This window comes from Heteronotia binoei, chromosome 7, assembly GCF_032191835.1.
Source record: "Heteronotia binoei isolate CCM8104 ecotype False Entrance Well chromosome 7, APGP_CSIRO_Hbin_v1, whole genome shotgun sequence".
Taxonomy (NCBI): domain Eukaryota; kingdom Metazoa; phylum Chordata; class Lepidosauria; order Squamata; family Gekkonidae; genus Heteronotia; species Heteronotia binoei.
This window is the reverse complement of record NC_083229.1, coordinates 82,423,803-82,495,891: the sequence shown is the minus strand read 5'-3', so window position 1 is coordinate 82,495,891 and position 72,089 is coordinate 82,423,803.

The window sequence follows — 72,089 nt, the reverse complement described above, 5'->3', positions numbered from 1 at the left end:
AGCAGCTGGAGAGAGAGGTTTTTATTGAAGAAGTGGTATGTGCAGGAGGGGAGAATTGTTAACCTCCCCAGGTCTTCCTGAAAGAGGCTTTTAATGAAAATTAAATACATCAAGTGATCTCAGATCCCCATCACTAGTCTCTTGTGTTTCATCCAATTCTTTATCTTTTGTGTTATTGTAAGTGACTATGCATTGGTCTCTGTGCCTCCATCTGCTATAGTATCTGTGGTCACAGGAATAAAAGCCAAACATTTGCCTTTCTCCACCCAAATAGCACCATTAATCATTGAGAAGGAAGTATAGCATATATTTCTAACCTCCCACTATACAGTATTGCCCAGGGCATTTTTTGTAGCAGGTACTCCTTTGCATATCAGGCCACTCACCTCTGATATAGCCAATTCTCCTGGAGCTTACAATGGTCCGTGTACTAGAAGCCCTGTAAGCTCTTGGAGGATTTGCTACATCAGGGGTGGTATGGCCTAATATGCAAAAATGTTCTTGCTACAAAAAAAGCCCTGATATTGACCATCTGTATGTACAGGCAAAAAATGTATGCCTTGTACCTAGTATACCCGAGAAAACAGAATGGCAAACAAACAAATCAACCAATCAATAAGCAAAAAGATAGCATCTTCAGTGACACGTTCTATATATAATTCTGCAGTTTGGAAAGTACCTCACTGGCTACTCTTTTGTGGAATCACTCTCTGATCAATCTCTCTGTTTTTCTTGAACTCTGACACATGCACCAAAAATGGACAGAATCAAAGATACCTGAATACTACTGACTTTTGATCATTTTTCAGCTTAGATTAATAACAAATATATCAGCAAATGGAGAATTCTGACCAGGTTTTGAATAGTAAAGATACACATCTCAACTGGACAAGAATCTCTCTGACGCATGAAGAATTAGTAATGGGTGTATAGAATTTTGCGTGTATCTTGTAACTGTAACATTGTGTGCGTGTGCCTCTGTGCAAGATGGAAGAAGAATTAAAGGCACAGAGAGGAAGTAACTTTTTCTTCTGCATATGTTAACTATAGGGATGAAAATAGCTGTCTGTTTAATTTCACCCCAAGCCATCTGCTACACATTAGCAGCAAATGGTAGAAGATCTAGCATGACTGAAGAAAAATTCGTTTTACCAAAATAACATGGGGGACTTCTTTCCAAGCTGTCAAGTAAATTTTTAAGGGAAATGATCATATGGATGAGGTGGTATTAACCCACTTTTGACGTAATTAGAGATGGGCATGAACCTCATTTTTATGGTTGAGATTGGTTCACAGTTTGTGGCTGAACCATGAACCAAACCAGAACCTATATGAACCAGGAGGTTGGTTTGAGAGGCAAACCAGTTCATATGGGTTCATAACTCCTGCTTTCTGCTCCCTGCCACTTTTCACTGGGATCAGAAAGCAGAGGTTTAAATAGTTCCAAGCTATTTAAACCAAACAGCTGAGTGGTGGTATGCCACTCAGCTGTTTTGTTTAGATGAATCGGACTTGAACCCAAAAAATCTCCTTTAAACAGATGAGCTGCATGGAGCTCTCTTGGGCAGCCAGCCCCTTTAAACAGCTGAGCTGTGTGGAAAATGAAGCTCAGTTCAGTTCATGGTTTGTGGCATGTGCAGTTCACAAACCATGAACTGTCATGAACTTTTTGATGATAGACAAACTGGTTCAGTTTGTGAGGTTCATGATGCAGTGGAATGCTCTCACCTGGCATGCTAGAGAGACCAAACTCACAGGGGATCTCTGGCTGACTCTATTGGCTTTCCAAGTTTGGTGAGGATTGGATTTATGGGATCCAAGTTATGGCCCTTCAAAGAAGGTGCCCCCCGAAAATGCTTTCTGGGGAAACTACAGATGCAGGTTCAGGAAGTTCAGGAGTGTGTAGAACAGTCCTATGCAAGCTACAAACACCGAGCTTGCTGTGGATCTCTGACTGACTCTCCTCTACCTGCTGTCTCAACTGCTGACACACAGTGTAAGTTTCTCAACATCGGGATTGGTTGATATAGAGTTCTAAGGTTCAGGCAGCAGTGAGGCAGCAAGCATGGCTTCAAGTCTGAAGGAGAATCCAAGAACAAGATTTCTGTGATGTAGGCCAAAGTCAGAGATGAGGTAATCTATCCAGAATACAGACAGCAAGGTCAATAGCTAACAAAAATTGCTTCCACATATCTACTGCCTTCTCTGTTGCATTTAAGCTCCATGCTGCTAACTATTTGTATTGCTTCGTGCACCTGCTGACTACCTCAGTCCTGCTCCTGCAAGCACTCACCCTCATTGTTGAAATGGGGCTGGTGCTGTGCTGCTAGACAGGCACTGTGCCTTCTGGTTTGAAGGTCTCTCCTAATCTTCCAATGACATTCCCAAGGCTCTAGTGAAGTGAACTGACTCTCTGTTGCCAGCTGAAGGTTGGGAAGCTGAGGGTCCAGTGTATTGGCCCTGGGTGAGAATCTGTATTTGGCTTCATCAGAGTCTGCCTCCTCCTGCAGTTCCTCTGCCATTTTCTATGGGCTTGGGTCAGTCATGCTGACCCCCTTTTTCCTCAGAGAAGTCCTCTGCACCCTTTTGCTCCTCTGAGCTTGGCTGACCCACAACACCTGAACTCCAAAATTGGTGAGGATTTGATATATGGGTCTGAGTTACAGCCCCCCAAATAAGGTGTTCCCATCACCCATTGTTTCCAATAGAGAAAAAAACAGCAAAAAAGCAAGGACAATAGAAGTCCAGCAGAACAGAATCAAAGTCCCAGATAATCCCTGCAGGAGAAACTGAAGGTGGCGGTGAGGAGCATTTTTGCAAGCCCAGCAGAGCCAGTGCAATGTGCTGAGCAGAACCACTGTGACACTGCAAAACCAACAAAGGTCAAACCAGGAAAGTGCTTTTGGTGAGGATGTCAGCTACAGGTTCAAAAGTGTATAGAATGGACCCTTTGCCAGCTACATGCAGCCAATTCACAGGGAACCTCACCCTGCCACCCACTCCTCTCCAATTTCTTTACTTTTAAAAGTTTTATTGATTTAAACTACAAAAGAAAGAAGCATTGCAGATACATAAAAAGGAGGGGAAAAGGGGCCATGACAGAATGGGGAAAACAGAAACCAGTACAAATGTATCAATTATAATTCCACTTCCCAATAAAATGCTCAGATCTTTCTACCTACAAGTATAAAAATCTCCTTAAATATTATCTTCCTTTCTTCCTTTATCAGAATAAAAAAAGGAATACTTTCTTTTAATAAACTAGTAAAGCAATGTAAATCTAAACACTTCTTCTTAAACACAAATTAAATATAACCAGTTAAGAAAAAAGATTTTTTCTTTCAAAACTGTCCCAACATCAATTTTATCTAATTTAATTTAAGCCTATTATAAGCACAAATTAGATTGTTGATTTAGCGAAATCCTTATTAAAAGAAGCATATAAAATCATTTCTTTGTCCTTAGCAAATTACATAAAATAAAACTAAATGTTTTGTCTATCTTCGTCTAAACCATTTCTCCTGATAACATATTAAAATCAAGTCTGCCAAATTACCAAGTCTACCAGATTCCACAGCAATTATGCTATCTGCCTTTTCAACCTTTGATCTTATTCTTATCTCATTATAAACAATCTTACTAAATAGGCAAGCTGTAACTACATCTACTATATAGAGAAATATGTTAACTGCATTCATTAACATTACTTCTTCAAAATCTCCCTTATACTTTTAGAATCTAACATCTGTTCATTATTAATAGTTACGTGTTTATTTATTTATTCACAAGGGGGGAGAACACCCAGATTCCAGAGTCCTTCTTCCCAAAGATTAAAAACGTTTAAGTTCCTTTAATTTCTGCACCCATATTGCATCCGAGGCAGCCCATTTAATCACAGTTTGTCTTTTGATATCACATTTCACTTCTTATTCAGAGTTCCTTGTCCAACCATTCACCAAAGCAGGAAAAAAAAATCCCAAATCCTTTTTCCGAAAGGCTTTCCAAATCCTGATTTGTTGATTGGAGTGCAGCTTTTCTCTTCTCAACATGGCCTGCCCCATCAACCACAAGGGGAAGAATTCATTGCCATTTTTCCCTCTCAGCTTGATTTCACTGCATCTTAATTTCCGGTCTAGTTTTGAAAATGCGTCACAAGAGACCATCTTACTTTTCCTTTGTTTATTTCGGAGAGTATCACTTTCCCCTTCCACTTGCACTGCCATCAATACACTCTCTTTAGTACTGGACCCCTGTAGGTTTACAGTTTCATTAGCTGTCAGCATAAAACATTCCATTTCGTCTTTAAGGAGCTGCATAAATGAGATAAGATCTTCCTTCAGAGAAATGAGATTTGAACAAATATCTTTTCCATGTGACATTTCATTAAACAGTGCCATTTCTAATATCAAACTCAGTCTCTTAAATCAGATTGTAAATTCGCTTCAAGCTCCTATTAATCCCCGTTCCGCAACAGCTTCACCTGAAGTTTTAGAAACCATTCTTTCAGATACAGTCAGGCGATAGAGACAGAACTCTCTGCAGTATAACTTCTTTGTGCTCATATCGTATTGCAACTTCTTAGTAAACTCTTTGATGTATGTCCAGTTATAGTCTGGGTCAATTTTAGTGATTATATTCAATCCAGTTTAAGTAGTTTCGAGGCCTCTTTTAAATGATTTGAGCTGGTCTTTTGTAGTTATGCAGAGTGCCCCATCAGGGAGTAGAATTGGAAAAAACACCTACTTGTTAAGTAGAGTCATCGCTTTAGAAGTAGAAAATTGCTGCTTCAGAGACGTACAGGAGAAAGAGAAAGCAAAAAAGCGGTCGGGCGTTCTTCTTTTTCTGCTGATATGCCAGCTTTCATGGCCGCAGAGCTTCAGGAAGAACAGAGAGCATAGAGGGCAGCTGCTGCTGGCCCCTCCCCCCATAAAGGTCCCATGCCGAAGAAAAAGCCACTCCAGGCTTATTCTGTGATGCCCCTCCAACGGCCAGACTCAGAGTTGCCGCAGAGAGACGATTTGCAAGCAACTCTGAAGACAAGATGACGGATCCCAGAAGTCTCCTCTCCGATTTCTTCAAGTTGCGGGTGAATTACATTGCAGGGATCCCAGTTATGGGCTCCCAAAAAGGTCACCTGAGTAATTTCTCTGGGGAAAAGAAACAACAACTTCAGTCACAGGGTCTATGGAATGGCTCACAAAAAAGTAAATGACACCAAACTCTCAAGAAAATTTAACCTGGGCAGACCCCTCCCCCCTCCGCCAGACACTGAAAGCAGACCTGGAGATATATTGGTTTTTAATTTCCCCATCTCTTGTCACCTCAATTCAGCTCAATTCTTCAGACTCCCTTCCTGAAAATAGTGGCTATGAAATGGCTATATGCCCCACACTTTCTACAGTGAACACAGAAGCAGGGCTCTACCAGGTGGGACTCTCTACCATAAAGGGATCTATTACCTTCCCACAGGATATGCAAGGCAGAGATATTCCACCAGGCATTTGGTTGTGGACAGCTGCAAGGACAGCATAAGAGCTGGCACTCCTCCATCCCTTGCTTTCTGTAACCCCCTCCCCCTAGGTGGCTGTGGAAATATAAATTCAAGTTTAAATTTTATTCCACCATTCCACCATCTTGGAAGTGTAATGTTTTTAATTGTTGATGGTATTGGAACTCTAATGTTGTTTTTGCTTTATTTTGTTATTGTATTTTGTGCTGTTGTAAGCCACCCTAAACCCCAGTCCCAGGAACGACAGCCTGGTAAATCAAATGTTGTTGTTGTTATTGTTGTTGTTTATGATGATGATAGTAGTAGTAGTAGTAGTAGTAGTAGTAGTAATTTAGTTTCTCTGCTATCTCCCCATCTTCTTTTAACAATGTCTTTATTCTTTTGTCATTCAAAGGCATCACTGCTTTTCTGGCTGGTTTTCTGTTCCGGACGTATTTGTAAAAAATATTTAGTGTTTGTCTTGATGCTTTTAGCAACCCACTCCTCAAAATCTCTTTTTGCATGCATAATTATTGACTTACGTTTATTTTGTCAGAAATGTGGTCCCACCTGTTCAATTCATTGGGACATTCATCTCTGTATCTCTCACCAGGTCTTAAGACACACTCAAAACCAAGTCCAAGTGACCAACTGTTCCAGTGCACAATATATATATTATATAAATATATATATATTTATATATATATAAAGCAGATTTCTGGCTTTATAAATGTCTCAGGTTTTTGCTGAGAAAATGAAAACCACATCCTTGTCAGGCAGAATGAAGTAGTATTGGCTGATAAAATCGTAGATGGGATTTTAAGTATCCCTTGGGTAACTAATAAGTTCTTCATACAAATAATGCGGTTGGTGCATTATTTGTAATTGTATAATTTACATTATATAACATTTCCTGCACAAAGTATGACTCTGATGAAGAAATTCAAAATGTCTAATTGATCCGGAAGCACATCAGTCATGTCTTCTTGGCAATTGGAAAAATGCTTGAAAAATTAGCGTGATGGACATGCCAGTAGTGTTTTCTTTTCGTTGTGAAGTTTCTCATAAAACCACTTTCAGTTGCATTCAAGTTGTTTATGAGGGAATTGGTTTTGTTGTAGTTAAGGGTTGTTTCAATAAATCATATTATACAAATATGTGTGTGTAAGTTGCTATTGGCGGTAACAAGTTAATTACTGTGCTTGGTATTTTATTGCACATGATGCTTATTTGGTCATATAAGCCTTTGAGAACCTGCCCTTTAACTTTCTGCCTACATTTTTCCCCCAAGACCACACAACTACATTTCTCAATGTCATTGGTGCCAATGTGCACCATGACTGCTCCTCTCCAGCACTATATATGCATGATATCCACAACCTTTGCACCAGGCAGGCAAATCACCATGTGGTCAAAACACCTGTCACAGACCCTATTCTCTTTATTCCTAATGATCATCCATTACCAGAAGCCCCCCTCCCCCCAGCCCCCTGGGGGTATCCTTGGTACAGGAGGATATCAGTCTATCACCCAAAGAAGGGGACCCTTCTAAGGGATCACATCATTCCTCAGACTGATGCCCTTGAGACTCTCACTCTCCAGAATAGCACATGAGTGAGTCTTTTCTGGTAAATCGCTGAGGGTCTCTTTCCAAAATCTCTCTCTGTCTCAGCTTCTCCAAGTCAGCAAAGCTAGCCTCAAGGAAACAATCCTGTTCCTTGAGAGCTACAAGCTCCATATAGTGAGCACACACCCATGATTTCCATCCCGTGGATAGATAATTGTACATGTGGGAAAACACTGGATAGCTCAGGGGTGGCCAAACTCGCTTAATGTAAGAGCCACATAAAATAAACATCAGCTGTTTGAGAGCCACAAGACATGAATGTCAGATGTTTGAGAGCCACAAGACAGGCAGGCAAATAGATGGGAGAGGGATGGATGGAAAGAAAGAAAGCAGCTTTAAAAACATATTCTAAGCTGCAGGCTGGCTTGTCTTGGAGTGATTTAAAGAGACAAATGCCTTCTCCAAGCTGACTGATGGAGTGGTGGGGGCTTTGAGAGCCACACAATATGAGTGAAAGAGTCACATGTGGCTCCAAAGCAACAGTTTGGCCATCCCTAGGATAGCTCCTACCCCCCTGCTGGCTTTCTACCTTTCTAACTGGTTTGTGATTTAAAGGTATCTAGAGAGATACGAGATCCCCCAGCTAGGAGCCATTCTTGCTCTTTGGCTAATGCCAAAGGCTTGTACCTCTGCCTAGGAAGAGCCTTACATTTCAAAGGTCTATAGTCCCCATCTCCCAGCAGCAACAGCAAAGGTTGGGGGCTGCAATCAGTCCCAGGAAAACAGATTTTGCTCAGTGAGTGACAGACCAGACAAAGCCATCACTTTCCAGCAGGCTACAAGTACTCATTCACTATCAGATTCTCTCCTCTCTCAAAGCAACTTCAGTTAATGCTCCCTAGTAGTTTAGTAGTTTAGGGAAGACAAAAAGAAAAAAGAAAAAGAAAAAGCTCACCTTCCCAGCAGTTCTCTCCTGGGTTCTTACTCCCAGCCCAGCTGGCTCAATTCTGTGTACATTCATACAAGATAGGTCTTATTTCACTGGGTAGAGATAATATGGGGGTCATTAAGTATGATTTCCTGTGTTTGGGGGTGCCAAATTTTCACACACACCCTAAATGTTACAGAAATCTCATTATTTTCCGTTTCTGCTTGTGTTTTTGCTTACTGTTTATTTGTACAGTTTGCTCTTGTGTTTGACCTAGGGAATAGATTCTTATGTGTTTTGAGGGGAGAAATTCTCTCTTTACAATGGAAATACTATAGCATCTGGAAGAAATTATTCCTAGCACTGGTTTGTTGAAAGGTACACTGTTCATTCAACTGCCTTGCATGACCAGTGACTTGCTCAGTGGGAAATCCTTTCTCTTTGGGAACTAATACCATTGCCTGCAGTCATTTCTCTCTTTCAGAAGAAAAGTTTCTCTCATTTCTTTTAACAAGACTGTAAAACAGCCTACTTTTCCAGACTTAAGTTACTATGGTTTGCAGCTATCATGCAGCAAGCTGATTGTTTTCTTGGGAGGGCCAAGGGGATTAGCCACCTTTCAAGGATGTTACTTGCCTTCTCCCAAAGGTTTGTCTTGCAACACCACCCAATTTATGAGCCAATGATTTGTGTACCTTGCTGATGAGCCACTTGTTATATAACGATCATACTGTCTAATGATGCTGTCTAATGATTTTAGTGGATCATATGCTGAACATGAGTCAACAATGTGATGTGGTGGCTAAAAAGGCAAATGCAATTTTGGGCTATATCAACAGAAGTGTAGTGTCCAGATCACGTGATGTGTTGGTATCACTATACTCTGCTCTGGTAAGACCTCACCTGGAGTATTGTGTTCAGTTTTAGGCACCACATTTTAAGAAGGATATAGACAAGCTGGAACAGTTCCAGAGGAGGGTGACGAAGATGGTGAGGGGTCTGGAGACCAAGTCCTATGAGGAAAGGTTGAAGGAGCTGGGGATGTTTAGCCTGGAGAGGAGGCAGCTGAAAGGTGATATGATCACCATCTTCAAGTACTTGAAGGGCTGTCATATAGAGGATGGTGTGGAATTGTTTTCTGTGGCCCTGGAAGGTAGGACCAGAACCAATGGGTTGAATTAAATCAAAATAGTTTCCGGCTCAACATTAGGAAGAACTTCCTGACCGTTAGAGTGATTCCTCAGTGGAACAGGCTTCCTCAGGAGGTGGTGGGCACTCCTTCCTTGGAGGTTTTTAAACAGAGGCTAGATGGCCATCTGACAGCAATGAAGATCCTGTGAATTTTGGGTAGGTATTTGTGGGTTTCCTGCATTGTGCAGGGGGTTAGACTAAATGACCCTGGAGGTCCCTTACAACTCTATGATTCTATGACTTAATGCCCATGCAGGTAAACTTGGGATATGAGCACCCTTAACCCAAAAACTCCACCTCTTGAATGTGTGGAATCCTCCTCCTCAAATGACTCACCCAGACTCGCTGCTGCTGCAAGATGTGTCACGTTCTCTCACCACTATGATGCTTGGTGCACCTCTTCGGGGTGGGAGATGGGGTAGCTCTGCAAGGTATTGTCCTTCAACTAGCTAAGAAAAAATAGACTTTGCCAGGGAACAGATTCTCCTCCTTCTGCCTGATGTTCTAGGGCAGAGGTGGCCAACGGTAGCTCTCCAGATGTTTTTTGCCTAAAGCCCAAACAACCCTCACTAAGCAAGCAAGTCACCAAATGCAGCTTATGAATCAATAGGCTACTGCACAAATCCACACTGTGCACCAATCTTCCTCTCAGTCAAAGCAGTTAAATAAAATAATCAAATCACAATGACAATGCTCACACTGGCTTGCTCTATGCATAAGTACAGAACAAGGCAGAACTTTGAAAAACATCTGTGTGCAAAATGGAACTCCGTGGAAAACTTCCTCTATCCTTGCAGAAAGGCACGTGGCCATAACGCTAGTGCTTTCTCATTCCTGGGCAAGCTGAAGAGTGTAGAAGCAAGCAGGAGGAGGCATCCAGCTGTGGCTGTTTAAATGGCTTCAGGAAGAGCTGACATAGCTCCTGAGTCAGAGCTCCTCCCTGGGATTGCCTCCAACAAGAAAGGCTGGTTGCCACCATTGTGATTAGGTGCCCAGAGAGGCACCACAGGGCATGGAGCCAGATCCCTGCATCTGGCCAGCCATGTGGAACCAATACTTTCTTATGCTCATCTCCCAGCCTGGGCCACAAATTCAGCCCCCAGTAAGTTGAGTTCATGAATTGTCTTGTAAAAAGCTAATGGCAGTCCCCTGTGCAAGCACCAGTCATTTCCAACTCTGGAGTGACATTGATGTTTTCACAGCAGACTTTTTTACGGAGTGGTTTGCCATTGCCTTCCTCAGTCATCTACATTTCCCCCCAGCAAGCTGGGCACTCATTTTACCGACCTCGGAAGGATGAAGGGCTGAGTCAACCTTGAGCCAGCTACCTGAACCGAGCTTCTACTGGAATCAAACTCACATCGTGAGCAGAACTTAGACTGCAATACTGCAGCTTACCACTTCCTATATGAAACCAGAGAAACCCTGTACCCATTCCAGAGGGCTTGACCTACTACTGAGAAAGCCCATGTTCACAGGGCCAGCCTTAGGGTACGGGGCATCCCAGGCAGGCTTGCCACCCTGCCCCGCTACCCTGCCCACCCTCTGCCGCCTGTCGCCACCTCTCACCTTGGCTACCCACTTGCTCGCTGCTATGGCACTGCTGCCACAGCAACTCCAAGGCTGCATGAGCGACTGGAGCAGTGAGAGCGCTGGTGGTAAGAGCTGGGCAGTGAGGGCTGTGGCGGTGAGAGCGGAGTGGTGAGGGCGGGGCAGCGACAGTGGGGTGGCAAGAGCAGGGCGGTGAGGAAGGCGATGGTGAGACTGGGGCAGCGAGAGTGGCAGTGAGAGCAGGGCAGTGAGAGTAGCAGCAGCAACGAGAGCTGGGTGGTGAGGGCTGTAACAGCGAGAGTGGGGAGGGTGGGAGGGCCCAATGGGTGCCCTGGCTGTGGCTCTTCCCTAGGCAAATGCCTAATTTGCCTAATGGGTGGGCCAGCCCTGCATGTACAGACAGTCCTAAGAGAGGTCATTGTAAGGCTGTTTGAGGAACAATACTGGCATCTGAGATTATACCCTGAGATGAATAAATATGAGGCCCTAGGCTGGAAAGAACTTTAAAAGTAATAGCACTTTGAACTGGGCCTGGAAGCAAATAGGTAACCAATACAATCGACATAACACTGGCTTGATATGTTCCAAGCTGCTTACTGCTAACAGGAATCTTACTGCTTCATTTTGTACCAGGTGAAGTTTCTGAGACCTTTCAAAGGCAGCTTCACAAAGCATGTTACAATAGTTCAATCTAGAGGATATAGTAGTACAAATTGGTATGGGTAGATCTGTAGACTAAATAAGAGTCCAGTGTTCAAGCAAGAAAGAAGGTGCTGCTTTTAGCAATAGTGCTGACTTATAGAGAGTGAGAATAAATGGGCAGTTTTCACAGTGGAAGGTGGTAAGTAGTGGGGTTCTTCAGGACTCATTACTAATTCCAGTGCTTTTTCTCTTGTTCATTACTGATTTTGAGCTGAGAGTAAGTAGTGAAGTAGCTAAGTTTGTGGATGACACTAAGTTGTTCAGGGTGGCAAAAATCAGAGAGGACTGTGAGGCATTCCAGAGGATCTGTCAAGGCTAGATGAGTGGGCATCAATGTGGCAAATGAGGTTCCATGTGGGCTAGTGCAAAGTAATGCACATTGGAGCCAAAAGTCTCATTTATAAATACACATTAATTTAATTTAATGGGGTCTGAACTGGTGGTAACCTACCAGGAGAGAGATCAGAGTCATGGTAGATAACTCACTGAAAATTTTGACTCAGTGTGTGACTGCAATAATAAAGGCAAATGCGATGCTGGGGATTATTAGAAAGGGAATTGAAAACAAATCAGCCAGTATCATAACGCTCTTGTATAAATCTATGATGTGACCTTATTTGGATCACACCTCAAAAAAGATATAGCGGGAAAGATGCAAAAAAGGGCCACTGAAATGATTACAGGGATGGGGCACTTTCCTTATGAAGAAAAATTAAAGAGGTTAGGAGTCTTTAGCTTAGAGAAGCAATAACTGAGGGGTGACATGATAGAGGTTTACAAAATTATGCATGGGATAAATAAGATTGAGAAAGTATTTTTCTCCCTTTCTCACATTACAAGAACTCATGGACAGTCAATGAAATTGATGACCAATAGGTTTAGAACAAATAAAAGAAAGTGCTTCTTCACCCAAAGAGTAATTAGCACATGGAATTGACTGCTGCAGGAAGTAGTGGCAGCTACAAGCATTGACAGCTTCAAGAGGGACTTGGATAAACATATGGAGCAGAGGTTCATCAACGGCTATTAACCACAAGGTATAGATGGCACACTATGTCTGGGGCACTGATGTCTGTATTCTTGGTGCTTTGGGGGCCAAAGTGGGACAGCTTCTGGAGTTCTAGCCCCACTGGTGGACATCTGGGTTTTGGCCGCTGTGTGACACAGAGTGTTAGACTGGATGGGCTATTGGCCTGATCCAGCATGGCTTCTCTTATGTTCTTATGACCTGTTTATTAATCAATAAAGCTGAATCCAAGAGTGGTACTGAACACTTGGGCAGTTTGCCCACCCCTAGCAAGGTAAGGACCAGTCAGCATCTGCCAGCCCCTTTTGCAACTTGCCTGGCAAGAGAGAAATGGTGCCAACCAACTTAGCAGGTGGTCTCTCCCTCCCTCTGTTTGGTAAGGCTAGGGTGGGCCAGGGGCTGGGCACACCTGTTGTCTCTTCTTCCCTTCCTCCCTTGGGGTTGTTGGACTAGGGTGCACTGGGGGGGTCAGAGCCTTTTTCTGGAGCTGTTTGTCTTCCCAGTCTGCCCGTGACTCTCAGTCATTTGACCACAGCCTTAAAACACTAGCCCGCGACCTTCTGAGCTTCCTGTGGATCTATATATAAAGCTAGTTGTTATCTATAAATCGATGGCAACCACTCCAAAGCTCCTAATGATCTTGGCCAAAGATTTTACATATTAAAAAGCATTGTGGTTAAAACAGCACCTTAGTAGTACTCTATACGTTATGTCCCAACTAGCTGATTCTGCCTCACCTATAAAATAAAGGGGGGGGGGCTCTGAATCCAGAATATTCATACATGATGATTAAATAACAAAGTCAAATGACATTTCCAGAAAGTTAAGGAAAGGGACTTACAGAAAGTCAAGCAAAAGAGTGCTTATTGCTTAAGGATATGTTTAGTTTCCTTGTTTTAAAAACTGGATGGAGGAAGACTCAGACTTCAAAAAGAGTACCTACACTATTTATGCAGTTATTTGCTTTTCACATTTCTTGGCTGCTTTTCTTCTATGGGAAGGGTTTCAGCATATGACATCTTGAATTCAAGGACAAAATGCAGGATATATTCTTAGCTCTCTAGAAGCTGTCTCCCTCCTGACAGCCAGGTAAGCCATGCTGCCCAGCTGTACTCTTGAATAGGTTTTGTAAGGACTTTTCATTGAGCTAATACACTGTAGCAATTAACTAGTTTGAATGTTGGAAATTACCACACTGAATAATGATAGTCACTTATTTATCTAATAATGACAATACTATGACAATTTGTACTGTCTTATTTGAAAGCTGCCCTTCATCATCAAAGATAGCAGCTTTGTATGTTCCTTTGCTTGGCTATGAAGAAATCATGCTGAGATTAGAAACAAAGGAATATTCAAGTATCTGTACAAAGAACAGTATCCTGTTTCTTTTCTGTTTATAATGGGAAGCATAGCAGTGAAGAAATGAGAAAGGAAGAAGTAGAGGGCACATTTAAAAAAAAAAGACTGAGGAACCCAGCAAGCAAAATAGCAGTTATTCAGCAATCACTATAAGTATCTCAGAATGATATTTCCTATGATCCTAAAAATTCTTATTCTTCCAAGCAGCAGAGAAATCCTGACCACCATTTTCAAGCTGTCTGTTCAGAGCAGCCATCTCCAAATAAAGCCCACCATTCTGCTGATTTCTATGCATCTATTATGCTGTCTTATCCTTACTCTAAGGACTGGTCTACTAGCATTCATATAAAAATTGATGGAAGGCCAGTGGCCTTTCTATATTCTTAGTCATACCAATTTCTCCAACAAAGAGGAAGTCATACAGACATATCTACAGCAGTGATATTACCTGTTAACTAAACTTAGCCTATTAATCACATGAGTGATTCATTGCATTATTTTTATGGATGGGCACATAAACCTCAGCAGGCACCATCACATCCCTGCACATGAATACAGGAATATTAACTCCTCTAAAATAATAACTTTACCAGTCACAGTTTTGTAAAAGTAAATTTTAAAAATCTGTTGCCTGATTATCTGGGAAAATATTTAAAACAATGAAAACATTTTCATTGATTAATGTCATTCCTAGTTCACACTGAGCTAGTTTGCACTGAGTAGAAATATGCTTTTTGAAAAGAACTAATCAAAAACTCATCCAGTTGTGCACTGTTCACTTTTTCATTAAGGAATAAAAAGACCAAATCTAATATTTTGGCAGCAACATAATGGCTGCACCTCCACTACAATTTGTGCTATCTTTAACTTTTAATTTCCTTGAAACAGTGAGGAAGAAAATAATTTTGCAAATATGAGCCTGACAGGGACCTCATCCAGCAGAGGACTTAGCCCATATTCATGCCAAGCCAACAAATGGAACATAGGAACTTTGAACCAGTGAAGAATCCAAACAAAACCAGGCCAAATCTGTTTTACTTGTACATCCCCTGTTTGGATTCCTATTTCTTCCCAATTTATCTGTTTTAAAGCTCAAAGTTTGAATTGCAGCCATACTTAGGGTTGCCAATCCCCAGGTGGGGGCAGGGGATCCCCCGGTATGGAGACCCTCCCCACGCTTCAGGGTCATCAGAAAGCGGGGGGCCGGGGGAGGGAAATATCTGCTGAGAACTCTATTATTCCCTATGGAGATTTATTCCCATAGAAAATCATGGAGAATTGATCCACGGGTATCTGGGGCTCTGGGGGGGCTGCTTTTTGGGGTAGAGGCACCAAATTTTCAGTATAGCATCTAGTGCCTCTCCCCAAAATACCCCCCAAGTTTCAAAAAGATTGGATCAAGGGGTCCAATTCTATGAGCCCCAAAAGAAGGTGCCCCTGTCCTTCATTATTTTCTATGGAAGGAATTGAAAAGGTGTGCTGTCCCTTTAAATGTGATGGCCAGAACTCCCTTTGGAGTTCAATTATGCTTGTCACAGCCTTGATCTTGACTCCACCCCCAAAGTCTCCTGGCTCCATCCCCAAAGTCCCCAGATATTTCTTGAATTGGACTTGGCAACCCTAGATACTGTTTTCTTTATGTCTGAAATATATCCTTGTATCTTATGTCTAAAATATATCCTTGTATCTTTAAAATAAATGGATCAAAATCAGAGGAAGTTTCTGGTAGTAGCTTGGAGGTTATTACTGCTTTTAGTCACAGTTTTCTGACCTTCCAGCCCTCATGCACTTACTATTAACACATCAGTCAAAGTCTCCGTAGTGTTGTTTTTGTTCCTATATGAAATCTTATATTTGATGGATTCTGTATTTATTGTGTGGATTATTGTATATTCTGTGACTATTGATATGCCAATAAAGGTATATGATGATGATGATGATGACATCAATCAAAGATGGCAAAGTCTATAATGGGGGCATACACTACAACCATTTTCGCACACTGCTCACCTCGGAGTTACATCCCTCTTCACTGCGCAGCATCTGCTCGGATTTCCCACCATCTGCGCCGGAAACTGGGTTTTAGCGATTTCCATTTGCGACGCAGAAGCAGCGACTCTTCCTGCTCCTCCAGCGCAGATGGTGGGAAATCCGAGCAGACGCTGTGCAGTGAAGAGGGACATGACTCCAAGGTGAGCAGTGTGTGAAAACGGTTTACATTATTATTATTATGTATGATATCTACATAAAAGATGGCAGCGCGTGAGAAGCTCCGGTGATAGAGCTCCCGTGAATGCAAACCTTCCCCTTCGCTCATCTCGGAAGAGATGAGCGAAGTAAGCCACAGACCAACAGATGTGGCAATACAATGGCTGGGGCAGAATAAAGACGCTGTGGACTCCTGTGCTTCTCTAAAGCGTGACTGGAACGGAGCTCGGGACTTACCAACACAGCACGGGCCTGTCTGCGCAGCAGAGGAGTGATGGGGCCGCAGTGTTGACTGCAGGTGTACCTGGGTTCTGAAGGAGGAACAGCAGACTCCAGCAACTGGTTGCTGCTGCGGGCCTTTTCCATCGGTATAGCCACAGACATGGTCGAGAGCAGTCGGCTTTGGGCCCGGCACCGGATTGCATCGGTGTCCATGCCTCTGTGGGCCCTGGCGGAGAGTTCGGGGGAGCGCTGTGGGAGTCTCTGCTCCCCCGGAACACCTTGTGGCACCGGCCCAATTTCGGGGTGCCGATGGGCTGGCGGCCAGCCGGGATGGGAGTGGAGCAAGGGGCTTGTATTTCCATCTGGTGAGAAGCCGGGAGGGGAGCTTCCCTTCCACCCCATCCTGGCGGGCTGAGCATGTGCCTTTGGCGCCTGGGGATACTCTGGCACTCGAACTGCACCTGGATTGCACTTTACACTTACTGCACTTTATTCCATCCAGAACTCAGAGATCTTCGACTAATTCCATCAAGAAAGGACTGATAGAGAGCTTGCTTTGTTTTCAATATATGCACTTAGTACTTTATTTACACTTTGACAGAGCTCATTGTTTTACTCAGCTCATTTGTAACTACTGAGCCACATTGCTGGTTAAATTAAATTTACTTTGTTTTTTTTGGGGGGGGGGGGTTGTTAGGCTAGGCTAATCCAATTGATAAAGTTGTATATATTTGTATTAGTATTAAGAGATTGAGGACAGTCTTAATTAATTGGTTAGTTTGAGGAGAGATTTGATTGAGTTAATTATCAATTGGTCTGAGTAGTTTCATCGATTAATAGGAGGGGTTAATTAATTAACTAGTGGAAATTGAATTGATTATTGAATTGATCCCTTTTAATTGCTACTTATGGATTGGTTTTAGTTAGCAGATAAATTGAGTTAATTGGGTTAAGTTGAAGTGGGGAGAGTGTCATATTAATTAGCTAATAAATGTTTAAATTAGTAGTAGGGGTCAATTTATCTGAAATATTTAGATTCTGTGTTTAATGGGCCTGAAGTAGTTTATGAAAGTGTAATAGATTAAGAAACACAGGCTAGGTGAACCAACTTGGCTCAATAGCACTGTGCAGGGAAGGCCATGACTGGGTCAGGGATTCCGGTCATTTGGGGGCAGGGGAGAAATGGCTGTGGGACTAAGTTTCAGAGATCAGGAAGAGGCCAGAGATATGGGAAAGCTCAGACCTTTTCCCTCCTACATCCCATCCCAAGGTATGCAGGTTGTGGGGTTAGGAAGATTTATCGGGCTCCGACACTGGTGTTGATTAAAGCCAGGTCTATCAACAATAAGACCTACACCTTACATTATTATTTCATGGAACAACAGATAGATCTGGCATGTGTAACGGAAATCTGGGTACGGGAGGGTGAGACGGTCACCTTGAATCAGCTTACCCCACCTAGTTTCTCAGTCCTCCACCAATTGCGGACTACCGGTGTGTGTGTGGGGGGGGGGTTGCGATGGTCATTCGTGAGTCTTTCTCTTTCAGGGCACTTCCTGCCCCAAACATCACAGGCATTGAATGTGTTGGTCTGATATGGGAAGCTGAGAAGAGTTTGGCTATCTGGGTTGTGTACCGGGCACCCAATACACCCCCAGAGAGCCTGCCTGCCCTGCTGGAGTGGTATCGACTTGGGCATTGGCCTTCCCCAGGCTGTTAGTCCTGGGGGATTTCAATGTCCATGTGGATGATGCAGCTTCCATGCAGGCCCAGGACCTGGTGTCATCCATGGAGACACTGAGGCTCAGCCAGATTGTTTCGGCTCCCACTCATCAGGCCGGCTCCCACTCATCAGGCTCAATTTGGTCTTTGGAGCTGGGATAACAGTTCCATGGTCAGTTCCATGGTCAGTTCATTCTGCCCTGAAAGTCCGACTAGACCTGCAGTCCACCTCTTGTTTGGACAGCGAGCAGATTTATGCTCGCCCGCAGAGCCAACTGGACCCGGAGCGGCTTCGGGAGGCTCTGCAGGATCTGATGCCCCCAGGTGGATCATTAGATGAGCTAGTGGAGGACTGGTATTTCCAGCTCTCCATAGCCATCGACAATATTATGCCCCAGTGCCCTCTTTGCCGCTGCATCAAAGCAGCACCTTGGTATACCTTGGAGTTGCAGAGGATGAAGCAGCAGCTTAGGCAGCTAGAGTAAGTGTGGCGGAGATCCTATGACGAAAAGTCTAGAACTTCTTATAGAACGTTTATGAAGGTGGAGAGTGCTCTGGTCGTCCTCACAGATGACGTTAGAAGGCATCTGGATCAAGGCAGGTCAGCGCTGCTACTACTTTTAGATCTTTCTGCAGCATTTGACACAGTTGACTATGATCTAATGACCCACCGCCTTGCTGGCATTGGAGTTCAGGGGGTTGCCTTACAGTTGTTTTCCTCCTTCCTCTGTGGTCAGGGACAAAGGGTCGCGATCCACGAGAAGACCTCCCTGAGTCACTCACTAGAGTGTGGTGTGCCGCAGAGAGCTATTCTCTTGCCAATGATGTTTAACATCTATATGCACCTCCTTGCCCGGATTGCCAGAGGTTTTGGGCTGGGTTGTCACCAGTATGCAGATGACACCCAGCTCTATCTGTTGATGGATGGGCACCCAGACTCTGCCCCAGATCATCTAACCAAAGCACTGGAAGCAGTGGCCAATTGGCTGCAACTGAGCCGGCTGAAGCTTAATCCAACTAAGACAGAGGTCCTGTACTTGGATCGGGGGGGGGGACCAAGATTGGGGATCCGGCTTCCCACTCTGGATGGCGCTGATCCGGAAGCTCCAGCTGCTGCAGAAAGCGGCAGCACGATTGCTGTCTGAATCGCCTGTACGGGCAAGCAGTTGGCCAATGCTGCACAGTTTGCACTGGCTACCAATTGAGCACCGGATCCGTTTTAAGGTTTTAGTATTGACATTCAAAGCCTTGCGCGGCCTGGGACCGGCATACCTGCGGGACCGTCTCTCCCCATATGAGCCCCGGAGGTCGCTATGATCAGCCAGCCAACATCTTCTGACCATCCCTGGTCAAGGGACGTCTGGCTTGCCTCAACCAGGGCCAGACTTTTTCAGCCCTGACCTGGTGCAATCAGCTCCCAGTGGAGGTTCAGGCCCTCCAGGATCTGTTACCATTCCAGAGGGCCTGTAAGATGGAGCTTTCCCCTCGGTCCTATGGCTGAGGCAGATGGGCATCCTATCATTTAAACGCCCCCCCCCCCCCGCACCAACTGCACTATACTGATTCTTTGAAACCAATATAGCTGGGATTTGAACACCTAGGTTGGGACAAGCAAGCCAAATCGATCTGTTAATACCATCTTTGCTACCCCACCTAATGTGAGCTGTGGCTTAATTGTCTTCATTTTTAACTGTTTTAATTGTTTTAAATTGATTTGATTGTTTTATTGTTGGAAGCCGCTCTGAGCCCACTATGGGAAAGGGCGGCCTATAAATCTATAAATAAATAATAAATAAAAGCACAATCCTGGGGGGGACGGAAAGTGTTTTGGGAGCCATTGGAGTGCCGCCCCACCTGAGAGCAGCAGTGCCTGAGGGCTGCGCCCAAGCATTGGCGGAAGCACGGCGGAGTGAGCCGCTCCAGCGCAGGAGGGGGTGGAGTCCAGGGCACGGCCAGGCTTAGGTGGCTTCCTAAGGACATTGGGCCATGACACACACACACACCAAGAGGCATAAAGTTACGTCCATGGAAATGGAGGCATAATTCATAGGCACTTGTTGAGACCAGAAACAACGGTTGCCCCTGCAGGAGCTCGCAAACCCCTTAGGGAGCAGTGTAATTGCCTCACCAATCCCCTCGCGGCCTGGGCTGGGCGAGCCCCCTCCCCAACACCCAATTGCCATTCCCCTCCCTCCTAGAAATACTTCAATTCTGGCCTCGCACAACTCATTTGCTAGGGACAGCCGTGCATGGTGAGGGAATCTGCCGGGGAACTCCCTGCCATGTGGACTTAGAGTGAGGGACAGGCAGTTTGGTGACGGGGCACTGCACGTTTCCTTAGACAGTATCTTTGACTTGAAAAGGGGAGAGTGATGTCTCTCCCCTGGGGCTAACTACTCTTGTTTCCAGGTCTCCACAGGTTCCCTGCTCCCGGAGGCTCAGCGTGCAAAGACTGTTGGCCATAGTTGGGTAAGTGCAACTGCACACCCCCACTGTCCTCCCCCTCCCCTCCCGCAAGACCGGGTGATGTGCGTCTCCAGCAGCTCAACCAGGCAGTGGGCTCCTGCAGGGGGTATTTGCTGGCCTGACTCCCCTGTACTTCTTCCAGCTCCCTTCCCTTGGTCTATCCTCTGGCTCATTCCCACCCCTGGCAGGGGGGCTGATGAAGTGGATGCATGCCCAGCAGCTCAGACTCTGAGTTCTGCAGCCCTCGAGGGAGGTTTCCATGCACATAGCAGGGGGCGTCAGGGTAACACAGGGGATTGCTGGGGGTGTGTGGGGGTGTCTGTTGGACTTGGTAGTCTGCTCACTTCCATACACACATTCCAGCCGCTGTCTATGGCAGTGAACGCCTGCACTTCATGCTTCCTGTTTGTCTGTACATGCCTCTGCTCATCTGCCCACCATTGGCAGAGTCTCTGACAGTGGGAGGGTGGGAGGGGATTGACAGCCTCTCAGGCACCGGCTTTCCATCCCCTCTCCCAGACACATGCAACAGGCTGGACAATCCCGTGGTCCAGAGCGACTCTGTCCCTCTTTCCACCTCCACTTTGACAGCGGGCCAATAGCGTGGGCATGCACGGATTCACCATGGTGACAGCTTCTCTCTCACTTGTCCATCCACGCTCCCCCTCCCCACCTGGTGTTATGTCTCCCCTTTGGGAGCCAACTGCAGCTGCCTATGCTAGTTCTACACTCGAGCGCAGTTACACAGCAGTTCTTAGGACTGGGCTGCCCGTTAGTCCATTTTATTAAAAAAAGAGCTGTTTATCATGAATAAGTAACAAAAAACAAAACAGAGAAATAAGACAACATAATAGATGCATAGAAATCAGCAGAGCAATAGCTTGTCCTTTAATTATTTTTGACATAGTCCTCAGTTCTGTTCTATTGTAAACCTAAAACTACTTACAAGTTAGTCTACAAGTCCTATTGATCCAATCAATCCAACAGTGCAACTGAAAGTAGAATTCAACCTCCTTAACAAATTTCAAGAACTGGATTCTGTAGGTTTCATTAACAGTTATTGTAATTAATTAATAATGTTCTTTACTATAGTTTCTGGACAGAGTATATGATAAAATCCATCATTATGGTGTGTAGGGTTAGATTTTAATAGGATATTATATTTATTGAAAGATAAATTTCAATAAGACTGAAGATGCTATTTAAAGTAAGAAGCTATTAAACCTTTGATAAAGGATCCAAGGATTTAGGAGATGCTAAATAATTTATCATAATGCTAAGGAGCACACCTCAGTTTTTTGTCTATACCCTCATTTAACTTATGCTACGATTGATGATCTCTTCGCCTCGAGGGGTCTAGCAGCCAATTTAATGAAGGCAGAACAAAGGAGTGTTGGATTAATCAAGGTTCATTGCTAGATAAACATGGGAAGACTACCCAGGAAATGGGCTGTTAAAATAGGAACTAGAAAGGAAAAGTTCTAAACATTTGCAAAAAGCAACTAGACTCCTAGAAGAAAAAAGATGTTTACAGCTAGTATAAAAGTGTGAGATTTCTAGTACAGCAAAATGCAAAACAACTCTTTTTTGCAGTTTTTTAAAAAGGAAAGTGTCAGATAAAATATATTGGATCTTGAAACCAGTGCTCAGGGATTGACTGAATTGTAAGCTGCAGTACTGAGGTAAAATTCACAAAAAAGAGGACCAGCTATTGAAATTGCTGCTTAACTAGGTTCTATCCTAGCAGCCTACCTAACCAGCTATCACCTGGTCCATCTGTTGGAAACCAGCCCTCCTGAAAAATGAGCATAAGTTTCAAATGGCTCAGAGTCATTTAAATCAGGAGTGTCGAAATCTTTTGTTATGAGGGCCAGATCTGACATAAATGAGACCTTGTTGGGCTGAGCCATGTCAGGCCATACCACAGAGATATAAACTTTATAAAGGACACAGACAAACACAAAGATTTTAAAAAAACTTTAAAAAATATGCTTAAAACATTAGCACTCATTGGTGTTAAAGGTGCTTTCTTTGTATCTCTCCCATGAGATCCAGGGAACTGGGCAAAGGAAGCTCTGGCTTCTTCCTTCCTCACTCAGGGGGCCAGGAGGGAGAGGAGCCTCAGCCAATAGAAGGAAGAGAGGCTTGGCTCAGTAGCTCTACTGTGCAATTGAGAGAGCCTGGCAAAGCAAGGTTTCCCTCCCCTTTTTCTCCCCAAGGGAGGACCCTCAGCCAATGGAGAAAATAGAGACTTTGCTCTGTAGCTCCTATGTGATTGAGCAAGTCTTGCAAAGCAAACTGTTATGCAGAAGGAAGCAAGAGAGAGGGAGAAAGAAGCAGTCAATTGCTCAGAGGCCTGATAGAGCCCTCTGAGGGCCTGATTCAGCCCCCTGGCCACATGTTTGACACCCCTGATTTAAACCAAAAAGCTGTTTTTCTGCTCTTCATGAACCACCATGAACTGCACCAACATTAGTGAAAGTTCATGGTGGTTCCTCAGTTCTCAAATGTCATTTCATGAACCATGAACTGGCTAAAATTTGTGACAGATTTTAGTTCATTGGCAGGTTTGTGCCTACCTCTAATACTAACAGTCTTCAATATGCAAGCTGTTCTGCAATCTGGGAGAAAAGGCCAAGAAGACCTGGTCCTGCTGCTTGCTAAGTTAGCCATGAATTGCTCAGAATCATGAATTTGGGCGCTGCCAGGCAGTAGATATCAGGTCTTGGATAGATATGAGTGCAGACAGCTACTTTTCTCCATTCCCAGTCATGTCTCTTTTTTTTAAATCACAGCTGGAAAGCAAAAAAAAAAAAAGCAATGAACTGCAAAAAAAGAAAGGCCTGGGAAGGTTCACTACCCCTCTCCCCCATGCTTTTTAACTGTGTGAATTGGATAATATAAAAATGATGACCCTGTCAAGGCTATTTTGACCCATATTACACATAGTTTACCAAAAGAAATTAACAATGTGCAATGCAAAAGTATACATACAATTTAGTAAGGATTATAAAAGCAAATTATATAGCAAAAAACAAGCACATGTGTCACTATAAGAAATTTCTGTGAATAAATTACTAGGAGTAGACTAGGCTACTAGGAGTGGATTAGGCTAGTCCAATGGCCATTTTAGGAGAAGACTAATAGACATTATTTCATGCTCTTGGGTAATGGAACTGAAAAATCAACTGAATTTCCAATAGGTAACCTTTTTTTCTAAAGGCCCAGTCTACAGAATGATATCACAACTTCCGACCTTTAGAAAGACCTTTTGTCTGCCTGAGGACTATATTAAAAAGAGTGCTAACATTTTCCATGTGATGATAGATGTGACAAGTTGGGTTGGTGAGTTTGACCATTATGCTTTTAAATGTTACCTTAAGAACAAAAGAAAATGATAACAAAATATGGTACATACACTCTGCAATGACAAATAAGCATTAAGGAGAGAGTATAACAATTCCATTTAGACTATTATATGTAGTGCTTGGTGAATTCCTCTCAACCCAATTCAATATTGAGTAAATAACTTCAAGCATTGTTGAAAAATGGTCAGGAACTCAACCTGACATGGTAAATTGATTCATAATGGAAACAGAACTTTGACACATGTACAGACCATATGTTCGGTTTAAGTCTGTTTTTAGTCTAAGTTCTGGACATAAAGATAACTAAAACTGAATTAGGAAAATTTTCCCAACAGGTCACTTTTTCCTTGAAACAAGAGTTAATGCCTAGGAAGCTTCAGAGTGAGTTTAGGAAAGAAGCTGTGGCATCCCAGAGAATTTCTTATCAAGAAAGTTCCTAATTCAGAAAGCCAAAGTTTTTTTTTCTCCCTTGTCTGCTCTCCACACCTTTATTTCCTTGACCTTTTTTCATTTATCAAGAGGCAAAAACACTCCTCCCACATGCATCAGTGTTAAATGCTTTTATGGAATAAATGTGTGGGCACTGCTGCAGTAGCAGTAGTGTCTAGAAAGGCTGTTGCTGAGGCATTGACTACTAGAGTGCCCTAGGGACAGCATTACAGGAACTCAAAATTATTAGGAAATATCATTTCCCTTTTCTTCTATATCCATAGTCAGGGCCCACAGGTATTATGAAATTCCAGTTTCTCATCATCCTGATACTCAGGATACTTCTGAGCATACTCCTGGATGGCAGGATTTATAGGAATTGTACTTTTACAGCTCTTCTGGGTCCGTAAAAAAATCTGGAAGACCAGGGAAATTGTAATAACTAGTAATACTGCTTCAAAAGCAACATCAGTCTCTCTCATCATTGCTTCCACTAAATAAGGTTTGGAGTTGGGTGCCATCCATATGCTGATGACACTCAGCAGTCAGCAGCAGGACTGATGATAAGCAGCCAGCAGCAGGGCTTTTAGCACTTGTGCCTGGAAATGGTAGTCTAATGGTTAAGGGGGAGCTGGCTGAAGTTGAATCTATCCAAAATGGAAGTCATTTGGCTGGGAAAGACTGAGATGTTAGCTGGGGGTGGGGTCACTCCTGAGATTCGATGGTGTTCAGTTGACAGCTGTATATTCTGTAAAGAGCCTTGGGTATGGTTGGATTCTGCACTATCATTGGATAAATGTCCATGGTAGCATGGCAGCATTTTTTCACCTATGCCAGGCCTACCAGCTGGCTCCTTATTTATCTGAGTCAGACCCTGCAACATTGATCCATGCAACATCGATCCGACTGGAAATAGAGTGTCCAGACGGCACTCAGAAGAGGAACAGGCCACAAGTACCCCAGGGAGAATCTGGATGCTCGCGTACCCTGTTTGCGACTTCCCAAGCACTCTCTGGGTGCTTCTCCACCTTCCAGATGGCCAGGGAGGTGCCTCAGAGATGCCCTGCTTTTGAGTTGGCTCCCAGCAAGCTGGGGCAACTTGGGGGTGGGATGGTGACATCAGGCAGATGTGCACATGTGGATGTGCTTCTTTATCTGCCTGCCTCCCATCCCTGGGGTGGCTTAAAATGCCTGTTATCACCCTAATATTCACCTACCTTACCATGTTGTTGTAAAGATCACAACAAGATTTTGTATGTGTGAAGTACTTTGTACACTTGTATGATATTAGTCAAGACACATTTCTGTTCCATACTACATAACATACAGTTGGATCTGACAGGTCTTCCACTGGCACATGGAAGAAGGCCCATTTTGACCTACTGAGGGAGTAGCATGGAGAAAAAGTAATGAGGGTAGTGGCTGCAGAGAGGAAGATTGCCTCCCTCCATTCTCCTGCCAGCAGAGAAGCTAGTATAATTGAAGCTATTATGCAATATTCTGACAGCTACCTATCCCACATTTTCACCCGCATATCCCCAAAGAACTCACCCTAGAAAGAATGAGAAATGAAAGTCTTCTTAAAAGCAAGATCCTTCAGAGTCAGACGAATAGCTGTGTTAATCTTTTGCAGCCAAAACAACCACATATATAGCATCTGTGTCTGACAAAACAGGATCTGGCTTTATGATACACTAAAGTTGTTATTTGGTTTTCACCATTTCTGGGGATATACAATGCCATAATGAGGAGCCTTACATTTTACACATAGATCTCTAACTAAACTGTTGTGTGAGTGAAAAGGTGAACATATTGGTCTGCATTGGTTTTAGTAATGCAAGATAAAAGAATCTAGGTTTGTGGAAAGCATGTTTATGTCTATGTGTTCATGACATTTATTACAGGAATTATTTGCAGGTCTGAAAAATAAACTTCAAGACCCATGATCTACTTTTGCAATGAATAAAAAATACAGAGCACAAAACAAATAAGACCTTTGAAAAGTCCTGCTTCAAAAATAACTGCTATTTACAGAAAAGGTTCATTTTATTAGATAAAAATGAGAGGGGAGTTTGCTTTTTTTGACAGCTTACTTTCTGTCAATTATAAAAACAGAGGCTTAGATCTGTCCAAGATGGCATTAACCTTACAAGAGTTAAATAGTCTGAAAATCACTAGGATAGAGATTGCTCCTTCAATACATGAATGTAGCAGTGATGACATTCTGGATCCTTGCTTTTTGATGAGCAGGTTACTGTGGTCTCTAGAGCAACTTTCTGTCAATTATATCTGCTGCACAGACTGTGTCTCATCTTGAAGGACAAGAACCTTGCCTCACTCTTCCACATTTTTCTATTTTCCAGGCTTGACTATTATAACTTCCCTTACATGGCAATGCCTTTGAAGGTGACTCAGAAGCTTCAGCTGGTACAAAATGATCCTTAGTTAAATATCAGGAGAAGGGAATATCTGCAGCCTTTGCTTCACCAAGTGCATTGCCTGCTGGTGTGCTTCTGGGCACAATGAGCCAATGTGGTTAGTGGTTGAAGGCAGACTGAGTTCAAATGCCCACTCAGCCATAACAATCAGTGATCAATCAATCAGTCTCTCCCAACCTAAACTAACTCAGGGCTGTTGCAAGAATAAAATAGACCATGGTTATGTTGCCCTGAATTCCTTGGAGAAACAGAACAGAGAGAAAAACAATTCAAGATGTGGGCTTAACTTATAAAGCTCTACATGACACACATACCATTGAGACAAATTCTTCCTATCTCAACCCCTGTGCCATCTTTATCTGGCTGATTAATTTACTGTGTAATCATTAATATCCATACCTGCTGCTAGGTTTATAATTGAAGCTTCAAAGATTCACACTGTAATCAAGGAATTTTCTTCACTGCTTGCTTTGAAGGCTTTAAAACCTTTGAGACTTCTGCTAACTAAATATATTTCATTGCTTTTTTAATTCTGGTGGCTATTGATTTTATATTTGCTGCTTTGAGCTTATGCAAGAAAAGACAAATAAATATATCTGTTTCAAAACTTGAACTGGGAAGCTAAAAACGATTTCACAAAATACCATCACTTCCATTTAAAAGATTCATTTTGATCTCATCCATCTGGCAACAAATAACAGAATTTTATTTTAGTTTTGTAGCAAGGAGATAAAATAATCATACATACTTTATCAACTGAATTGGGGTTGAAAATAGTAGTGGAATATATGGGTTATTTTTCAATTTATGTGTCAGCAAACAGAAGATTACCACCTATTGGATTATTGTCTGAAGTTACCATTCCTGATTGTCTGATATGAGCACCTGCATAGTATGCATTTACGAAAACATTAGTAACATTTCTATTATAAGATAAACAGAAATCTTACATGTACATGAAAATAATGTTTCATGTTGCCCACAGTTTCATGAGACTAGATTCATCTAAGTCCTTGTTTGTTGGAAATAAAGAGTTAAGTAACATAAAACCTGGAATGATTCTCAGAGCTGCAGCTTTTAAAAATTTTCTGACATGGATATTTATGGCAAAAAGCTTCTAAGACTAAAAGTTTGCTTTAATTAAGATAGTTTTTTTAGGTGTTGGGGAAATGAGCCTTACCAGAAAGGGGGAGAAAGTCTTAAGAACTCTGGCAACAAATTAGCAGAAAACAAGACCTTGGCAGACATAATGTCGCGGTTTGTTCTCATTTTTTAATGTTCTGATGTTGTGTTATCATCCATGATTACATTCAAATGGAACACAATAGCAACTGTCTAACATCTCCTCCGGGAAATGTGAGGTAATTTCACATAAGAAAACACAAGCCAATATTGGCTTTTAGTGCTTGCTACTTAGGGTTTTTTAAAATTATATGCACATTTCAATATTGAGTCTAGTAATATTAAGCTAATGTTCTGCAGTACCTTGAAGATCAGTACCTTAATGAGATCATTCATAATACCTTATTTCCTATGAATAATAGCACACTGGCCCTGATCCAGCTAATGTTGAGTAGTTTTAGCTCCTGCCACTTAATGGAAGAGTTAAACACATATGTCAGTCTCTTCCACGAAGTACAATGGGACCTGTGCTTAACATTGTTGGATGACAATCAAAATTTAATAAAAATTAATTAGGCTACTTCATAAGCAGCCCACTGGTCACACCAAGAAAAAAGGAACCTGCATAATTATGTACAGTGTGCACTGTATTATAACAGTGTCTGGAATAATACAATCATGTTTGTTTGACTCTGCTTATAGTTCTAGGGTTGCCAATCCCCAGGTGGGGGCAGGGGATCCCCCGGTTTGGAGGCCCTCCCCCCCGCTTCAGGGTCGTCAGAAAGCGGGGGGAGGGGAGGGAAATGTCTGCTGGGAACTCTGTTATTCCCTATGGAGATTTATTCCCATAGAAAATCATGGAGAATTGATCTGTGGTATCTGGGGCTCTGGGGGGGCTGTTTTTTGAGGTAGAGGCACCAAATTTTCAGTACAGCATCTAGTGCCTCTTCCCAAAATATCCCCCAAGTTTCAAAACGATTGGACAAGGGGGTCCAATTCTATGAGCCCCCCAAAAAGGTGCCCCTATCCTTCATTATTTCCTATGGAAGGAAGGCATTGAAAAGGTGTGCCGTCCCTTTAAATGTGATGGCCAGAACTCCCTTTGGAGTTCAATTATGCTTGCCACAGCCTTGATCTTGGCTCCACCCCTAATGTCTCCTGGCTCTGCCCCCAAAGTCTCCTGGCCCCACCCCCAAAGCCCCCAGATATTTTTTAAATTGGACTTGGCAACCCTATATAGTTCAGAAGCTGGGTTTTGTAGTACTAAAAATACCCCCACGACTGAAATGCAGTATGACAAGTGATGGGACCAGTAGTAATGGGTCTTTCTTCAAAAATGATACTGATTTGGCTATAGTTCAGAAGCTGGGTTTTGTAGTACCAGTTTTCAGTGGCAGTTCCACATAAAGCATTCTGCAGAAGGCCAATCTACTGAGCACCAGAGCAAAAGCAACCATACCTAGATCCTCTATAAAGGAGTGAGTGTATATTAATCTGGGCTGATGTAATGCTGCTGACACTGTGTCTGTAGGCATTCTTGCTGTCACTGAGCCATAAATTCAGGATGCTACACTTAAAAAAACCCCTTATGATAAAGTTTTGAAAGCTCTCCAGCCAGTAAGAAATGTACCTTTTCTAGAGAATTCTTGGTTTTGTTTTTCCATTTTTTTTAAATGATAGACTAACTTATATTTTTCCTCTTGGATTTGTTGGCATTGATATTATTAAATGTGCTATTGCTTGCTCAGCCTGCAGTACTCTCTGTACATGTGAGAATAAGAGGCCATTAACTAAATCCCAGATGGAGTTCAATGAAATCTTTATCAGAATACAGCTAAAGTTTAAAGCTCCATTAGAAGAAAAATACCTGGCATAAGACAAGCGAGGCAAATGGCATTAGTAAATCACAGGCAATTTTAATATGTGCCACGCTTTTTTTGTTTTGCTATTTCATTTGCTAAACAATTGGAAAAGGGAAAACTCGACAGAGAACCTATTACCATTTAGTCTCTAGGTCCTTTTATGTTAATTGGGCATAACCTCATAAAACAGCTATTTGCCTTTCTGATTTACTTATTGAGTATAACTGAGACTCATTCATAGAAATACAGATGTGTGTGATCAGTCAAGCAAAGATTATTTCTAAGATTCAGATACATGTTTACTATTAGAAATCTTTAAAAAATGAAAGAGTTGAGATAGTTGATGAAGATATATTAAACTCTTTAAAACCTGATTGCATTTGAAAACTTGCTGCTACAGTTGTTCTTTGGCTGAGATTATTTAAATTGTAGCTTTGGTGGAAACTAATTTAGGGCCAAACTACACGTTACATTTTTGACAGGTTGTGTTGGAATTCTCAATTTGAAATTGTAGTATAAGGCTCCTGCCTTCCTCTTCATAGGGTTTACCCAATCCACAGCAGCACCTGTAGGGAGTTTGGAACTGCACATGAAACATTCTGAGCTTGTGCAGCTCCAAAGTTATGTGAATAAATTCTTTTTGGGACTGTTTCAGGGTGGTGCAACACTGTGGATAGGAAAGGCAGGAACCTCTCCTTCCCTCATGCCATAATTCCAAGATGAATTAGACTCCTGGGGGATTTAAAAATACTTTCTCCTAAAGCTGAACCAGGTCTAGGGAAACCCAACCCAACTCACCCAAAAACGTAACTTTAGTCTTAAGACTGGAACCATCATGAAGTGTTGGTATTATATGGGTTGCATATTCCTTGCAAAGTAAAATCAAAGTTTAGTTTGCCTCCATGAAAACCTGACGCTGCTTTATCCTGAATCGGTCCATCAAGGTCTGAAGACTCTCAGGAAGACATCTTTCACATCGTCTCCCATCTGATTATCTGGAACCTTCTGCATGCACAGCAGATGCTGTACCACTGAGCCATAGTAGGTTGATTCTGGAAAAAGTTGCTGTAAATTAATATGTTTATAATTGAAGTGCTACATAGTTCTTAGAAATGCAAGGCTATTTTTGCCTCTCAGACTCAAGAAAAAACTTCCAGTAACTTAACACTACTTTATGCAACAAAGCACTGCTGAAGTCATAGCAGGATGTCAGTGTCAGATTCTCCATAGCACAGTGCCATAAAAGTAGCTGGGCTTCATTCCTCCATGCAACTGAAGTGGCATCCTAAATTTGGCAAACAGAGAAGAAGCATCTTTCAGAAAAGCTAGGGACATTGCTATGCCAGATTTTCTCTGTTTTTCCATAAAATCAATAGTATTTATTTCTGAGAAATCATGGTCGAGAAAAACAGGTTTCCTACCTGTAACTGATGATCTTCGAGTGGTCATCTGTGCAGTCACACTGATGGGATATAGGCGCCTGCGCCGATCTCGATCGGTATTCTTGAAAGCTGCGGATTGCCGCGCCCCGGACCCAGTGTGCATGCGCAGAAGCCCCACCGCGCATGCTCACAGGGACCGGAGCGGACATCCCGCCAGTTCCTTCTGACCGCTGCATAAACCCTAGCGATGGACCGGCAGCGGAGGGGAAGGAGGGCGGGTAGTGTGACTGCACAGATGACCACTCGAAGATCATCAGTTACAGGTAGGAAACCTGTTTATCTTCTTCGTGGTCTCTGTGCATCACACTGATGGGAGACTAGCAAGCCAGCTTCCTACCTGGAGGAGGGTGCAACGGTCCATCAGCGAGAAGCCTCTTGAAGAACAGCACGGCCCACTGATGAACGCCGACGCCAGTTCAGGTCCAGTGCATAGTGTTTAACAAATGTATACGAGGAGGACCACGTGGCAGCGTCGCAAATGTCTCTCAAAGGTACCCCTCTCATGAAGGCTGTCGAAGTCGCCAGGGCTCTAGTAGAGTGAGCTCTGATCTGCCTCGGTAGGGGTTTTTTATTCAACAGGTAACATAGTCTTATGGTCTCCGTTATCCACTTAGAGATTCTCTGTGATGAAACTCTCACACCTCGCGATGCTGTGGAATATGAGACAAAGAGTCTAGGGTCTTTACGTCCCAGCCTTACCCTGTGTAAGTAGAATGAGAGTGCCCTTTTTACATCCAGGGTATGGAGCTTCCGCTCCAGGTCTGTGCTTGGATTCGGAAAATATATCGGTAGACATATTTCTGAGTTTAGGTGGAACGAAGATGCCCCTTTCGGGAGAAAGGTAACATCAGGGCGTAACCACACTCCTTCAGCCCTGAACTTCAAATATGGGTCATCGCAGCGTAATGCTGCTAGTTCGCCTACTCTACGAGCGGAGGTAACCGCCACCAGAAAAGCTGTCTTCCACGACAATAACTGTAGGGAGCACGTCACCATAGGTTCAAACGGCTTCCCTGTTAAGGCCTGCAACACTCCTGGAAGGTCCCAGGATGGGGCTGGGTCCCGCACCGCTGGGTACAACTTCAGCAGCCCTCTGAGGAACCGTTTAGTGTCAGGGTGTGAGAACACAGGATAGCCCTCTACCTGCTCGTGGTTAGCTGATATTGCTGCCAAATACACCCTCACCGACGATACAGCCAGTCCTCTATCTAGCAGTGAGAGTAGGAAGTCTAGGATCAGCGGGAGACCCGCTGTTCTGGGTTCTTTGCCAGTTCCCGCCACGAACTCGACAAATCTAGTCCATTTGTACTCATACGACTTTCTGGTAGAGGATTTTCTGCTGTTTAACATGACATTCAAAACTCTATCAGACAATCCCGTCACTCCAGCTTCCAGGCGGTTAATTTCAGGTGAGGCACGTCGTGGTGAATCACTCGACCTCCGTGAGATAGCAGGAGATCTGAGTTCATTGGGAACTGATGAAACGTTCCGTGGGACAGCCTCAGCACCAGGTGGAACCATTGTTGTCTGGGCCACCACGGTGTGATGAGGATCGCTCTGGGGTGTTCGCAGCAAATCTTGTGAACTACCCTCGTAATTAGCGGGATCGGTGGAAAAAGGTACACATGTCTGTGAGCCCAGGAGACTAGTAACCCGTCTCCCAGCGACATCGGGTCTGCACCCCCCCTGCAGCAAAACCTTTCACACTTGGAGGTGCTGCGTGTGGCAAAGACATCCACTTCCGGTGTGCCCCACTTTTGAAACACCGGCTGAAGGAACTTCCAATTGAGTTCCCACTCGTGGAGTGTGGCTCCTCCGCGACTGAGGTAATCCGCACAGGCATTCAGATTGCCCGGTAGATGGGCGGCAACTAGGGTTGTGTCCAATGCTCTGCAAATTTCCCAGATCCTCAGTGCCAGGAAGCATAGTTTCCTCGAAACCGTGCCCCCCTGTCTGTTCACGTAAGCCAGGGCGGTGGTATTGTCTGTCAAGACCGCAACTGTCCATCCCGTGACCAAGGGTCTGAATGAAAGAATGGCATGATGGATCGCCAATAACTCCAGAAAGTTTATGTGGTAACGTAGCAGGTTCTGAGGCCATCTGCCCCCCACACACATGTCGTCTACGTGCGCTCCCCAGCCCCATAAGGACGCATCCGTTGTTATGGTCAGGGTAGGGGTTTTCCTGTGGAAGGGGGCTCCTTGGAGAAGGTTCTCCCTCTCCTGCCACCAGGCCAGGGTGCACAGTACTGTCTCTGGAACCTTGAGTTTTAGTGAAGGAGGGTCCCTTTGACAGTTGAAGGCTCGAAGAAACCACAGCTGCAGTGTCCGCATGTGGAATCTGGCAAAGCGTATGACTGCTGTGGTCGCTGCCATTAAGCTTAGGAGGCGTTGAACTTGGAACGCAGTGACTGTGGAGCTTGTTAGAAACACTTTTATTAGTGATGCAATGTCCTCCGCTCTCTGTGTGGGAAGGAATGCCCTGCAGGCTTGTGAGTCCAGAATGGCCCCTATGAATTGCACCCTTTGCGAGGGTTGCAGTGCCGATTTCTTTAAGTTGACCTGTAGGCCTAAGTTCTGTAAGAGGTTTAAAGTGACGTCTATCTGGTGCAATAGAAGAGGTTTGGAACTTGCCACTAGCAACCAGTCGTCGATATAGGGAAATATGGTAATCCCTTGAAGTCGTAGATGGGCCGCTACTACCACCATAGTCTTTGTAAAAACCCTTGGTGCCGTAGAGAGGCCAAAGGGTAGGGCCTTGTACTGATAGTGGGTATTTCCTATCGAGAATCTGAGGAACTTCCTGTGGTTTTGGTGTATGGTTATGTGAAAGTAGGCGTCCTGCAGGTCCAACGTGGCCATCCAATCCCCTCGGTTGAGTAGAGGCAGGATGTTTGGCAGGGAGATCATTCTGAATTTTTGGTGTGGTATGAAACAATTCAGGCCCTGTAGGTCCATAATGGGTCGAAGGCCCCCGTCCCTCTTGGGAATGGTAAAGTATTGGGAATAGAAGCCTTGGCCCACTTGGCTGGTTGGGACCAGTTCGATTGCGTCCTTTTGGAGGAGGGATTGAACCTCTGCCTGCAGAGTGGGAGATGTTTTGGTGTGAACGACCGTGGGAACTATGGGGTTCTCTCAAAATTCGATTTGATAACCCAGCCGGATTATCGCTAGAACCCATCTGTCTGTTGTAATTGAAGACCACGCCTGGAAATATGGGAGAAGCCTGGTATGGTCCTGGTACCTGAGGGAGGGGGAGAAACAGGGGAAGAGGCAGTCAAAGGCCCTGTTTGGATGGTCTACTCCCCTTCTGTCTAGATGTCTGAGCTGAAGTCAGAGAATACTTTGACTTCGGGTTGTATGGAGGTTTTTGATAGCCTGTGGAGCTCTTGGGTCTCCATTGCTGCTCACTGGATTGTTTGGGGAATAGTTTCTTGTTCCATGGCTTGGTCCAGCCACGTTTACCTTGGGATCTGGTTGAGACGGGAACCCCTAAATTTCGTGATGTTCTAATGCTTTTATCCATCTCTTGCAATACAGAGTCTGTACTAGAGCTGAATAAACCATTCCCATCGAAGGGGAGATCCTCGACATATGATTGAGTATCTGGCTGGAGTGCTGTCGATCTCAACCAAGAGTGGCGTCGCAGCGTGATGGCTGAGGTAAGTGTTTTCGCTGAGATGTCACCAGCGTGTTTTGACAAATTAATTTGTTGCTTGGCCAATGTTATACCTTCCCATTGAATTTTCTTCATTGCCTGCTTGGTTTGCTCAGATAAGTCTGGCAAGCTGGACAGTTGTTCCCATAAGGCATATTGATATCGACCCATACATGCCCCGTAATTAGCGACTTTCACGCCAAGAGAGCCCGCGGTGTAGAATCTTCTGCCTAGATTGTCCAACTTCTTCCCCTCTTTGTCTGGGGGAGAAGCGTGGGTCTTTCTCGCCTTCGAAGATGAAGCTACGATGACAGAGTTTGGTTTTGGATGGTTGAACAAAAACTCTGCCGTGGTTTCCTGGACTCGGTACATGTGGTCCAGTCTGCGGGAGCTTATCGGGGTCGACGCCGGTTTGTCCCACGATGCCTTAGCAGTGTGTAACATAACCGTCGTGAGAGGAAGGGCGACAGCCGTCGAGGTGTCAAGTTGGACGCCGTCGAAGACGTCGGTTACCACTGGCTTCGGTTGGACTGTCGGTAGCACTAGGGTATGGGCCATCCTCTTGACTAAGTCCCCATAGGATTTCAGGTCCTCAGAGGGGGATATGGGCTGTTCTTCGCCCACCTTGTTGGATGGGGATGGCTCATCTGGGGAGGAGGCGCCTTGTTCTTCCTGCAGCGAAACCTCCTCCGACCCGGGGGAACCTTCCCTCGACTCCGAGCGCTCGGAGGAATGTTTAGGAGACTCCAGTGCCTTCGGTGACTCTGGGGTTCTACGTCGCTCCGTGCTCCGAGAGCGCGGGGAGGTTTTTCGAGTCTTGGGAGATGTGGCCGGTGGTTTCGATATCGATGCCAAAGGTGTATGCCTTGGGGTCCGATATGACATACGGGACCTACCCGAAGCTTCGGAATGTTGGTCCCAGTCTAGTTGCCTCGGGGGAAACCATGGAAACATAGATGGCATTGGGCAAGAACCGTACAGGTATTGCCACTGTCTCTGGTCTCATGACATCGGTGGCGGTGGCTTTCGAAGTGGGGAACGATCCCTGTGAAGGGATTTTTCCTCTGAATCCCGGGAGTGGTGTCGACGCCGAGGACTGTCTGAATAGTCCCGCCCGCGGCTTCCGCGTCAAGGTGTGGTGGACCGACCTCTGTTCGGGCTGCGGTTTCGTTGTTCAGGACTGTGTGATGGGTCTTGGACCGGTGTACGGGATCGAGCAGAGTCCTCCACTGTATGTATCTCAGGTGGGCTATCTTCTGTCCCCGACCATTGAGTCAGGTCTAAGTCTCGATCAGAGTCCGAAGAGATAGCAATCTGCGTGGACATCGAAGCCAACACCGGAGGGCTTAGTCGGTGGCGAGGTGAAGCGAACAGCTTCAAGGGGGGCACCTTCGCTACCGATTCTGATGGTGATGTCGGGAGCGAAGCCGCGGCCGACCAATGTTTGTCGGACTTCTTCCGCTTCTTCGCTTCCGAATGGGGCCCTTTCTCCTCCCTTAGCCGTTTTGCAGGAGTGGAGGAGTCCGACTTAGATGCCGAGCCCGATTTTGTGGGGCAATCGGCGTCGGAAGGGTTCTTGTCGGTACCGACCGACTCCAATGTCGATGGCTTGTGTGTCACCGTCGACATTTTCTTAGGCGATAGCGCTTTCTCTATTAACGCTGCTGCCAAGCGACCTGCTCGATTCTTCTTCGTCTGGCGGGAAAACTTCGCGCAGTGCACACACGTGTCAGGTATGTGAGTTTCCCCCAGGCAGAAGAGGCAAAGATTGTGTCTGTCCGGGGGGGCAATCTTACTGCCGCAGTTCGCGCACCTCTTAAAAAATCCCCACCGTTTTTCCATGCGGGGAGATGGAGACTGGGGGGGGGGGGGAGGCGGGAAAGGACAAAGGCTGAGGGGATTTTCCCCGAAAAGAGTCCGCTTCGCTCGCCTTGAAGGTTATAGTAGTTAGAAAGAGTATAAAAGTCAAAGTCCTAAAAGTCCGTAGTAATAACGCAACTTCCAAGAAGGGTTCTACCGACCGTGGTTGAAAGATCGACTGATCCGAACGGCGGTCAGAAGAGAACTGGCGGGATGTCCGCTCCGGTCCCTGTGAGCATGCGCGGTGGGGCTTCTGCGCATGCGCACTGGGTCCGGGGCGCGGAAATCCGCAGCTTTCAAGAATACCGATCGAGATCGGCGCAGGCGCCTATATCCCATCAGTGTGATGCACAGAGACCACGAAGAAGATCTGTGCAAGATCACCTTTAGCCAATAGTTTCAACTGTTCAGAGTCATTAATAAACTACAGATGAAAAATCTTTAGAAGATTGTGTTTAAATCAGTCTAAAATGAGACAGGAAATGTTACATTCTTTCTCTTCAATATTCTGTTTTATATAAATTATATTCACATGTGGCATGAAGAAAAGAGATATTTGAGTGTTGAATGACAATGAAGATGGTCAAGAACTAGATGGAGATTAAGGAACAAATGCAGAGAGAAATACTGCACTAATTGAAACAGGAAATAGAAAGACAAAAGAAGGTATTTCGCATGCCAAATTATGATAGAGTTCCTGCTGGAATTGACAATTTTTGTTCTTTCTGTTGAATGGGGCTTCCACGGGGAAAAGCGGTTTTTTTGGTGTTACTTAAATTTACTCAAGTGAAACATGTAGCCAAGTGACATTATTTTCTATAATCTCAGAATTAAGATTAGACAAAGTGATAGCATTAGATATGTGTAGCAAAACACACACAAAACAGTATCTTTGGAATCTCAATATATTAGAGCCAAAAGATATCAGCATGTCCAGTTTCCTGAAATTCATCTTGTACCAGTTTTCTGGATTTTTTCCAGATTTCTGATATTTTTCAGCTCCATTATTCCCTATTGGGAAATTTTACAGGGTGTGTGTGTGAGGGGTGTTTTTAAGGTACTGGAACCAAAACTGCAGGGGAGCTGCTAGTGTCTGCTTTTTGAAATAACCCAAATTTCAAGTCAATTGAACCAAAAAAATCCAAGACTATGGGCCCATGAACAAGGTGTTCCCAGCCTTCCTCCATTGTTGCCTATGGAGGGAAGAGGCATGAAAAGTGTACAGCATGAGAATCTTCCCCCATAGAATCACTACTAGAAGGGTTACTGAATCTGAACCTGAGACTCTGAATCTATGTAAAACCTAATAATCTGAACCAATGTAAACCATGAGAATATCAACCTGTGTAAAATGTGATAATCTCTACCTATGAAAAATGCAAGGATCTATATAAATACCTCTGCACCCAGCACAAGCCAACAAGCCACAGCAGTGAGCAAACTTTTTTAAAAAATGAAATTGCCCAAATCTTACCTAAAGTAGCCTGGCAAGCTGATACCAAGACATAGGGGCACTGAAATATCCGGGGGGGGGGGGGTTGGGCAGCAAAGAATGGGAGAAGTTCTGGAACCCTGGCTTCCCAAATACATATCTTTAAAAAAAACCTAAATATATCCAAACTGTACCAAGATAATTTTTATATATTTTCAGACTAGAAACATTTGAATGCAGATCTCTAGATAGCATATCTAGTTATAAGTAATGCATACATTCACTGGTATCACTGCCACTGAAATAAACATTTCTTTTAATTTCCATATGATTTAATACCAGCAAAACCCCAACAGTGGAAAACCACACAAGCAACCTGATTTTATTTATTTATTTATTATTTGATTTGATTTATATCCCGCCCTCCCTGCCGAAGCAGGCTCAGGGCGGCTCACAGTATAAAACCACAACAAAAAATTAAAACCATACATATTATAAAATTATACATTCAATAATTAAAACAGTGCAAATATTTTGGTGCTAGTCTCTGATGTCATATAATTTCAATTTCAATGGTGACAGTATTTCTTCAATTTTCCTACGATTCAGCCTCAGCATCAGTTGAAAGTCAGCCGGAAGAGAGTGGTCTTACAGGTCTTGTGGAACTGGACAAGGTCCCTCAAGGCCTCACTTCCTCTGGTAGTTGAATCCACCAGTGGGGGGCTGCAATCGAGAAGGCCCTCTTTTTAGTGGTCTTTAATTTGGCCTCCTTTGGCCCAGTGATTGTTAGTAGATTTTGAGATTCCAATCTAAGTACCCTCTGGGGAACAGACGGTCCCTAAGGTAGGCAGGTCCTAGGCCATACAGGGCCTTTTAAAAGTATTGGAAATATAATCAGTAGAAATAACCAATAAGAATCAGCACTGCATCTAATCCTTTTGTTAGTGTTATTCAAGAAAGATATTTACGTACATAACATGCAGTCAGTTGTTTCTTGTCTTTAGATTTGTAATTGGTGCTGAAGTATCTTTTACCATCTGGCCCAACCTCTGTGAAATTCTCACTGTGTGCACAGTAGTACTTCAGAAGGAGATACTGATAGCACATTATAAACTGGAGAAAGTACTTTGAACGAAGCCTTGTTGTGAAACATATTACTTTCAAGCAGGGCCTTTTTTGTAGAAAAAGCCCAGCAGGAACTCATTTTCATATTAGACCACACCCCCTGGCATCACCAGTGTTTAGCATAGGGCTTTTTGCAGAAAAAGCCCAGTAGAAGCTCATTTGCATATTAGGTCACACCCCCTGATGCCAAGCCAGCTGGAACTGCATTCCTGCTCAAAAAAACCCTGCTTTCAAGCAAATAACTGCAGGTTTACAGTGAGATAACTGATTTAGTCTGGAAAAAGTGTCTCATATAAATGGCATTTATTTTAAAAACTCTTATGACCTATATGTCTAAAAAGCAGCAGAAGAAAACAAGGACATATGTCTATTTCTGATTTTCATTCATTTACATTTGCTTAAAGCAGGAATGAAACTTTAGTATCCTATGTAATGCTAGAAACTAATGAAGAACCTAGCCTTTGCCAGGCCAGCTTGCTTCAGTTGAGATAGATCTGAAAGGAGCACTTAAAGGATTCACTGAGCCAGGATTGTGAGTTTAAGTAATAGTAATTTGTGATGACTACAGAAGAAAACTGGATTTGGGTTTTGCATATCCAGGTCCATCTATGATGTACATCACATAGAAAGATCTGCTTTTCTTCTGAACTTTTCTGGCATGCTCCAGTAACTAAAATAAATTTGCAATATGACTAGTGTCTTGTTCTTTTCTGAATCCAGTTTGAACATCTGGGTTTTCTTATTCCATATATGGTAACAGTCCTCAAAGTTTTAAAGACCTTGTTCAACAGCAGAAAGTTACTTATAGGCAACAAATTATTTGGTATTTGTGTGAATACAAAGTTACCTCAGGTTTATTATCTGTTCACTTTATACATTTCAAAAGCAGAATATAAGAAGGTGATTTTGGTCTCTTCCCTCAGTTCCCTGGGCTAGGCCAGCATCTAGAAAGACAGACAGATAATAAAGTGTTTTATTCTAGAAAAGTTACTGGACAGTCTTAGGCAAACAAATAAGAAGAAAGTAGATAATAGGACTGCTCAGTTGAGAAAGAAGACAGAAGGGACAATCCTGCATGTGAGGGAGGGAAGAAGGCAAGATCATCATAACATTTTTCAGACAACATAAAGAAAGAAAGGATGGGGCGATGGACTGAAAAACTATACAAAAAAGCTGAAAAGATGACAGATTCCTTTTGAAGAACATCTCATTTTAGAAAGTGAAGTAAAAACTTCACTAAGATGAAGTGAGAGAAACAAATCACATGGAGTAGATGGGATATCAGTAGACCTATTCCAAGCTATAGAAATAGAGTCCATCAAAATCTTAACAAGAATATGCCAACAAACATGGAAAATAAAACAACACCTCACAGACTGGAAAAAATTTACATATCAATTCTGAAAAAAGGAGACATCTGCAGCAATTGTTGGATAGTCACACAAGTACAATGATGGTCACAATTTTACAACAAAGACTTTTATCATATATGGAATAAGAAAACCCAGATGTTCAAACCAGATTTAGAAAAGAACAACACACTAGTCATATTGCAAATTTATTTTAGTTACTGGAGCATACCAGAAAATTTCAGAAGAAAATCAGTTTGTGTTTTCTAGATTACAGCAAAGCTTGTGACTGTGTGGTTCATGAAAATACGTAGTTGGTTTTAAAACAAATGGGTGTGCCACAATATATATTTGTTTTGATGCACAATTTGTACTCTGGACAAGAAGCTACTGTTAGGACATAATACAGAGATTAATACAGATTAAAAAGATAGGAAAATAAAGTACAAAAAGATAGAAAAATAAAGTACAAAATTGTCTGACATTTTTGCCAAATAAAAACGATTCTGCTTCTCTGTATTATGTCCTAACAGTAGCTTCTTGTCCAGAGTACAGGGGCAGGGAGAGCCGATGGAGATGGGGGCACAGGCCAATAGGGAGAAGGGGAGGCTGAGTGATAGGAGGCCAGAGGAGTGGGGGTGGAAGCACTGGGGACAGAGGTGTTAAGGGGTATAAAAGGGGGAAGCATCCTGCTGGCTGGGGAGGAAGACATGGAGATGGTTGTGCACACATAGAGAGAAGCCGCACCCTGTTCCACAGGAGGCATTAGAGGGGTACAGTTAACCCCTCTACCCTCCGTTTCTGAGACCACAAGTGACCCTGCCCCTCCCAGAGTCACGGAAACAACACCCCGTGGGGGGAGGGCATAGATGAGCCTCACACTCATAAAATTTAATTTTCACAACATAAATCCTGTGAATTTGGTTAAACCAAGTGATTGGCCCAAAGTCACCCAATGAGCTTCCATGGCAGAGTGAGGATTCAAACTGGGGTCTCCAAATCCTACTGTCACTCTAACCATTACATTAAACTGGCCACACAATACACACATATAGCCAGCCATGATACAACACCTCTTGGAGATCTGATATATGCAGAAAACTCCTGTGAGCATAAACTGCCTCCATCATCTTCCGTGGCACTTCTGCTCAGCACATGTAATAAAAATTCATTTAAATGTATGGGAATCTCTCATTCATGCAAACTCTGTAGCAAAGCATATCATAGGTACCAAGACTAGGAAGCATCAGAATAATGGGTAGTGTTATGGATGCAGTGAGGTGATCAGAGTTCAGTTTTTTTCTGCTCCATCATGAAATCCACTGAATATTGTAACTCTCTTAGCTTAATCTATCTCGTAGGTTACTGTAAAGCTAAGATAGACAACTGTAATTGGCAGTTAATGGTTAATGCTTTAACCTGGTCTGATAACCTTGAGTCCCGGGGGATTCAATGGAATTCTACAGTAGAGAGTGTCAGTGAAGAGTGACAGTTGAGAGTGGCAGTTAGTTTTAATTCAGTTAATCATAGTCAAGGGTCAAGAGAGGATCAAGTGAGGATTCTAAGTTAGGAAAGTAGGACTAGTAGGACCCTGAGGGAAATAACTCCTAGCAAAAGGGAGTGATCACTGTCAAGTGTTTAAAAAGGAAAACTGGAACTTAAGGGTGTGTTCCTGCCTTCACAGCCTTAAATAATTTTGAGACAAAAAAATTTATGCCTGTTTATTTTAGCAATAACTGCCAAGAGAGCTCTTTCAGCTATTTTAAATAGCTGTCTATAGAACCAAACAGCTACTGCTGAAGGTTAAAACAGAAAGTGTCGAAGCAGGATTACAGCTGAACATCAAAAAGACAACTGGGAAAATTTGAAAATGAAGAAATTGAACCTGTTCAACATTTCCTATTCCTTGGCTCTATCATCAACTAAAAAAGAGACTACAAGCAAGAAAGAAGGCAATTGAGACTGGGAAGATGATCTAGTAAAGATTCTAAAGTGTAAGGATGTGTCACTGGTGATCAAGATCGCATTTATTTATGCCCTAGTATTCCCCGTTAACAAGAAAGTTGGACAATTAAAAAAGCTGATGGAAGAAAGTTGATTCCTTTGAAATGTGATGCTAGAGGAGAGTTTATGGGTACTGTAGACTGCCAAAAAGGACAAATCGGGTTCTAGACCAAATCAAGCTTGAACTCTCCTTATAAACTAAAATAACTAAACAGATGCTATCATACTTTGGTCACATTATGAGAACTCAAAACTCACTGGAAAAGATAACAATGCAAGGAAAATTTGAAGGCAGCAGGAAAAGAGGAAGAGCCAACCTGAGATGGATTGATTCAATCAAGAAAGCCATGGCCCTCAGTTTGCAAGGCTTGAGCAAGGCTGTTAACAATAGGATGTTTTGGAGGTCATTAATTCATAGAGTCACCTTAAGTCAGGAGCAACTTGATGACACTTAACACACAAACAAATGGATGGTGATTGCCGCCAGAATATCAATTTATTTCAAAGCATATATTGCAATTAATTGAGAGCAAGAATACACTGATCAAAATATACTGGGTGTCAAGAAACCTCATTGTGACACTTTCATAATAGGCAGCAGCCTGTGTGATTTTGAGATTTTGTCATGAAGGTCTGAGAAAGAGCAGTCTATTTCAGTTGAAACACCTAGAGTGCCAGCAATGATGTTTTAAGGTACACAACCATTTTTAACTCCAGTAGTGTCTCTGGAGAGAAAGAATAATAGAATCTGGCAGACTACTCTAGCTGTAAAAAATACTATTAGGTTTTGGCGGGGGGCGGGTTAGACATGTGTATGGCCACAGAATTCAATAGACTTGAGACCACTGATGGGGGGGGAGGGAGTTTGACTGACTAATTAAATCTGGCATGTTGAGTTCACAGCAGCTGATAGCTTCTGAATTCTGTAGTTGTGGCAATTAAAGGCACTTTAAAAAGTAAAAAAACCTACTTTTAATAGTCTGAGAATGAAAACACTGGGGAAATTGTCCCACAGTTAAGAAAACATGTTGGCACTGATATCTGCTGGAAATGAAAGCAGTATTAGCAAAATAATTAGAGATAACATTAAATGAGAGTGGAGAATCATTTAAACGTAAGCATATACAATTCCTTTGAAACAACTGCATTTTACTTTAATGGAATCAGTCATAACTTTCCATTATATTCTTCTCCACCCATATCCTTTATGGTCTCCTGTTTGTTTCATATTAGCTGGATTAAATGAGAGAAGGAAGGAAGGAGGGAGAAGAAGAAGACAACTGCAGATTTATACCCCACCCTTCTCTCTGAATCAGAGACTCAGAGCGGCTTACAATCTCCTATATCTTCTCCCCCCACAACAGACACTCTGTGAGGTGGCTTCCAAAATTCAGCTTTACACACATATATTCAAAATCTTCAGAATATCGGTTCTTTAAAATGTGAGAATTTTTGCTTGCAGAATGTAACTGATATAGAAAAGGAGCCCCCCCTTTAGAAAGCGTGTGGGGGGAGGGAAATGTCTACTAGGCACTCCATTATTCCCTATGGAGAACGATTCCCATAGAGAATAATAGGGAATTGATCCATGGGTATTGGGGGCTCTGGGGGGGTTACAATCTCCTTTATCTTCCTCCCCCACAACAGACACCCTGTGAGGTGGGTGGGGCTGAGAGGGCTCTCACAGCAGTTTTGTCAAAGGTTTTTAACCAAATGGCAGAGGTTCTTTTGGATTTGGAAGCAATGAACTGTAATGGAAGTTGTTGGTAAAAAAGGTTCATTAACAAAACACCAGCTAATAAGTACTAAAAATAGGAAAACAAGGCTTACAGCAGCAGATAAAGATTTAATGAAATACAAGCTCCTAGCTGTAGGCTTGAGGAGGGCATTAGTACCTTGCTAGTAAGAAGCAGGAAGCAAGGACGATTTGGGGCAATTGGGCACAGCAGTGGCTAGTAGCCAGTGAGGTCTCAAGCAGATTCCTGTGGCCTGCCCCAAACATCAGCCCATCATGGAATGGGTGGGGCACACAGACCTCCAGGATGCAGGTTTGTCTCTGGAATGCAACTCAGGTTGAAAGGAGCAAGCGGAAGAGGTGCCAGGAACTCTCCCTCAGCAAAGGACAGGGGGTCTCATTTGCACCCTCTGCTAAAAGACAGAATAAAGATTCAGTCTGCCAGCACTATCTGCCTCTATCTGATGCTAATGCCCTGCCCCCCAAGAAGAGGACACCCAGAGCATGAGGCACCACAAGGTCAAGTATCCTGTGAGGGATCAGATATAGATGGGGGAGGGGATTTTGGAGCATGCTGGCTGCTGCCTAGGGATGTGTGAGGAAGTTGTCTTGATGGGGTAGTGGAGTGAAAAAACAGCCACTCATGAGTGTGACGGTCTTCTCCCAACTCTGTCCACTTTTGCCTTTGATCTTCAAAGGGCTGCAAAAGCATCAGAGACCAGTTTCCAGTAGGTGCTGGTGTATGGCCACCTGCTTTTTAAATGGGTAGGCTTTAGGTTCACAGAGATCTCTTTGTCTTGGGGCTGCACCATCAAATACAGGGTTTCCAGTAGGCACTGCATTGTAACTTCTGGTTTGACAAATAGCTTAGGTTTGACAAAGAGCATAGGAGGGTGACGTCCTGCTTATTGAATAGATTAGGTTGAACGGCTGATTCAGATTGCCAAATCCTAACCAACAAAGCATTCTTTCTACAGCTTGGCTTCTCTGGCTCTCCTTGGCTTTCCTCTGGCTGAGGCTCTCTTACAAGAAGAGGTCTTGCACCTGTGATCCTAATCAGCCATAACTAATAGGGATAGGCATGAACCAAACCACAGAGAAAAATTCATCATGAATTCATAGATGAAACAGAAAGTAGGGGTTTAAAATGACTGAGTACCTTTAAACCCCTGCTTTCTGTTCCCTACAAAACCACAAAAACAACTGAGTGCTATGGAGACACTCCCTCCTGCTCAGCAGTTTCAGGTTGTCTTCTGCAGTCCCTTTAAAGTTTAAAGGGACTCCAGAAGACAGGCCAAAAAACAGATGAGCACTCCCTGTCACTCCACTGTTATTTGGGTTGTCTTCTGCAATCCTTCAGCTGCAATTGCTCAGCTGTTTTGGGGGGCTTTTTTGCAAACCCCGTTTAAAGGGACTGTGGCTCCTTTGTGGAGTTTGCAGGACCATGGACCATGAAACAGTCACAAAATGAACCAAGCTGCATTTTCCCAGTTTGTGCCTATCTCTAATGACTAAACTTGGGAGGGATAGCACATCACTGGCTCTCCCAATGCTGGCTGATAAGCTTCTGCAGTTGTCTCTGCTCCATATGCCTATTAAATACATATATAACCATCACCAAATACAAAGGAGAGGGAACAAACGTATACCTGCTAGCAGAAGATAGGATGAAAAGGTTAATTAGATACAGAAGAGAATTGTTTTTTTTTGTGACCAAACTTTTTATTTTGCAATATATTGAGATAAATTCATCTCTACAAATTCAAATATATTTCTCCAATACATTACATATTTTCCTCCCCCCCCCCACTCTTATTCATGACCTCCGCCGGTACTTAAAACAAATTAAAAGCATATTAAAGGTAAATTCACACTTGTAAAATCTTTAAAAAGAAAAAAAAATTATCATTCACTAACCTATTCTGTAATAATCACTTAGCACTTATTAAACACAACGCTCATAGCTATTGATTCAGTTCCAGAGTTCCCCCTATCTTAACTCTCATATATATATGTTTACCAAATAACCATGTTCTACTAATGCTTTTATCACAATATCACAATTCCTCTTTATCATTAAAAGTTCAATTAATGTTATCAAACACTACTAAATATCTTTTCACCATTATAAAGTTTTTATACAAAAAGTAATTTTTCAATAACCTTTTCTCTATAATTCGCTTGGTATTCATTACGCACAAAACTCATAGTTATAAAATCAACTCCGGAATTCCCGCTATCTTATTCTTATCTTAACTCATATATGTATAATTACCATGTAACTATATCTTACTAACTAAATAATCACAATTCATCTTTATCATTTAAAGTTCAGTTAATGTTGTCATAAAAGACTAAATGACTCTTCACCCTCCATTATATTTCCACGTAACTTTGGGATTTACTCCAGTCTTCTTTAAACTTCTCCAAATTATGTCATTTAAGATTCTAGTAAGTTTGTCCATTTCACTCCAGTTAAGAACCTTTAAAGCCCAGTCCCATTTTTCAGGTATTCTATCTTGCTTCCACATTTGCGCATACAGTGTTCTCGCAGCTGAAAGCAAATACCACAACAATGTTCTGTCTTGCTTCGGAAAGCTTTCCATTTGTAATCCCACCAGAAAGACATCTGGTGCTCTCCTAATGTTATAACCCAAGATTTTCGAGATCTCCTGTTGAATCATTATCCAAAATTGTTTCACAACATCCCTGGGTAGTTTACGCTTTCTGGCAAGCTCTGAATTGACTCTGTATGCATCATCACATAAACGCTCCATCTCCTCCGGATCTTCTTCCAAAAATTCAGCTGTAATTGTGACAATATGAGTCTTCACATCCTCTTGTTCATTCTCAGGCACTCCCCTTAGCCGAATCATATTCTCCATCAACTTACAGTCTTGTAGTATTGCTTTTTCTTGCATTTTCTTAATGGTGGCATCTTGAGCTCTAATTTTCACTTCTGTGTCAGCAGTCTTTTTAGCTATTGCTTGAGACTCTTTCCTTAAGTCATCAATTTCCTTCTTAAATTCTTTCTTTACCTCTTCTGCACTGGAGTTTATTTCCTTAGTTAATTTCTTCTCACTTCCAGTTATTAAATCACTCATTGCCTTCAATATTCTTCCTTCCATAGTGTACAATTGATCATAAACTTGTTTAGACATTTTACCCTCGCTCACTAAGGCAGCTCTTAACCTTGTAATTCTTGATTCCAACTTTTACTCAGACATTACTGATGGTCCATTATAAATAATGGGTTTTTAAATGGTATCTTTACTCCCCAATCTGATAGTTGCATTTAACAGAACAGAGCATGCCCTTTTCAACAAGCCTAAAAACGCCGTCCTCGAAGCTTCCTAGCTCAAGATATTAATTTTTAAAGTTCCAAGCCTCTCTTTTTAAAAAGTTTTCCTTTTACCCTCTAGGGCTTATTTTCCAATTTCAAGCACATAGTCCATGTTATTTAGCCCTTAGGGGATTGTTTATATAAATTTTGAATCCTTTTATAGTTCACTTTCAAGTTATTTAGTGAAAATATTTTGGCCTTTCTGTAATTAGCCTCCAATGTTTCTCTATGGTTACTGACTCTTGCAAGTATCCGGATACTTGGATGCTCCTCTTCACTCCACACTTACTTCCTGACTCTCTAGCATTGAAATCTCATAATGATTACAGGAAACGTCACTTCCTGTTTTGAGGAGAGAGACTGCAGCTTTGTTATGACTGGGGTTTTTTTCCGAAGCCACAGGAATTCATAACAGCAAGTATTTTTCTGCACTTTTCTGCTTTCTTTTGAGTCCAAAAAACCCACTTCTACCCCCTTCCACTTCTTCTTGATTTTCCACTTTGAAAAATAGTTCTGGGTCCCAGATCTTCCCTTTTAACAAGCTTAAATTGAACCCGGAGTAGCAGATAAGGATCGTTACCTTATTTAACGATGTCTATTCTCTCATTATCCCGTCCACTTTATCTCAGATGTTGTTATAGTCCATAGGAAGTTGAAGCCTTAGTGAGTTTATGTCAATTTAATGACTCCAAGGATTCTTTGTAGGCGATAGAATGCAATTCATCGGGGGAATCTTCAAAGCCGAAAAAAAAACCCTCCTGGAATCTTTCGTCAGCCAGAGTGAATCCCCCTTGAAATAAACATGCATGCCGTAGACAATTTCCTTTACTGGAAAAAGTAGACAGTAGGCTTTAAAAAGCCTTTTCTGTCCAAAAACAAAGATCCTGGTCTGTTCCACACGGGGAAACAGGACAGCTCACCAAGCTTCAACCCCGGAAGTCCGATACAGAAGAGAATTGTGTCACACCACCCAACTTCTTAAAACGATGTACTGTATTTCCACTACAGGGTAGAGTAAGGAAAACAGTACTTAAATGTTTTCTACTACTATCTTTGTATGGAAACCTCCATTTCCGAGAGTATGTTCAATATTCATGCACAGTCAATCCATAAATCCTTGAGCAAACATATGCCTGGGTTAATTATGGCATATGTTCCTAATGCTTTCATTCAATGTTTGTTATCATCTAACTATACAAGGCCTGAAGAAACTGTGAGTCACTGGGCTGAACAAAACTCACCATCAGTGTCTTAATGGGTGCTTGACAAACCTGTCTTCAGGAAATCCAAGGCATGTAAAAAAGAGGACATGTATTGACTCCTAGGTGAGCCACCATTCACAGGATTGATGTGCTACACTCAGCTTGGTGGGTTGTGTAGCTGAAAAAAACAGAATAAGGTGAATTCACAGGGAGCTGAAGTGGGAAAGGGAAGGTAGCAAAAAAAAAAAAAAACCCTTTAATGAACTCATTCCACTTTCAAAAGAATTCCACCCAAATTGTGATGCCCAAATACCCATCTGCTCAAATTGCAATTTGATCACAAACTGTGAGCAGCACCTTCAGATATTCAGGGGGGTTTTTTTGTTTAATTTAGCACTGGAAGAAGTGGCTGGATGGCAGAGCCAGTTGAAGCTAAATCCAACAAAGGCAGAAGTGCTATACCTGGGTCATGGCAGGACTGGATCAGGTATCATGCTCCCACTCCTGGATGGCACAGTGCTTGCAGCAGCCCAGAAAGTGAAGGGCTTAGATGTGATCTTGGATGCTCACTCTCTGTGGAGGCCCAGGTCACCACTATTGCCAGGTCTGTTTTATACCATCTCTGACAGATCAGGCCGCTAGTACCCTATCTCTTCCCCTAGGACCTAGCAACAGTGACCCATGCAATAATCACTTCTAGGCTTGACTACTGTAACTCACTCTACATAGGCATGCCCTTGGGACTGTTATGGAAACTATAGCTGGCGCAAAACACAGTGGCATGTCTGCTGACTGCATCACCTGTGTGGGCTTGCATTTGGCTGGTGCTTTGCCAACTGCATTGGCTACCAGTTGAGTGCTGGATCCATTTCAAGGTGTTGGTACTAACCTTCAAAGCCTTGTGCAGCCTGGGATTGACATATCTGAGGGACTGTCTCTCCCCATATGTGCTCCAAAGAGCTTTACGCTCAACCAATCAGCACCTGCTGGTTGTCTCCAGCCCGAAAGATATCCTATTAGCCTCGACCAAGGCCAGGGCATTTTCTGCTCTGGCTTCAACCTGGTGTAACACGCTCCCCCTTGAGATTAGGGGACCTTTTACCATTCTGCAGGGCCTGGAAAATGGAGCTGTTCTGCTAGGCCTTTAGTTGAGGCTATGGGCATCTAAATAAGTTGGCCTCCCTTCCGCAGCCCTCTCTGCATGGGTCCAGTTCTTAGAAGTTTCTACTCAGCTGCTCCAGTCCTTGACTCTGTATATTCCTGGCCAGGGGGCACTATACATTTTAATTTCTTTGCAAACTGTCAAACAAAAAAATGTTGCTATGCAATCTGGTGCCCTTGCAACCAGGTTTATTTTGAGTACTCTGTACGCCCAATAAAGGTCAAAATCCTTGAATATATCTTGAGAATTAAACACTACGCCAAAGATGTTCCTCTAGCTGAACATTTTCGAACCTCAGGGCATAAACCTGAAGACTTAAGATTTATGGTTGTGTATAAATGGAATGCACATCCCTTCAATAGACAAGATGCTAAGAAAGTTCTGTTGCAACAGGAGGCAAAGCTGATTTACAGATTTGGAACTGTAGAGCCTTCAGGTCTCAATCATGAACTTGATCTTTCTTGTTTTCTGGGTTAAAAACTGCCTACATATTTTAACTGTAAAAAAACTGTCATGATAACTGATCTGTATATTTTCACTGTTAAATTGCTTGGACCTGTGAATTGCTCACACCTGTGAATTGGTATATACATTGGGGAAAGTTTTCCCTTTTCGGATAAAATTAACTTGCTGACCAGATGGAGGCAGCAGCGTTCCGATTTTGTGCATGAATTTGTGAGAGATTTGGTGAGCCTGCATTTTGTACCCTGATACATTGTTATTTTAAATATTGTAAACTGATAAATTTGTTATGAATGTATATTTGTAATTTTGTAATGGATATATCTTTCAGAACATTGTGAATATTTTCTACACATATACCGCAAGTTTTCCAAGACGCTCCCTGGAGGAAAGCCCTGGCCATCCAAAATGGGCTTTACTCTGCTAGCGGTCCGTTGGAGCTCTTTTTGGATTTATGATTTGGACTTATTCATGATTTGGACTTATTCATGATTTGGACTATTTGCACACTGTTGTATATATGTGCATAAATATGCACATGCAGTATGTAAAATAATGAGGTTGCTGAAATGCACTTTTTCCCCCTTGTATTAATTACATTTTGTAATACTATTTTTCACTGAGTGGTTTGTTTTATGTGGTTGCAACTTCATTCCTCTGTGTAGCCTATTGTGTATCTTCATCTATTCCTGGCCATCGGCTGTCTAATTCTTTTAATCCTTAAGTCTGTTTTAATTCCCATTTTTACCTGTTTTAATTATGTTTTAATTAATGATGTGACTCTTATGTTGTAATCCACCCCATTCATGGGGAAGGTGGAATATAAATCAGCTAAAATAAATAAATAAAATTGTTCCAAATTCTTTTGCAAGTGTTTTGCACATGTGTATTCTTGTATGTTTTTTTCTGCTGCTGTCCTCCAACTACTATCCACCATCCAAGCAACCCACCAAGCAGGAAAAAAAATAATTTACAAAATTTGTATCACAGTTTGATGTCAATTAAAATTATAACCTTTGCCATCCATTGATTTCAATGGGTTTTGAAAGCTATATGTCTATTTAGGATTGCACAGTTAATCCTGAGAGTTGGCAGTAGTGCTGAAGATGGTATTGCCCATATGTCTGCCTGCCTGCCTGGCTCCCAGATTTGTTGGGGGGCGGGTTTGTTCTAAAGTCTAGACTGTTCTAAATTGTATTAAAATTCTTTTCTCATTCTTGTACTGCAACTTGGGAACTATAGTTTAATTTAGTAAGTTCTCACCATGATCCAACATGAAGAATGCTGCCAAAGGAACAGATATACTGTTGATTGTTTTTATAATATAACCCACCCTGAGTCTGTTCTACGGGAAGGGTGGGCTAAAAATTGGATAAAACGAACAAACAAATAAATAAAAGCAATACATACACTCAAAATGGTGCTGATTTTAGAGGATGCATGTCCTTCCTGTGATGACTATGATCTATGCAGGGGTGGAATTCTAGCAGGAGCTCCTTTGCATATTAGACCACACGCCCCCGATGTAGCCAATCCTTCAAGAGCTTACAAAAAAGAGCCCTATAAGCTCTTGGAGGATTGGCTATATCAGGGGTGTGTGGCTTAATATGCAAAGGAGCTCCTGCTAGAATTCCACCCCCGGATCTATGTGATCCAAGCTGTATCTCCAGTTATGAGTATGTGCCAATTGCAGCTACCTATGCCATCATGCAGAAGAGCATTGTCTGCAAAGACACAAATACACCTGCTCATGCTAAACGGTAAACCAGTCATCACTATAGGACACTCTGCTCAAAAGCAAGTAGACTTTTGATGAATGTAATTTTGCATTCTGAACATCATGAATGCATGAATAGAATAATGACTGCCTCAAATCCATAATTTCTCAGCAAGAAAGAACTCCTAAACCTGATGGAATGAGCCACCATGGTATAAGGGTTACAGCAGATTATCGTGCTGCAGCTGCCTGTTATAGTTGAGAAGACTTTTTCCCACTGATTAAAAAAAAATCATTTTGCTACTGTCAATCCATTGCTAATGGTTTTCTCTTTCCTCGAAAATTTCATGACCTTATACAACATGATCATTTCTATTAAATTTTGCTACAGCAACTCTAGAACATATAATAACATAACTGTAGTGACAGCTTGTTATAAAGAAGAAAGTGGTAAATCTTCAAGTAGAGGAATGGGATATAAACAAAAGGCTCCAAGGATCTCTGCATTTTAAAGGTAAAATAAGACTAAAAAACACTGACTTTGGTGGAAAAGCTAGTTTAACTTTGTGTTACTTCACACATTGTGCTTTTTTCTACATAAAAAGCAAACCCAATAGCATATAATATACCTATACAGCATGGAGTCATAGCATCTGCATGCACTTCCCAGAAGTCCCCCATGAACTTCTGGAAAGAAGTGGGGCTATTGCAAATGCAGTACCAGTGACTGGCTTTCTTCATACTAATAAAGATGGTTTTCACTTGGATCCTGCCTACCACTTACTAGATCCTGTAAACAGAACCCAGAGATCAGCTATCAGCTGGTGTGAGCTAGGGAGAACAAGAGCAGTGGAGAACTTCTCTCCTCCTTGGTCATCTCCTCTATGGGAGTATTTTAACCTCCCATTCTTTCATTGGTCATATTCTTCTGTATGCTTTGCTATTGTGTGTGTGTTTATATTCCCCATCCCCCTTTTTGTTGTGTGTGTGTAAATGGTATTAAGTTGATTTTAGTCCAGGATTTACAGATTTTAATTTGTTTTATAGATTCTCTTTTTTATTTATTTTGTTGTTGTTGTTGTTAAAGTTGTAATATGCCCTATATTTCCTGGACTAGGCAAGATAAAATCTAAATTAAACAGCAAAAGTATAAATTTTTGGCTGAGAAGTAGTAAACCAGAGTACTTTAGTACAGAAGTTTTAAAACCTAAAGCAGACAAAATCTTTTCTTTTTTTTGAAAGTTTTCTTCTAGAAGTAAGCAACCAGTTAGAATTACAAGGATCAAAACCAATTATCTTTCAATGTCCACGGTCAAACCTAGAGCACAAAAATAACCTGCTGCAGTTCTCTTCTTTCTATCACAAATTAACTTTTAAACAGCCACTTCATGGAAGCTATCCATACAAAAACTATTTCTGTTATTGAGTTCTGTCAGGCTTCCCCATGAATCGGTTAGTGCCCAGGACTGGCTTGCCCTCCAGCCTCTGTTCTGGCATTGGGCTAGGATGAGCCTCAGAAGTGTGACAGGAAGGTTCACTCCTGCCCCCCTCTCTCAAGGTGCACCTCTACTCTTCCTGAAAGCCACAGGAGATGTCCAGCTCTTCCTCCTTGGCCTGCCCTTAGAAAGCTTTTTAAAGGTTGGTGTGGAGGTGGGCTGACCTCAGGCTGCCAGTGCCAAAAGACCTGGGGCTGGCTTTGCAGGAGGACAGGGCCTCTGTGCCTTCTACCCTGGCCTTTCACCTATTTGCCTCAAAGGGCTATGTGCTTGGCTCACTTGGGCTCTTGCCCCTCCCTACCCCAATGACTGACAGTTTCTGCCAAGCCTCCCTCAGACATGGCTGCATTGTTGTATGAAGAAAACCCCAGAAAGTAAACACTAATTCCGCATTAATTTGGGAGGACTTTGAGAAAACTGATCAACATGAGCATCATTTCAAAAGGGAAAAAAATGGTTTCTGTCTTTATTTAGGCTTAAGCTGAATCATTTCTCGAATGTTGATGATTGGCAAGATATATCTTCATGAGCACATTTCACTGTTCCACATTTAAATGCCCTGGCAGCTGTATCGCATAATAAAATATAATATAAAGCCTAAGTATCTGCTGGAAAGAATATGCCCATTTCCTTTTAAAATATCAAGCACAGGTTCCCAATATAAGCTAATATTCCAAAAGAACAGTTCCAATAGCAAATAATGTAAATCAAAGACCTAACTAGTCCCTAAAATGCTATTTTAATATCTAGGTGCTTGCACTGTTTAGATAATGAGACACAAGAAAACCACATGAAATAAATAACCTGTAAGGAGGATCTGCAAATTAATGTAACAATGGAGACTGCACCAGTAATGGCATCCCAATTTATTGTTCTTACAGTTCTTGGTCAATTTTTTCTCCCTTTCTTGCATTCCTTTTCTTTTGCTCTTGGCAGGCATGGCATGGGTTGGCACTGTAACTTGGTGAGAAAGTTCCTGATAGGCTGATGGTCTGGAAGGCCATGGGCAGCCAGGATCAAGTAGAGTCAAGTCTCAGTAGCTCCACCAGGGGCCACTTGACTTACAGCAGTGACTCTTAAAGTAAATAGCACCACTCCCTGGGGGGTGGTAGGATCTTCTAGGGGGCACTAAGAGGCAAGTGTATGGCAGGGGAGTGCTGGAGGTGGGCCTTTTGACTGCATTATTCATTTCTTTATGATTGACCATGCTATGGCAAATGGCACTCCAAGTTTCTGCCTCTGTATAGAGCTGGAATCTGGTGGAAACTATCAGAAGTTTTAGTAAAAAATTAAATACTGAATACTGTACAAAATTTAAACTATTTTTTACAAAATTATAAGGACCTTGGAGGCAAGACTATCTATCTAGTTATATCATATAGTTAGCACTGATCTAAGATTACTTTTTAACCTACCAAATGGTAAAAAGTTAATTATGTCATGTAAGATTCTTCAGTTACAAGTTAAACATTAGAACCACTTTTGACAATCATTATTGTACTTAACAAAGCAAGCCCTGGATTGTCCTGCGCAATGTGTTGGGATTACTTATAGAAGTTTGCTAATAACAAATCCTAACTTGTACAGTATCTTCATTTTGCTGGTCCTGAACTGGACTTTCTTTGTCCATATAACAGGTGCCAGGAAATGAAAGATATATACAGGAATAAAAGTGATGTTGGATTATAGAGCTCTCACCCTACATCAGAAAGGTTTTTTGTTGGTGATGGCTTCCTGCAGTTCAACCTTACTATTCAAGCTATGTGTAACCAGGAAAGCTTTCCGGAGCCAATGCAGCACCTCCATGCCTCAGCCAACCCAGCTGAATGTAAATGCAGCTGGACAAGAAGTGACACAGGGCTGGCTTTAGTAGAACAGTCATCTCCCTCCAACCTCCTGGAACATTAAAATGTATAATGGAAACAGTAGAAGAAGGCTCACCAGGAAAGGGGGAGGATCTGGATGATACAAAAGGAGCTGCCAAGCAACCAAGACAAAAGGAGCCATCCCCAGGAAGAAAGATCTGATAGATGTCTTTTCCAGAAGAAGGGACATCCACATAACCAAAGGAGGCCAGAGGCAAGGGAACCTGAAAGCAGAAGACCAGTATGAGTGACAGCTTGTGTCTAATTCATCTTTTCTCCATTGCATACAAAGTGAATTAAAATTATTAAAGTATAGTGAGGCAATAAATACCTGGCAGATGATGACAGGAAACTCCTTGCAAGGCAGAAGCCTGTGAAAAGAAACAGAAATAGAGGTCATTAGAATTAACTTTTCCCCATCTGAAGCCATAACAAGCTAACAGTACCTGCTACATGACAGTAATAATGTTGCTTGTGCACCATGACCAACATTAAAAAGGTTCATCGATAACACTTTTTTTAAAAAAGCACGCTTGGTATTATTCTCAGATATTTGCAGAGCTAACAAATTGTGCTATGTCTAATTTCAAGGATACTTACTATACCTGATTGTTGTCTTGTTAACAGCAATCACTAAATCTGTTTCTTCTGTCAGTCATCATTAGCCTTTTCACATGATTTGTTCTAACCAATTAAATTCATTGATGTTGGTTGCAAAGACTATAAAACTCCCTGTGATTCTTAACAAGTATGACTCAGCCTTATGCATGACAAGTTGGAGTGCAGTACATTTTATAGTCAAAGATGCAAGTTAAAGCATCCTTTTGATGTTATTCTAGCCTAGCTAGGGAAAAGGAGAAGCTAGAATGATCAAAGAATTCTGTCATGCTAGACTTTCCCCCAACAAAACACATTTACTGAATTGATATCAGTATTGCTTTTATAATGAAGGAAGCAGAACTTGACCTGGAATAATTATGTTTTTAAAGACTGATTTATTATACACAGCTTCCTGGGGAAGGAACAGGTAGGGGTGGGCACAAATTGGCTCACAAACTAAAGTTTTTTATGGATTTGGGCCAGTTCAGGGGTCATGAAGCAATGTTTGTAGAGGGGTGACTGGCAAGAACATTTTATGAATTTTGGTGTTATTCCTGGTGGTTGGTGGTGGTTCACAAATGGATACATTTCCAGACAGACTGTCTCTGCTCAATTAAACTATTTACAAAACACCAAGGCAATAGGCGAGTAGAGTACTTCAGCCTTGGAAAAAACTCCAATAGGAATCATCCAAAGCTTAACAGGCATTGTTGGCTGCTAGTAACAAAGTTTCCATTCTGCTCTATGGGATCAGAAAGCTATCTCTATATATCTATCTCTATATATCTATCAATCATCTTGCCATCTATCCGTCCATCCATCCTCAGTTCAGTTCCACACCCTTTTGTTTGTCAGCTGTTTGTAGAGAGGCAGGGAACTTATTAATAGCTGACTGGCATACCACATTCATTTATTCTGTATTGATTCTGAACTCATCTTCCATGCTGGGGTTTAGGTGCTAGGCTATGAGCCAGCCTGTCTCCCTGCTCACACTGAGCAGAGGTGCTAGGCTATGAGCCAGTCTGTCTCCCTGCTCACACTGAGCATAGCTACTGGATACCTTGGCTGAATGAGGACACACATTTTCATTGAGATTCCTGGGCCTTTCTGGGCTTTGAGTGAACCCAGGGCTCTTTGCAACCCTGTCTCTGCTCACCCTGAATGGTTGGGCTTAGCTACTGCGTGCCTTTGCTGTTAATGATTTCCAGTTTTTCATTTTAATTCCTCTCCTCTGCTGGGATGCCAACACATACCCCAAAGATACCTATAAGTTATTTTACAGGTACATTTTTGTTTTGGAAGATCCGAATGCACACCTCTATCCAGGGAGCTTTGGTTGGTTGCCATGGTAAGCTGTGAACAGGGTGACCAGATGTCCTCTTTTTAGAGGATATGCCTTTTTAAAAAAAAAAAATGATGAAAATGCCCACTGTTTTGATTGGGGAGCTGAGCCTATTTTGCCCTGTAGTTTTGCCCTGTAACTGTTTGATTGTTTTACTATTTATCTGTTAGATTGCTTATTGTTAGTTTTAATGGTTTACTATGTTGGAATCTGCCCTGAACCAATGGGAAAGGGCAGACTACAAACTGACAGAAATAAATAAATACAATAAATAAATAGTCCCCCAGTGGAGAAAAGCTTCAGTTTTGCCACCAGCACTACTTCCCAGCATGCATTTTGAAAAGGACTTCCTATTTCATTGTTGTGAATTGGGATATTCTTAGGTCTATGGGCTGCTTTGCTCCATTTCCTCTACTCCTTCCCTCCCCATAGCAAAGGCACAAAGTTCCTGCTCAATGCCAGGAAGTGCCAAGGACATTGGAAATTCCTGGTGTTGCTCATGTTAGCTGTGCAGTAGCAATCAGGGTTGGCCCTAGACTATCTGGCACTCTAAGCAAGGTTAACTTCTGGCGCCCTCCCCCCACACTGATAAGCGTAACTTCTGGTGCCCCCACACACATGTTGGATGCACCCAATTTGGCACACCCAAGAGGCTGGTGCTCTAGGCAATTGCCTAGTTTGCCTAATGTCAGGCCTGGCCCTGGTAGCAATGGATCATGACTGGAAATAGTTAATATGTTTTTAGAGGTCTAGAAGAAAATGAGTTTGGGAAAGGCTACCTGGCAACCAAGTTTGATACAATGCTTGGGTTCCCTACTAGAATCTTATGTCTATGTGTGAGAGAGAACTAAAGGCCTTGTTTTCTGTTTGGAATGCTCTGTGTTCATGTGTTCCTTAAGATTTAATCATCTTGAATCTCAAATCCAAGTATCCTGTTTATTATTCTAAGACTGTAGGGACATGGTCACACTAGTGAGCTCCTCTGGCTAACAGTCCTCCACCTTGGATTGTGATTGAGTTTTCACAGGCGGCTTTTCATTAGATTTGCTGGTGCTGCTACTGGTGAGCAATCCTGTGTGCTGGAGAGAAGCCCTTTGGAATATCCAGGCCAGCAAGGTGGAAGGTAAAGCTGTGTGTATTTTTTTTTCCTTTCATGATCAGGAATACACCAAAGAGAAAGTGTAAATTTAGCCATGAACTTGAAATAAAATTTCTTTGCTTCAGTGCTGGCAGAAATGACTTTAACTGATGCCCTTTCATTTGATTATGTTCAGCATACCATAAAATATTTCAGAGATTGAGATTAGGGATGTGCAAAAAAAAAAAATCTGTAGTACACAGATTCAGAAATATACGGGGGGGGGGGGGATTCGGAATCCCGTATATTGCTGAATTCCGTAGTCAGAATAGCTGCATATACGGTAGATGCGCGGCTATTTCCGAATATACGGCCCCATTATACCCTATGGGCCATTGAAATCAATGGCAAATAGGGTATATTTGAAGGTTAAAACGGATAAAAGGAAGTACTTCTTCACCCAAAGGGTGATTAACATGTGGAATTCACTGCCACAGGAGGTGGTGGCGGCCACAAGCATAGCCACCTTCAAGAGGGGTTTAGATAAAAATATGGAGCAGAGGTCCATCAGTGGCTATTAGCCACAGTGTGTGTGTATATATAAATTTTTTTGCCACTGTGTGACACAAAGTGTTGGACTGGATGGGCCATTGGCCTGATCCAACATGGCTTCTCTTATGTTCTTATGAAGCTGACTGGAGGGGAGGGGGTTTGAGGGAGAGCCCCCAAATTTGCAAGGGACCTGCAGGAGACTCTCCCCTACAAACCTCCCAAGTCCCGAAAAGATTGGGCCAGGGGGTCCAATTCCTGGAGCACCCAAAGCCAAACCTAACTTCACACCAGAGAATCTCTATAGGACCCAAATGCACTATATACATCTATGAACCCTGCCACACAAAACACAATCTGCTCAAGTTCTGCTCTGCAGATCTGGCTGCAGCAAACCCAGATGCCAGCTCTCCAGCCCTGCTCCAAAGAACGTGGGGAGAGCTAGCCAAGCACAACAAGCATGCTGGTTCTGGGTCTCTCACCCAGGTGCCAGCTTCCCTGCCACAGAACACACAATATACAGATGCCAGCTCTCCAGCCCTGCCCCAAACAACACAGGGAGAACTGGCCAAGCACAACAAGCCTGCTGGTTCTGGGTCTCTCCCCCAGATGCCAGCTTCCCTGCCACAGAATACACAATATACAGATGCCAGCTCTCCAGCCCTGCCCCAAACAACACGGGGAGAACTGGCCAAGCACAACAAGCCTGCTGGTTCTGGGTCTCTCACCCAGGTGCCAGCTTCCCCCCCCCCCCTCAAAACCAGAACCAGGAAAAGGGACAACAGGAGAAGGCCAAGAAACTCAACTGTTAAAAAGTGGCCTTTTAAGCAATGAAAATTAGGCCAAACAGGCTCCCCCCAAGAACCAGAACCAGAAGTGAAAAGGAACAACAGCAGCATAACACAGCAGCAACAAATCAAACACAGAATTCTTTAAAAACAGTAAAAAAAAACCCTTAACTTTTAACAATACAGGAACTTTACCAACCCCTCCCCCCCAAAAAAAAACCCTTCACCCTAACCCCAAGAAATCCAAGCCACCCAAATCAAGAAAACGAAAAAGGACACTGCACTTTTAAAAGTCCTCTCACTAAAGTAAGATATGGGCAAATTGGCAAAAAAACCCTACCCCAGGCCCCCTCCCCCAGCAGAACCCCCTAACCCTAACCCCAAATAAACTACCCACCACCCAAATCTGGATAAGTAAAGGGACTCTGAGTCTTAAAAAGTCCTTTTACCAACTAAAATAAAAACAAGAACCCCAAGACTGTCTTACCTTAGATGTCTTCTCTACTTCAGGCAAGTCTGGTAAGGCTGATAGAGAGCAGCAGCAGCTGAGGTCAAGGGCCAGCACAGCACAATCTCTCTCTCACACCAACACACACCAACACAGCAGCAATGGAGGAGTCCAGCCAGGCAGACTCCTTAAAAAGGTTCTCTGGTCCTACAGAGAGCAGTTTCAAAAAATAGCACTGCTCTGTGATTGGCCAGACAACAGTGCTTACTTGGATACCCAAGTAAGCAAAAGATCAAAAGAACAACAATGTTGCTGATGGCTGGGGGGATCATCTACACAACAGCTTTGCAAAGCATGCATTTGCAATGCATTTTGCAAATGCATGCTTTGGATTGGCTGCTGGGGCTCCTCTTCCCCCTCTCCCCGTCCCTGATCCCAGGAAGGCTATGGGAGAGGCGGGAAAAGGCTACCAAAGGCGGGAAAGGAGGCAAGCAGCTCCCCTGAGGCTACAGAAGCCCCTTTCCCGCCTTTTGCATTGAATTCCATATACTTCTGAATATCTATACAGAAGTATACAGGGAGCCATACTCGGCTCCCGCATAATGGGCCCCAATTCGATTTGGCTGTATGTGAACCGAATGCACACCCCTAATTGAGATGTGATGGTGAATGATGTAAAATGTTTCAACCAGTTTTGTAACCTGGAGACTTTTGTTGAAAGTGCTCAAATAGATGAAGACTTAAAAAGTACGCCAGTTTGTGAGACATCCAGTGATTGTGGCTGCTTGCTAGATGTACTCTCAACCCCACAGAAGATATTCTGCTATAAACATTGGAAGGAGCCATTTTCAAACCACTCCCCTTTCTGAGGAGGGGCTTTGACAGGTGGCCTCATCTAGAATTTTTCCAAAACAACTCTGATAACATCAAGACTGTGGGGAAAGAAAGGCATATCTGCTGGTAAGAGCAGGGCCGGCCCTAGGGCACATGGCGCCCCAGGCAGACATGCCAGCTGCTGCACCCTGCCACCCCCCTCTGCGGTGCTTCCTCCCTCCCCCTTCCCTTCTGCACCGCCCAGGAAGAGGCAGTGAAGTGCTGCACTTTCTAGCCTCTTTAAAACCCCCTGTCAAACAGCTGGTCGGTGGGTAAAACACTGCTGCCACCCAGCCCCTCCCTCCCCTTCTCTTCTGCAGCACCAGGCTCCACCACCGCCCTGGGCATGCTCAGAGGAGCACAGCTATAATCAGCCCTACTGGCTTAGACTTGGCCCAGGCCTCTCAGCACTTTCACTTCTGGCAGAAGTGAGGGAGGAGCAAAGCCTCGACCAGTGCTCTCTTAAGAGAGAGCACTGAGAGGCTCAGGCCGAGTCTAAGCAGGTAGGGCCAATTCTAGATGTGCTACTCTGAGTGTACGGGGGAGGGGGGCAGTGGAGCATGGTATCGCAGAAGGGAAGGGAAGGGAGGGGATAGCAACAGTGTTTTACCCACCAATCAGCTGATCAGCGGGAGGGGGGGCTTTAAAGAGCCTGGGAAGGCACTCCACCGCCCCTTCCCAGGTGGCACAGAAGGGAAGGGGGAGGGAGGAGGCAGTGCAGCGAGGTGATGGTGGGGGGAGGTAAACTAGGCATTTGCCTTGGGTATGGGGAGGGGGGAGAGCCCAATTTGATGCCCCCCCTCCCGGTGCTCCAGGCAAATGCCTAGTTTGCCTAGTGAGTGAGTCGGCCCTGGGTAGGAGCAGACCTCAGTACCCTTTGGACATTCCCTGACTTTCCCCAAATCCCCACCCCCAGTTCCCAACCCCCACCCCCGGTCCATCGTCTTAATATGATTAACAGTTTCATCCTGGAAGGGAAATATTTCTTTCTCACTGGCAACAAGATATAAATAATTTATTTGAAGGGGAGGAATACCAGACCAATGAGGCTGCTATTTTCTGCCAAAGCTTTCAATACACATTAATGAATATTTTTAAAGAACTCTTATGCTCCATTCTTCCAACCAGGTCTCATATCAGTTTGACTTTGGAAATACAGATTAAAACATCAAGGGACAATGTTAGAATCTGATAGTATTCTACAGATGCCAACCCACTTCTAAGCTTTTGATATTACTACATTTTTGTAAATAAGTAAAAAATTGCATAGTAACAAAAATTTGAACTCTCAGTTTATAGGAATCATGGGCTCCCCCCCCCCCCTTTCTTCCCCATCTCTGTGGAATTATCTTTGTTTTTTGTGATTTACTGATTGAATATACCATATCCCACCTGTGCTGGCTGGATATTTTCAGGTCTGGATTAGATCCATATAATGGAATAAACTGAATTTTTTACCTTCATCTTACTGCTTGTTTGCCATCTCCCCTCTTTGCTAGGAGGATAGCTCTGACTTTTTGCAAAAAGTCAGGAATGTAAGCAATCACGCTGAATTAACAAGCTCTAAAGATATCTACTGACCAAGTGTTTTTACATCCTGTCAGCTGGATAAAGATTTGATACTCCTCCTCTCTATAATATACTAAAATCTGACATGTCTTTGTTTTTTCTTTTTGCAACCTTTTTTATTTTGAAATCTCAACATTAAATTATACTAATTTAACTAATATTTAATATCAAATCCTTCACTTCTTTCCCTGTTAATCTATATCCTTTTACTCAGGGCCAGATTTAGGGGGGGCACATGGTGTGGTTTGCCCTGGGTGCTGAGAAAGGGGGGCGGCATCAGCATACCAAGGCACATGATCAGAGAAGGAGAACCTTCGCTGCGCCTCTGTCCATCCTGCCGCCGGAACCCTTGTCCTCCCCCACAGAGCCGCCTTCCACTCTCTCTGGGGCACTGTTGGCCCCACCCCCTAGGCCTCCATTGGCCTCCAGCACTGAGGCATGAGCCCAGTCCTGCCTGCTTCCCAAAGCCTGCCTTTTCTGACAATCGACAACTGTACTGGCAAGCAGAGAACAGTTAGAGGGAAGGGAAAGTTGGCTGGCTTGGCTTGCCTGGGCTGCACAGTTTGGTAGCTAAGCAAGTGCAGACAGAGCAGCAGTGGAGCCAGCAGCCAGAACACACATAGACAGGCTGGAAGTCTGGGGGGGGAGGCAGCGGGCACTGGAGGCAACCAGTGTGGGAGGAGCACACAGATCTGGGTAGAAGTGGGGGAGGGAGGCAGCAGGTGCTGGAGGTGGAGAATCACACAGAGAGAGTGGGGCAGAATTGGGGAGGGAAGGGAGTCAGAAAAGAAGAATTGGCAGGGTGGGGGGAGAAGAGGCAGAAAGAATACCTCTCTTCCCCCCCACACACCACATAAAAATCACCAAGCTCCAGGGGAAAAGAGGGGAGAATGAAGAAAAGGTTTTTGGGGGGGGGGGGGAGGATAAGAGCTAGGGTAACAATGGGCTGTCTTGTCAATTACAGGTGTGTGTGTGTAATCAGGGTTCTTAGCTCCAAACACCACGGGGGAGAGGCACATGCTGAGCTCTATCTGGCACCTGCCAATTTCTTGGCTGTTCAGGCCTGGCTGCTCCCACGTGACCCACCACACACTCTTCTGGGAGCTGCCCTCTGGTTTCCCTCCCAGTAAGTTGGCAGCCCTAAAATGTGGCAGCACTGCACATCTGATGACAAGAGGCACCTGAGTACCTTGTTGATCACTTTGATAGGGAGCGTTTTTGCACTATGCTTGCAGTAGCAAAAGATAAAGGGCGTTTTCGCACTGACCTTAATCGGCAGCGACGTCCCTCTTCACCGCGCAGGATCTGCGTGGATTTCGCACCAATTGCTGCGGAGCACCCGGAAGAGCCGCAAAAAACCAGTTTCCATTTGCGCCGCAAAAGCCGCAGGACTTTGCGGCTCTTCCGGGTGCTCCGCAGCAATTGGTGCGAAATCCACGCAGATCCTGTGCGGTGAAGAGGGACGTCACGTCGCTGCCAATTAAGGTCAGTGCGAAAACGCCCTTTATCTTTTGCTACTGCAAGCATAGTTGGGGGGTGGGGGTGGCAGTCTGTACTACAGAGTTGTTTTGAGCCACTTTTTATTAACTGTCAAGAATGAGAACTGTTTGTAAACCAGTCAGCACACACTGACCTTGAGCTTGCTTATGACTTAATCTGAAGTAAAATGCTATCATTTTTAAATGCATCATTTAACATGGAGCAGAGCTGGCTATTAGCTGCAAGGTATGTCTGGGGCAATGATGCTCTGTATTCTTAGTGCTTGGGGGACAGAAGTGGGAAGGCTTCTGGACTTCTGGCCCTGTTGGTGGACCTTGTGATGGCACCTGGTTTTTAGCCACTGTATGACACAGAGTGTCACACTGGATGGCCACTGGCTTTACCCAACATGGCTTGTCATTTGTTCTTAACATTTTTGTGGTTAACTCAGTGTCCTGGTGTGGGTGAGTGAGTGAGTGAGGCAGGGTGTCTTTGATTTCTGTAACTCATGAAAAAATTCACAGAGTATAAGGCAAGTAAACTGTAGGACTTGTATGCTCTTATCGCAGTAACTGAGTTTGAAAATACTGGAAGTGCTGTATTCCTTATGTGGGCTTACAAGTGATCTCTGGGCAGCAGAGATCAGGTCACCTGGAGAAAATGGCCATTTGGGAAGGTGGACTCTATGGCATTAGACTCCACTGAAGTTCCTCCCAAATATAAGGGGGCACCATTTTTTTACTCCCCCCCCTCAAAAAACATGTAGATCTGGCCCTGCTTTTATTGTATTAGTGTTTCTTCTCCCTTACTAATACTCTATATTTAATCCTTTCCTACTCTCCTTTTTAATATATCTAACAGGTTAGTGCAATAAATTTTAGCCTGTAAACCTAGCTACTCAAAACTCAAGTTGATTAATGCTTGAAAGAAGTACAAAAGTAGTTAAAGCATATACCTTTGAAATACTGTTTTTTTACTTATGTAAATATTGAGTCAATGCTGAAAATGGCTAAGCTGGACCTTTAAATGTATAAATGAAAAAATAACCCTTTGTTATATTTTGAGAAAGAAAAGGGCTTAGAAAACTTAGAATGGCAGCTTCCTGTTTGAGGGACAAGAAAAACCAGAAACAAGGTGAAGAAGACTCTATTGCCCCCCAAGTCGGAATAAAGAGACGGACACAATTAGATTGGTGAAACTATGGGCCATTTTTATTAAAATAACCAGCAACGGCAAGGGCAACCGAACTGCGGCCAGGTCAGGGCCAGGGGTCTCAACGGCAAGGGCAACCGAACTGCGGCCAGGTCAGGGCCAGGGGTCTCCTCAGACCGCTCCCCTGCCTTTTTCAGCGGGCGAGAGACCCGGCCCCCCAGCTGGAGCTGTGAGCCACAGCTCCTGTTAGGCAGGCCCAGCAGGGAGGCTCGCACCGGAGGGCCCAAACACCAGACGCGAGTCTCAGCGAAAGGCACCCATCCAATCGAGTCTCCAGGACAGTCTGCATTCACATACCTCAGGCCACACCAAAGGTTGATCCTGCCAGACCCCTAACTCCCCAAAAGGGGGAGGCTAACCGGTCCTCCCCAGGCCGCATGGTGCCATAAACCCCGTAAAACCTGCCACAACTAAGGCCAAGTCTCTACTTAGGGCTTTGCACCCACAGAAAGGCCCAAAGCCAACACAAGCCCTTGCCGTAACTCCCTCTGGAAAGGCATATTACCCTTTTCCGAGAGATGTACCCCATCCCCTCTGTAGAGGTCAGGACATTCCTTAGAAATATCCGGATGGGGCAAATAGTGGCCCAAACCACCCTCCAAAACCTTGCGAATCTCCTTATTCGCTCTATAATGAGCCCTTTCTAATCCAGCTGGATTCCAAGCACTGCGCCACACCAAGCGCGGAATCATGGCCAACCAAACTATAATGGTACCAGGCCATCTGTTCCTTATGTACTTGAAATCGTCTCAGGCCTGCAAGATCAAAGCCTTGCCTTTAATCAGCCCGAGATCATTCCCTCCCAGGCGAACAATTAATACCTACGGAGGAGGGCCCAAACACCCCTGAAATAAGAAAAAAGGGAGGGGGAGCAAGCCAGGCCACTGAAGACCCCTGCGCCCCTGCCATTCAACCGTAACATATTTGCTGAGCCCCAGCTGAGAGCCAACAGCAGTTCTCCAAGCTTGACTGTGTCCGCAGATGAGAACTCTGCTCCTCCAGCCAGGAACAACAGCATCTAAAAGGAAAAACATACAAGTTATAAAACCCAAACTTAAACTACCCCCCCCCCCCCGCTCCTAATAACAACTACCAGCGAAGCAAAGGGGCGAATAGCTCTTTTGTAAGCCTGAGACCGCCAATGGCCAAGGCTGAATGGACGAAGTAGGATAACCCAGAGCAGCAGCCGTAGAGGCCGCGCCGATTCTAAGAAATGGATACAAAACCTCACTCCAAATAACCCCAAAATTGACGTCTTGCCAGAGGGCTACCCTCAAAATGGCAGAACAACAACTTTTCGCAACCTCAGAGCTACCTTACCCCCTGATAACTTAACATCCCTACCTGAAACTAAAACTTTTAACAAATATAAACTGTCCCCCTTACGTGGGTACCTGCGAAGCTATTCCTCAAGAGGACCCACCTTCATCGGACTGAGGCCTTTCTCCAGATTGAGAAGGGCCCCCCCGATCCTTTCTGACCCTTGCGCGGCCGGACTCTCGGGCAGTTGTTGAAAGAGTGTGGGCCGGTGCACAGGGGGCATTCGTGCTTGAACTGGCAAGCTTTACGACTGCACGCCCCCTGGGCCCCGAACTCCCAGCAGAGCAAGCAGTGCTGAACCACCTGCCCCGCAGCGCTGCGGGAGGATACTGAAGCACTGGAAGGAGAAGAGGAATCCTTGGTTACAAGGTGGCCACTGTCGGATCGGTCCCCCAAATTGGGCTGAGCAGGTGACATCACCTGCAGCCACAACTGCTGGTGAATCCGATCCCAAGGGAGTGAAGGGTACAAAGCGGCCCTCATCCTGAACTCCTGGTCATATTGGATTCATGCCGGGCCGCTGAACATCGTATACCCCTTGTATATGATGTCCATATACTGAATCAACGCGGCGGCCCGCCAGGGCTGCACACATGCTATCACTCCCGCATAAATGAAAAACCCAGGAAGCCAATTGGCCCAGGTCCGATCAACCTTCCTCTTCCTCAGCTTCTCCTTCTCTTTATCATCCAGCTCCTCCTTGTCCTTTTTCTCCAATTCCCTAAATAAAAGGAAGAATAAGTCCACGTATTCCCCTTTTAAGATTTTCTCCCTCGTGGCAGGCAGCAGGTGATCACCTAGTGGCAAAGCCACTTCCCCAAAAGGCATAGCACTAAAGGGGACCGCCCCGTACAGAGATGGGCAACCCCAGCCTCCAGGCCAAGTCGCTGCTGACCCCTGCTGCCCCACCCCGGGCCAATTACCAAACGGACCGAACTGACCCTGTGGCCACGTCCAGTTGCTCTGCTGCTCTAAACCTAGAGCAGAAGGAGCCCCAGCACCGCCTAACAGAGCACCCGCCCCACTAGGACCAGCAGACCCCCAAGCCCCCCAAGGCCATACAGGCCCGGAATGAGGCAAAGAGCCGTCCCCCGACTTACCAGAAGGTAAAGCAGGCACCAAAGCTGATCCGGTACCGCCCGCATTGGACAACAGGCCTGCTCCAACATCAGAGCCAGTGGGCCCCACAGCTCCTCCAGCAGCAACCGCAGCAGATCTGCCCTCCAAAAGAGATAAGCGGGTCAATATATCTGCCTGCAAAGCATGCTTAGACAACCGCCCCTTCTTGGGCAACTGAGAAGGTGGAAACCCCGATGCCTGCTCAAGTGCCCACAGCCGCTGAAAAATGGCTGCATTAACTTCATCGTCCTCTTCCTCGTCCGACAAAGGGGGGAGCGGAGGCTTAGATGGAAGCTTAGGAGCCTCAGGGGCAGGCTGTTTCCCTTTTGACTTTCCACTGCCTTTGCGACCTGACATGCTCACTGAAGAGCACAGCACAAAGCAGAATTTCTTTAGTTAGCTTAACCAAGCCTGAGGCAAACAAAGGAATAAAGGTGGGAAAAAACAGCCTTCAAAATGGCCACCACCCCAGTGAACTCTAAAATGGCCGCTGCCTCAACACCTCATAAAATAGCCTCCCCAAGAGCAAGTGTGTGGGGAAGAAGACGCAAAGCCAAAATGGCCACCAAGCACCAGGGGAAAGTACAGCAACTCAACAATGGCCACCCAAAGCACCAGGAACAGGGAAGAAGCAGCAAGGCTAAAATGACTGCCAAGCCCCAGGGGAAAGTACAATTACAAGCACCCTCGAACCCGTTGACCAATAGCCGCCTCTCAAATGGTCACCGAGCCCAGCTGCTCACCACTGTCTTGGCCAAATGGCCACCTAATCCCCTGACAGAATGAAGGGGGAAGGGGTCCAAAACTGGACTGCTAATTATAGAAGGTGCTGCTACTAGGACCCCTGCATTAGAAAAAACCTCCCACTGTCCCAATGGCATCCCTGTCAACCAGACAAAAAATTAAGGCAGAAAAATGAGGAAAATGTTCGAGGGCACACCTAACACCCTTAACAATACACAGGGCACAAACCAATGATCTACTCCCCACAAGAAGCGCTGGCAACCAGGGCCCCTGGAAAGAAAAAACCTCCCACTGCCCCAATGGCATCCCTGTCAACCAGACAAAAAATAAGGCAGAAAAATGAGGAAAATGCTCGAGGGCACACAACAACACCCTCGTATAATACGATGCAGCAGACTACGACGTCCCATGACGCTCCCTGCTTCCCTCTGACACGATCCACAACGACGCACCAGCCTCTCAGCCAACACAGACCACGATTGAACTAAGAGCGTGCAAACACGTTCTCAGCCCTTCCGAAAACGCCGAGAGGACTGCACGCCGTCAGACGGGGCTTCAGCAATAGCGCTGAAGCCCCGCCCCCTAGAGACGCGCTCAAAAGCACGCTGAAAAAGTCCGCTCTCCCTCCAGGGGGGGCAAAATTCCCTCTCTAGCCACGCTGCGATGCAGCGGGCTCAAGGAGGCTCCGATGTCACAGATTATTTGGAGAGACTTTCAGAATCACTCTCCCAACAAGGCAAACAGAGAGCGTTTTACAGATGCCATGGACTGCCTAAAAGACAAATGAATGGGTTCTAGATCACATCAAGGCTTAATTCTCCCTAAAATCTAAAATAAGCTAACTGAGGCTGTTGTACTTTGGTCACATTTTGAGAATACATGGCTAACTGAAAAAGGTAATAATGCTAGGAAAAATTGAAAGCAGCAGGAAAAGAGGAAGACCCATCATGAGATGGATCGACTCAATGAAGGAAACCACAGCCCTCCGTTTGCAAGATCTGAGCCAAGGTTGTTAATAATAGGATGTTTTGGAGGTCCTTAATTCATAGGGTCAACATACACATATGTGCTTAATTTGCACATCATTTTGGTGGCATATTTCCAGGCAGCTATGCCAAGCGGATGCTGATTTCAAGGTCCAGAAGGAACAGTTTTATAGTGCAACTTCAGTGCTTTGTTCAATCTCTTATCAGCCACTAGGCTATGTTTTCTGACTCTTGGCTGTTCCAAATCCTGAAATACAATGCATAAATGACAGATCAAAGTGTAATTTAAGTTTGTAGTGTATTTCCCTTACCTATATGCATCTCGTATGTTTAATCCATGTAATACAACCATGTGATAATCTGCTATACATAAACAAAATTCTATGTGAAATTCACAAAACTAAGAAATGGCAGCTCAGTCCTAAATCCTGGATAGCAGTATACTTTTGATGTTGGTGTGACCACAGGATACCTACTCAATGTCCTATGCACCTTCAGCAGATTTTCTAAAATGCCAAAACAGATCCAGCTCCAAGAAAACTGAGAGCACAGCAACTGCACTGGAGTACAAAGAAATACAACCCACATCCCCTAATCATAGGATGGCATGTTGATGGTACACATGCTAGCCATATATGTATGCAGCCTGTAAATGCACATTGATACTGGAAATGTCACTCAGCTTCTACCCAGGAACACAAGAAAAGGAACAAAAGGAACGCAGCATCTTCCACTATATTTGCCATTTTGTGCCCCAATTGCATAAACCCACATAAGAGCCAATTTGATGTAGTAGTCAAGAGCAGCAGACACTAATCTGGAGAGCTGGGTTTGATTCCCCATTCCACCAAATGCAGCTGCTGGGTGACCTTCGGTCAGTCACAGTTCTCTCAAGAACAGTTCTTGAGGAGCTCTCTCAGCCCCACCTACCTCACAGGGTATCTGTTGTGGGGACAGAAAGGGAAGGAGATTGTAAGCCGCTTTGAGACTTTGAGTGGAGGGCAGGATATAGATAGGGTGGCCAGACCATCCCGGGCGCCCGGGAATGTCCCGGTTCTGGCCCCCTATTCCCGCCTCCCGGGCTGGCTATATCGGGACCATTTAGAGGTCCCGGTTTAGCCAGCCCCGGAGGCGGTGGGCCGCGGGCGCCGGCGGGGAAGGCGGCGAGTGAGGGAGGGAGCGTCCCCGCAGGGACGCTCCCTCCCTCACTCGCCGCCTTCCCCGCCCGCGCGCGGGGCCCGGCAGCGGTGGCGGAGGCCTCTCCGCGGCCTCCGCTGGTCGCTGGAAGCCCTCCAGAGACTCTGGAGGGCCTCCAGCGACCAGCGGAGGCCGCGGAGAGGCCGCAGAGCAGCCGGCGCTGGTCCCGGGAGGCCTTCCAGAGACTCTGGAGGGCCTCCAGCGACCAGCGCTGACCAGCGAAGGCCTCTCCGCGGCCTCCGCTGGTCGCTGGAGGCCCTCCAGAGACTCTGGAGGGCCTCCAGCGACCAGCGGAGGCCACGGAGAGGCCACGGAGCAGCCGGCGCTGGTCCCTGGAGGCCTCCAGAGGCCAGCGCCGGCAGTGGAGAGGCCCCCGCGGGTCCCTGGAGGGCCTCCAGAGGCCCGCGGAGGCCACGGAGAGGCCGGCGATGGTCCCTGGAGGCCTCCAGAGGCCAGCGCTGGCAGTGGAGAGGCCCCTGCGGGTCCCTGGAGGCCCTCCAGAGGCCTGCGGAGGCCGCGGAGAGGCCGGCGCTGGTCCCTGGAGGCCTCCAGAGGCCAGCGCCGGCAGTGGAGAGGCCCCCGCGGGTCCCTGGAGGGCCTCCAGAGCCCCGCAGAGGCCGCGGAGAGGCCCCGCGGGTCCCTGGAGGCCCTCCAGAGGCCCGCGGAGGCCTCGGAGAGGCCGGCGCTGGTCCCTGGAGGCCTCCAGAGGCCAGCACCAGCAGTGGAGAGGCCCCCGCGGGTCCCTGGAGGGCCTCCAGAGGCCCACGGAGGCCACGGAGAGGCCGGCGCTGGTCCCTGGAGGCCTCCAGAGGCCAGCGCTGGCAGTGGAGAGGCCCCCGCGGGTCCCTGGAGGGCCTCCAGAGGCCCGCGGAGGCCGTGGAGTGGCCGGCACTGGTCCCTGGAGGCCTCCAGAGGCCAGCGCCGGAAGCGGAGAGGCTGCTGCTGGTCCCTGGAGGGCCTCCAGAGGCCAGCGGAGGCCGCGGAGAGGCCAGCGCTGGTCCCTGGAGGCCCTCCAGAGACCAGCGCCGGCCTCTCCGCCACCTTCCCGGCCTCCGCAGCCGCCGCCAGCCCCGCCAGCAGCCCGGAGGAGAGGCCGCCACCCGCCCTGGATCAAGGTAAGCCAAAAGCGGGGGGGGGCGGCTGGCGGGGGGGGGGCTGGCGGAGGGGGGGCGGCTGGCCTTCCTTCTTTCCTTCCCTCCCTCCTTCCCTCCTTCCTCCCTCCCTCCCTCCTTCCTTCCTTTCTTCCTTCCTTCCCTCCCTCCCTCCTCCCTTCCTTCCTTT